Source organism: Oncorhynchus gorbuscha, linkage group LG08 (genome assembly GCF_021184085.1).
Source record: "Oncorhynchus gorbuscha isolate QuinsamMale2020 ecotype Even-year linkage group LG08, OgorEven_v1.0, whole genome shotgun sequence".
Taxonomy (NCBI): Eukaryota; Metazoa; Chordata; class Actinopteri; order Salmoniformes; family Salmonidae; genus Oncorhynchus; species Oncorhynchus gorbuscha.
Window position 1 is genome coordinate 6,176,353 of NC_060180.1, and position 72,089 is coordinate 6,248,441.

Genomic DNA, 72,089 nt, shown 5'->3' on the forward strand with positions numbered 1-72,089 from the left:
AATGTATTTTTTTTAACCTTTATTTAACTATTCAAGTCAGTTAAGAACAAATTCTTATTTTCAATGATGGCCTAGGAACAGTGGGTTAACTGCCTGTTCAGGGGCAGAACGACAGATTTGTACCTTGTCAGCTTTGGGGTTTGAACTTGCAACCTTCCGGTTACTAGTGTGAAGACCCTCCCACTCTGTCTGCCGTATTCTCTCTTTGTTCTTGTTTCCTTATTAGGATGCCGGTGGGCGGAGTTGGGAGGGTCGTCAACTACATGGGAAACACCTGGGCCCAGTGTGTCCCAGGATAAATACACCACTTCCCCATTCATGGAGGAGACTATCCATGCAGACACCTTTATAGATTTATTTTATGTATCTTGGTGGTGTTTTGATTGTTTGCTTTGGCATCTTTCAACACATTCATGCAAAACACTCACTTACACTACTGATTACACACACACACACACACACACACACACACACACACACACACACACACACACACACACACACACACACACACACACACACACACACACACACACACACACACACACACACACACACACACCATTGTATATTATACTTAGATACTTTATTTAAATAAATATATATTTTGTTACTCCTTATCTCCACGTTGTCTCCCTTTTGTTACGGGCTTTGAGTCGGTTTGTGACACTAGTCCAATGCTCTAACCACTAGGTTACCCTGCCACACCATGCTAGCAGTGTAGTTGGGAATCTGACTCAGGAGCAGAGACTGACTGTCAGTGTTCCAGTACAGGAAGATGGGACTCAAGATCCTGTAAAAAGTTCCCAGATGCACAATTCCACCACCTGTCCAACTCCAATGACTGACCTAGCTACAGTACAGTCCCCTGTCAGAATGGATGGGCATATGACAACCTCACCTTCATGTCCACTCTGGCTACAGAGATAAGGCTCACTTACGGCTCTTTTGCTTTAAAGATGGAACATTTTGATCATGTTGTAGCTGTTCTGTTCCCAAGAGACCAGTGACACCAGTGTTATTGTTATGATCTCTTTAAAGTGGGACCTTGTTTGCGATAGAAAAGAGATGAACAAAGCGACTGCCACCAGTTTCTTCATTGGAGTAATGTGTAGGGCTCCTTATTTGGTTTCTTCAGTGACCGGTATGCACTATACAGAACCCTTACTACTTCACACAAACTCACATATACTAACACTACTGATACAATACAAGTTTCCTGTGTAAAATAGCTGCAAGCTTTAAACCATTGGTGTTCAGGTCCTGGGTGGCTCAGTTGATAGAGCATGGTGCTTTTAATGCCAGGGTTCTGGGTACGATTCTCACGAGGGACCAGTATGAAAATGTATACTTTCTACTGTAAGCCGCTCTGGATAAGAGTATCTGTTAAATGTACACATTTTAATTTTCATGCAGAAATTAAATACTCTGATCATTTCTAAAAGTATGTTTAATAGAATGTTATCTTTCACTTAGCTGCATTGTGTATAGAAATATTGCAACTTTATGTTATGGTATACTGATTATAAGTGGTTTATAAGTGGTTTACAATGGTTAGTTAAATAATTTGTTTATATATATATTATATATACTGTACCAGTCAAACGTTTGGACAACTACTCATTCCAGGGTTTTTCTTTATTTTTACTATTTTGTACATTGTAGAATAATAGTGAAGACATCAAAACTATGAAATAACACATATGGAATCATATAGTAAACAAAACAAAAAAGTGTTACATGTAGCCACCCTTTGCCTTGAAGACAGCTTTGCACACTCTTGGAATTCTCTCAACCAGCTTCATGAGGTAGTCACCTGGAATGCATTTCAATTAACAGGTATGCCTTGTTAAAAGTTAATTTGTGGAATTTCTTTCCTTCTTACTGTGTTTGAGCCAATAAGTTGTGTTGTGACAAGGTACAGTACCTTGTGAAAGTATTCGGCCCCCTTGAACTTTGCGACCTTTTGCCACATTTCAGGCTTCAAACAGAAAGATATAAAACTGTATTTTTTTGTGAAGAATCAACAACAAGTGGGACACAATCATGAAGTGGAACGACATTTATTGGATATTTCAAACTTTTTTAACAAATCAAAAACTGAAAAATTGGGCGGGAGAAAATTGGGCGGGAGAAAGATGAGTGGAGGACTTCTTGGACCTGGGAGGAGGTAATGGCAGGGGACAAGACTCTGCCATGGAAGCAGGTGGAAACAGCACAGGAGGAACGGTGATGATACAAGGGGACACGGCTAGCACGGAAGCCCGAGAGGCAGCCCCAAGAAAAAAACTTTGGGGGCACATGAGGAGATTGGCTGAGTCAGGTTGGAGACCGGAGCCAACTCCTCGTGCTTACCGTGTAGAGTGCGTTACTGGTCAGGCACCGTGTTATGCGGTGGAGCGCACGGTGTCTCCAGTGCGCTATTATAGCCCGGTGTGCTCTATTCCAGCTCCTCGCATTGGCTGGGCTAGAATGGGCATCCAGCCAGTAAGGATGGTGCCGGCTCAGCGCCCCTGGTTTCCAGTGAGTTGGGGTGGGAATTCTATGTTTTGGTTCTGTGCGTTATATTTCTAGGTGTTTGGCCTGGTATGGTTCCCAATCAGAGGCAGCTGTCAATCATTGTCTCTGATTGAGAACCATACTTAGGCAGCCTGTTTTCCCACTATAGGTTGTGGGTAGTTTTCCGTTTCAGTGTTTGTACCATACGGGGACTGTTTCGGTTTTAATTTATTCTCATTCTTTTGTATTTAGTGTTCAGTTAATTAAAGGAAATATGAACACGTACCACGCTGTGCTTTGGTCTACTCCTTCTTCCTCAGACGAACATCGTTACAGAACTACCCACCAAGAACGGACCAAGCAGCATGGTAACGAGAGGCAGCGATATCTGGAGAAATGGACATGGGAGGAGATATTGGACGGCAAGGGACCCTGGGCACAGGCTGGGGAATATCGCCGCCCCAAAGAAGAACTGGAGGCAGCTAAAGCTGAGCGGTGGCGATATGAGGTAAGGCAGCGCAAATGGCACGAGAGGCAGCCCCAAAAACGTTTTTGGGGTGCACACGGGGAGATTGGTGGAGTCAGACGATAGACCTGAGCCAACTCCCCGTGCTTACCGGAAGAAGCGTAGTACTGGTCAGGCACCGTGTTATGCGGAGAAGCGCACGGTGTCGCCAGTGCGCGCTCACAGCCTGGAGTGCTATAGGCCACCCTCCCGCAAGTGCCATGCGAAAGTGGGCATCCAGCCAGGGCGTGTTGTGCCAGCTCAGTGTGTTTGGTGTCCGGTACGCCGTTTCGGCCCAGGGTATCCTGCGCCAGCTCTGCGTGCTGTGTCTCCGGGGCGCTGGGAGTGTGCAGTTTGCCCTATGCCTGCGCTCCGCCCGTGCCGTGCGAATGTGTGCCTTGAGCCTAAGGGAGAGGTGCGAGTGGTATGCACCAGATCTCCAGTGCTCCCCCACAGCTCGGTTCAACCTGTGCCTGCACTCTGGATGGTCCGGGCTAAAGTGGTCATCCAGCCTGGAGGAGTGGTGCCAAGGCTGCGCACCAGAGCTCCAGTGCTCCCCCACAGCCCGGTCCATCCGGTGCCTCCTCCACACACCAGGCCTCCTGTAGGTCTCCCCAGCCTGGTGGGTCCTGGCAGCCCCAGGGACCAGGCTATCTCTCTGTCTCCTCCCTCCAGGGCCGCCCGTCTGTCCGGAGCTGCCAGGGCCGCCCGTCTGTCTGGAGCTGCCAGGGCCGCCCGTCTGTCCGGAGCTGCCAGGGCCGCCCGTCTGTCCGGAGCTGCCAGGGCCGCCCCGTCTGTCCGGAGCGGCCAGGGCCGCCCGTCTGTCCGGAGCTGCCAGGGCCCCCGGCCTGTCCGGAGCTGCCAGGGCCCCCGGCCTGTCCGGAGCTGCCAGGGGCCCCGGCCTGTCCGGTGCGGCCAGGGCCTCCGGCCTCTCCGGTGCTGCCAGGGTCCCCAGTCCAGGGTCGGCGGTGTGGGTCGCCGCTCCAAAGGCGCCACCTAAGTGGGCCAAGACTAAGTTTGAGTGGGGTCCACGTCCCGCGCCAGATCCAACACCGCGGACAGATGCCCACCCAGACCCTCCCCTATGAGTTTAGGTTTAGGAGTCCGCATCTTTGGGGGAGGGGGCGTACTCTCACGTCCTGACCTTAGTTCCTTTTTTATGTCTCTATTTTAGTTTGGTCAGGGCGTGAGTTGGGGTGGGCATTCTATGTTTTGGTTCTGTGTTATATTTCTAGGTGTTCGGCCTGGTATGGTTCCCAATCAGAGGCAGCTGTAAATCGTTGTCTCTGATTGAGAACCATACTTAGGGAGCCTCTATTCCCACTATGGGTTGTGGTTAGTTGTTTTCCGTTTCAGTGTTTGCACCATACGGGACTGTTTCGGGTTTAATTTCTTCGCTTGTTCTTTTGTATTTAGTGTGTTGTGGAAATTTCCTCTATTTACCTAATCATGGGAGCAAACCACACACACACGTCAGAATTAGTTATAAAAGTCCATCTTTAATTATATGAGCTCTTATCACAATCCTGTGACTCTCAGATGAATTCAGTGTCTCCTAGTGAATTTTCTTAGAGTCCTCTTACAATGCGACTGAGTTCCTTTTAATAGCAAAGACACACATAGTCAGACAGCATAGACATAATTCAGCGTTCAGCTTTGTCTCCTTTCCCAAACCCCAGAACCATAAACCAATTCCTCCATATCAACAGGCATATATCAAATTGTCATTTATATCCAACCCACTCTAAATACAAACTCCTGGACAAACTCACGGAGAGGAGGGTGAGGCTATATGTTAAGATAGAAACAACATAAGAGGGAGCATAGAAGGATTCCAGACACTGCAACCCTTCTTTCCCCACTAGGAAAGGTAGGGAGTAAAAGATATGTTTACACATGATGACACTTTGACCTCTTCCCCTCTCAGCGGCCCATGCAACTTAGTTTTGACATAGAACAGATAACTGCCAATGGCCACCACTATAGTACAACAAAATACATTCTTATGAGAAGTAACTTACACACATTTTGTCACGCCTTGGTCATAGTATTTTGTGTTTTTGTTAGATGTTTGGGTAGGCCAGGGTGTGACATGGGTTTATATGTTGTGTTTCGTATTGGGGTTTGTATTATTTGGGATCGCGGCTGATTAGGGGTGTGGTATAGGCTTGGCTGCCTGAGGCGATTCTCAATTAGAGTCAGGTGCTTTTCGTTGTCTCTGATTGGGAACCGTATTTAGGTAGCCTGAGTTCGCTTTGTATTTCGTGGGTGTTTGTTCCTAAGTCTGTGTTGTAGTCACCAGATAGGCTGTAATTAGTTTCACGTTCCGTTCTGTTGTTTTTGTAGTTAGTATCAGTTATTTCATGTACCGCGTTCTTTCATTAAAGGCATGAGTAACATACACGCTGCGCTTCGGTCCGACTCTTTTTCTTCAACAGACGAACGCCGTTACAGAAACACCCACCTCTCACGGACTGAGCAGCATGTAACTGGCAACGATGTTATGGACAGCAGAAGCATGGAGTATACGACGTGGGAAGAAATCGACAGGTGGGCGGCCGACCCAGAGAGAGTGCAGGAGCCCGCTTGGGATTTGCTTCAGCAGTGCAAAGAGGGCTATAGACGAATGGAGTCTAAAAGGAAAACACGGCGACGCAGAGCGAAAAACGAAAGTAACCCCCAAATATTTATTGGGGGAAAGCGCAGAGAGAGAATGGCTGAGTCAGGAGTCAGACCTGAGCCTACTCTCCCTGTTAATTGTGAGGAGCAGAAATATAAGGACTTCTGGTCTTGGGAGATGATATTAGACGGAAAAGGACCCTGGGCGCAGCCGGGAGAATATTGCCGTCCCAAGGAAGAAATAGATGCGGATAAAGCGGAGAGGCGTTGATATGAGGAGGCAGCACAGCGACGAGGTTGGAAGCCGGAAAAGCAGCCCCAAAAAATTATTGGGAAGGGGGCTAGAAGGGAGAATAGTTATGCCAGGTAGGAGACCTGCGCAAACTCCCTGTGCTCACTGTTGGGCTAGAGAGACCGGGCAGGCACCGTGTTACGCTATGGAGCGCACAGTGTTTCCAGTGCGGGTGCATAGCCAGGTGCGGCACATACCAGCCCTTCCTATTGGCCGGGCTAGAGTGGGCATCGAGCCAGGTAAGCTTGGGCAGGCTCGGTGCTTAAGAGCTCCAGTGCGCCTGCACGGTCTGGTCTATCCAGAGCCACCTCTACACACCAGTCCTCCGGTAGCAGCTCCCCGCACCAGGCTTCCTGTGCGTGTCCTCGATCCAGTACCACCAGTTCCAGCACCACGCACCAGGCCTCCAGTGCGCCTCGCCTGTTCAGCGCAGCCAGCGCTTTTCTCCTCTCCTGCGCTGTCGGAGTCTCCCGCTTGTTCAGCGCAGCCAGCGCTTTTCTCCTCTCCTGCGCTGCCGGTGTCTCCCGTCTGCCCAGCGCCGCCAGTGCCGCCAGTCTGCCCAGCTCCGCCAGTGCTCCCAGTCTGCCCAGCGCCGCCAGTGCTCCCAGTCTGCCCAGCACCGCCAGTGCTCCCAGTCTGCCCAGCGCCGCCAGTGCTCCCAGTCTGCCCAGCACCGCCAGTGCTCCCAGTCTGCCCAGCGCCGCCAGTGCTCCCAGATCTGCCAGACAACCAGTCTCTTTGGGATCTGCCAGACAACCAGTCTCTTTGGGATCTGCCAGACAACCAGTCTCTTCCAGATCTGCTAGACAACCAGTCTCTTCCAGATCTGCCAGACAACCAGTCTCTTCCAGATCTGCTTGTCAACCTGAATCTTCCAGTTCCGCCAGCCAGCCAGGATTTACCGGAGCCTACTACCTGCCTGAGCTTCATCTCAGTACTGGGCTTCATCTCAGTACTGGGCTTCCTCTCAGTACTGGGCTTCCCCTCAGTCCCAGGCTGCCCCTCAGTCCCGGGCTGCCCCTCAGTCCCGGGCTGCTTCTGTCCCGAGCTGCCCCTCTGTCCCGAGCTGCCCCTCTGTCCCGAGCTGCCCCTCTGTCCCGAGATGCCCCTCTGTCCCGAGATGCCCCTCTGTCCTGAGATGCCCCTCTGTCCTGAGATGCCCCTCTGTCCTGAGATGCCCCTCTGTCCTGAGATGCCCCTCTGTCACGAGCTGCTCCTCAGTTATGTGGGGATCTGGGTGAGGACTATTAGGCCATGGTCGGCGGAGAAGGTGGATTATCCCAGGACGCGAAGGGGAGGAAATAGGACATTAATGGATTGGGGTCCACGTCCCGAACCAGAACTGCCACCATGGACAGACGCCCACCCGGACCCTCCCTATGCTCTTGAGGTGCGTCCGGGAGTCCGCACCTTAGGGGGGGGGGTTCTGTCACGCCTTGATCATAGTATTTTGTGTTTTTGTTAGATGTTTGGGTAGGCCAGGGTGTGACATGGGTTTATATGTTGTGTTTCGTATTGGGGTTTGTATTATTTGGGATCGCGGCTGATTAGGGGTGTGGTATAGGCTTGGCTGCCTGAGGCGATTCTCAATTAGAGTCAGGTGCTTTTCGTTGTCTCTGATTGGGAACCGTATTTAGGTAGCCTGAGTTCGCTTTGTATTTCGTGGGTGTTTGTTCTTGTCTCTGTGTTGTAGTCACCAGATAGGCTGTAATTAGTTTCACGTTCCGTTCTGTTGTTTTTGTAGTTAGTATCAGTTATTTCATGTACCGCATTCTTTCATTAAAGTCATGAGTAACCTACACGCTGCGCTTTGGTCCGACTCTCTTTCTTCAACAGACGAATGCCGTTACACATTTGATGAATATTAAACATCTTACAAATGTTACCAACCAATTCTGATCCTTCCACGACAAGTGTTCAGTTAATTAAATCAAATATGAACACGTACCACGCTGTGCTTTGGTCTACTTCTTCCTCAGACAAACATTGTTACAGTATGAGCCTTTAAAATGCCTTATTCTTCTCTGATCCGATTTGGCCAGTGGGAAACGCTGATGGTGGCAAGCGTACCTGTCAAATATGGTGATTGGCTTAAACAATGCCTTCTCTACCTCCTATATCATCTTTTGTATCATGACATTCTTCTCTGGAATAAGCATAATCTCTATTGTACTCACTAAGTTAGTGACTGATTGTACTTTGTTTTCTATAGTGTTATATATCGTATAATACTTTAATATGTATTATTATAGTATCCCTCGAAAAACGGACATTAAACCGCAAGGGAATTGATCTTGGGTAAATTAGGTGTTAAATGTTTCACGTTTTAATGTCACATGCACAAGTACTGTGGAATGCCTTTCTTGCTAACTCAAAACCCAACAATGCAATAATCAATAACAATGTATTACTAGAAAAAAACACAAGAAATAATACAATAAAGTAAGTAAGCTTACTATATACAGGAAATGTTTTTTTAAAGTCAGTTCCAATACACGGGGATTTCATACATTATTCATGTGAAAAGGTTGACTGATTTAGTGCTATATTGCATGACTCAGGGATCTGTTATGTTAATAAATGCTGAAGGTTCTTTGAATATTCATCTTGTTCTTTTGTTCTATTCAGCTTGTTCTTTTGTTCTATTCAGCTTGTTCTTTGTTCTATTCAGCTTGTTCTTTGTTCTATTCAGCTTGTTCTTCGTTCTATTCAGCTTGTTCTTTTGTTCTATTCAGCTTGTTCTTTGTTCTATTCAGCTTGTTATTTGTTCTATTAAACTTGTTCTTTGTTCTATTCAACTTGTTCTTTGTTCTATTCAGCTTGTTGTTTTGTTCTATTCAACTTGTACTTTGTTCTATTCAGCTTGTTCTTTTGTTCTATTCATCTTGTTCTTTTGTTCTATTAAACTTGTTCTTTGTTCTATTCAACTTGTTCTTTGTTCTATTCAGCTTGTTCTTTGTTCTATTCATCTTGTTCTTTTGTTCTATTCATCTTGTTCTTTTGTTCTATTCATCTTGTTCTTTTGTTCTATTAAACTTGTTCTTTGTTCTATTCAACTTGTTCTTTGTTCTATTCAGCTTGTTCTTTGTTCTATTCATCTTGTTCTTTTGTTCTATTCAGCTTGTTCTTTGTTCTATTCAGCTTGTTCTTTGTTCTATTCATCTTGTTCTTTTGTTCTATTCAACTTGTACTTTGTTCTATTCAGCTTGTTGTTTTGTTCTATTCAACTTGTTCTTTGTTCTATTCAGCTTGTACTTTGTTCTATTCAACTTGTTCTTTGTTCTATTCAGCTTATACTTTTGTTCTATTCAACTTGTACTTTGTTCTATTCAACTTGTACTTTGTTCTATTCAACTTGTACTTTGTTCTATTCAACTTGTACTTTGTTCTATTCAGCTTGTACTTTGTTCTATTCAGCTTGTACTTTGTTCTATTCAGCTTGTTGTTTTGTTCTATTCAACTTGTACTTTTTTCTATTCAACTTGTACTTTGTTCTATTCAACTTGTACTTTGTTCTATTCAGCTTGTTGTTTTGTTCTATTCAACTTGTACTTTTTTCTATTCAGCTTGTTGTTTTGTTCTATTCAACTTGTACTTTGTTCTATTCAACTTGTACTTTGTTCTATTCAGCTTGTTGTTTTGTTCTATTCAACTTGTACTTTGTTCTATTCAGCTTGTTGTTTTGTTCTATTCAACTTGTACTTTGTTCTATTCAACTTGTACTTTTTTCTATTCAACTTGTACTTTGTTCTATTCAACTTGCACTTTGTTCTATTCAGCTTGTTGTTTTGTTCTATTCAACTTGTACTTTGTTCTATTCAGCTTGTTGTTTTGTTCTATTCAGCTTGTTGTTTTGTTCTATTCAACTTGCACTTTGTTCTATTCAACTTGTACTTTGTTCTATTCAACTTGCACTTTGTTCTATTCAGCTTGTTGTTTTGTTCTATTCAACTTGCACTTTGTTCTATTCAACTTGTACTTTGTTCTATTCAACTTGTACTTTGTTCTATTCAACTTGTACTTTGTTCTATTCAGCTTGTTGTTTTGTTCTATTCAACTTGCACTTTGTTCTATTCAACTTGTACTTTGTTCTATTCAACTTGTACTTTGTTCTATTCAGCTTGTTGTTTTGTTCTATTCAACTTGTACTTTTTTCTATTCAACTTGTACTTTGTTCTATTCAACTTGTACTTTGTTCTATTCAGCTTGTTGTTTTGTTCTATTCAACTTGTACTTTGTTCTATTCAACTTGTACTTTGTTCTATTCAACTTGTACTTTTTTCTATTCAACTTGTACTTTGTTCTATTCAACTTGCACTTTGTTCTATTCAGCTTGTACTTTGTTCTATTAAGCTTGTTCTTTGTTCTATTCAGCTTGTACTTTTGTTCTATTCAACTTGTTCTTTGTTCTATTCAGCTTGTACTTGTGTTCCATTCAGCTTGTACTTTGTTCTATTCAGCTTGTTCTTTTGTTCTATTCAGATTGTTCTTTTGTTCTATTCAGCTTGTTCTATTCAGCTTGTTCTTTTGTTCTATTCAGCTTGTTCTATTCAGCTTGTTCTTTTGTTCTATTCAGCTTGTTCTATTCAGCTTGTTCTTTTGTTCTATTCAGCTTGTTCTATTCAGCTTGTTCTTTTGTTCTATTCAGCTTGTTCTATTCAGCTTGTTCTTTTGTTCTATTCAGCTTGTTCTTTTGTTCTATTCAGCTTGTTCTATTCAGCTTGTTCTTTTGTTCTATTCAGCTTGTTCTATTCAGCTTGTTCTTTTGTTCTATTCAGCTTGTTCTATTCAGCTTGTTCTTTTGTTCTATTCAGCTTGTTCTATTCAGCTTGTTCTTTTGTTCTATTCAGCTTGTTCTTTTGTTCTATTCAGCTTGTTCTATTCAGCTTGTTCTTTTGTTCTATTCAGCTTGTTCTATTCAGCTTGTTCTTTTGTTCTATTAAACTTGTTCTTTGTTCTATTCAACTTGTTCTTTGTTCTATTCAGCTTGTACTTTGTTCTATTAAGCTTGTTCTTTGTTCTATTCAGCTTGTACTTTGTTCTATTAAGCTTGTTCTTTGTTCTATTCAGCTTGTACTTTTGTTCTATTCAACTTGTTCTTTGTTCTATTCAGCTTGTACTTGTGTTCCATTCAGCTTGCACTTTGTTCTATTCAGCTTGTTCTTTGTTCTATTAAACTTGTTCTTTGTTCTATTCAACTTGTTCTTTGTTCTATTCAGCTTGTACTTTGTTCTATTAAGCTTGTTCTTTGTTCTATTCAGCTTGTACTTTTGTTCTATTCAACTTGTTCTTTGTTCTATTCAGCTTGTTCTTTTGTTCTATTCAGCTTGTTCTTTTGTTCTATTCAGCTTGTTCTATTCAGCTTGTTCTTTTGTTCTATTCAGCTTGTTCTATTCAGCTTGTTCTATTCAGCTTGTTCTTTTGTTCTATTCAGCTTGTTCTTTTGTTCTATTCAGCTTGTTCTATTCAGCTTGTTCTATTCAGCTTGTTCTTTTGTTCTATTCAGCTTGTTCTTTTGTTCTACATTTAACTCTTAAAATGTCTTAGTACTGCTTCTTACTTTATCATATTCCATTGGGCCATCCATTGGGCCATCCATTGGGACATCCATTGGGACATCCATTGTCATTTGACACTAGTTGCTAGTTAAAATGTCACATGTATAACCTGTTGCATATTTTTTTTCTTAAGTTCCTTATTTTATGTGACCTGTAGGTATGGAGTTGTGTTCACATATTACTGAATCAGCCTGAACAACACTGGGTTTAGCATGAACATCTATTTCACACAGTTCATATATGTTGCCATGGAGATGCCTGGAAAGATTGCAGTCTATCACTTCTTGAACAAGATTGGCCGAAAGGTTGTGACACTGCTTTTGTCTGGAGCCTGTGTCTTCAACATATTTGCTCCTCAAGGTATTTGTTGGTTCCTAAAATATATTGTTAGCAAATAATGTAGTATTCGACTTTGCAACAATGCGCTACACGTGTTAAGATTTTACTTCACTTTACGTTTCTACTTACTTACTTGCAAACCTTTGTTCCTTGTGGAACTTAGGCCATCGACACAGTTTGTTTTCTCTTTCTGCACTTGCATTTTGAGCCCTGTGTGTTACTTGTCAGTTGTTAACATGAATGACTGATTCTAAGGCTTTCATATCTTCACTCAGGTACCGTGCATTTGGAAAGTATTCAGACCCCTTTTTCCACATTCTGTTACCTTACAACCTTATTCTAAAGTGGATAAATAATTGTTTTTCCACATCAATCTACACAATACCTCATAATGACAAATGTATAAAAAAACAAATACCTTATTTACATAAGTATTCAGACCCTTTGCTATGAGAATTGAAATCGAGCTCAGGTGCATCCTGTTTCCATTGATCATCCTTGAGATGTTTCTACAACTTGATTAGAGTCCACCTTTAAATTGATTGGACATGATTTGGAAAGGCACGCACCTGTCTATGTAAGGTCACACCTTATATAAAACCAAGCCATGAGGTCAAAGGAATTTTCCGTGGAGCTCTGAGACACGATTGTGTTGAGGCATAGCTCTGGGGAAGGGTACCAACACATTTCTGCAGCATTGAAGGACACCAAGAACACAGTGGCCTCCATCATTCTTAAATGGAAGAAGTTTGGAACCACCAAGACTCTTCCTTGAGCCGTCCGCCCGGCAAAACTCAGCAATCAGGGGAGAAGGGCCTTGGTCAGGGAGGTGACCATGAACCCAATGGTCACTCTGACAGAGCTCCAGAGTTCCTCTGGAGATGGGAGAACCTTCCAGAAAGACAACCAGCACTCCACCAATCTGGCCTTTATGGTAGAGTGACCAAACGGAAGCCACTCCTCAGTAAAAGGCTCATGACAGCCCTCTTGGAGTTTGAGAAAAAGGCACCTAAAGGACTCTCAAACCATGAGAAACAAGATTATCTGGTCTGATGAAACCAAGATTGAACTCTATGGCCTGAATGCCAAGCGTCACGTCTGGAGAAAACCGGGCACCACTCATCACTTGGTCAAAACCATCCACACGGTGAAACATGGTGGTGGCAACATCGTGCTGTGGAGATGTTTTTCAGCGACAGGGACTGGAAGACTAGTCAGGATCGAGAGAAAGATGAATAGAGAAAAGTGCAGAGAGATCCTTGATGAAAACCTGTTACAGAGCGCTCAAGACCTCAGACTGGGGCGAAGGTTCACCTTCCAATAGGACAACGACACTAAGCACACAGCCAAGACAACGCAGGAGTGGCTTTGGGACAAGTCTCTGTATGTCCTTGGGTGGCCCGGCCAGAGCCCGGACTTGAAATCAATATAACATCTCTGAAGAGACCTGAAAATAGCTGTGCAGTGACGCTCCCCAAACAACCTGACAAAGCTTGAGAGGATTTGCAGAGAAGAATGGGAGAAACTCTCAAAATACAGTTGTACCAAGCTTGAAGCGTCATACCCAAGACGACTCGAGGCTGTAATCACTGGCAAAGGTGCTTCAACAAAGTACTGAGTAAAGGGTATGAATACTTATTTAAATGGAATATTTCAGTTTTTTATTTTTAGTACATTTGCAAACATAAAAAAAAACTGTTTTTGCTTTGTCATTATGGGGTATTGTGTGTAGATTAATGAGGGGGGAAAAACATTTATTCCATTTTAAAATAAGGCTGTAACGTAACAAAATGTGGAAAAAGTGAAGGTGTCTGAATACTTCCGAATGCACTCATGGGTCTTTTTGGGAAAAGCCTGTCAAACTGTAACATCTGCTTCCAACTCACACTCTCAAACATGTAGATCCCCTGAATGTATAATTCTGCCTGCCCCTGGACCCAGCTACCTGCCTCCTCCTGTGGTCCTTTACAAAGAAACATCTGCTGCACCCTGTGCTGAAAACTAGCTCTGTCTCCCATCGTATGCATTACAGAAGCGTCCTTCACAATAATGTTCCTTTATACCACTGAGCTCTCAGTAGTTTAGTGAGTGACCAATAAACTACTATATCACATTTGTTCACTTAATGTAATGAGTCCTTCGGTGTATTCAGTGAGGTGAAACGTCATTCACAATGTTGCAGATAGAAATGTAACAAGACTATCAACTCTTTTCTAAAGAATACATTTATATCTGAATGTTTTGTAACGTTGTTTGTTGCCCTCCTGAGACGGACCCCTTTTGGGTTATGATGTTCATAGAAACAGAGACCTAATATCGAGACTTGGTCATTGGGTTGCTCTTTATAGTGGCCTCTTTATAACACATATTGTTGACAAGAAGTTTCAAAGTACGTCATGCTGCTACATAATGTGTTTTTTTCCCCCTCACATATCTCTCCTCTTGCACCTTAAATAACTTGTTAGTTTGGTCCCTCATGCAGAGCGGCGTTGACAACATCTCGTTTGTGGGTCGACTGGGCGTGTCCATCGCTCCCTCTCGTCACACTATTAGACGATATTTGGGAGGTCCTTCCTGCTGTAATATATAGCTTGGTGATTGTTGGTACCAGACTAGTGGCTTTGCTCCTCCCAGAAACACTCAATGTTCGCTTGCCAGAGTTCATAGAGGACATAAGGTCACCAAGGTAGAGGAGGAATTGTATTTGCTAACACTGTATTTAAAGCCTCCAGCTATATTATTGATTGATTGATTTTATTATGATTTATTGATTGATGATTTTACAGCCCATATGGCTTATAGGACAATATTCATCAAGTACCTAAATTGTACATTTATGATGCAGTTATATGATGCATTGTAAGACTTGTCATGAGCCTGGTTATAAGACATTATAAAGGCTCATACATGCTTATAGCAAGATATACTTTTTTTTACCAAGTTGCATTAAATAATGGTATTTAATCCAGTATTAAATCAGTATTCATAATTGGACAAATGGTCATCTAACATCTAATTGCACCTTTTCTCATTTGCAGAGCGAAACTGAATGGAGAAAGTGCCATTCCATGGAATCACTTCTGATGAAAACAGAAATGGAACAGTTGAAGTTGTATGAATCCACACAGAGGTTCTATTAAATTACAAAGGGATTCTATAATTCTATGCGAATCTATGTCACTCAGAGAAACAGTAGTTTTAAAGCAAGATCATGAAATATGAACATAGAGCAGAATATCTAGGCAGAAGATAATCGATGGACCAAAGCATAGATGCACTAGGGCCCTACTAACGTAACCAAAACAACCAAAAAATAACAATATAATCATTTAAGTAACACACTTGACAAAAGTTCTTGTTAATCTGGTTATTACACAGTGAAAGAGCACTGTAAAATTAATTGTAGTCTGTTTTTCTCACACGGTCATCAATTAATCTCCTGTTTTGTTCTTCATAAATACTGGTGTTGGTATGTCTTCCTGTGGGGCTTGGCAATAAACCCATGTTCTATAGATCTGTTTCCTCTACTGAGTTACCCTAAGGGTTAGGGTTTGTTCCTTCCTCTTAAACCACTTTCACGAGTTGGAACTTGTGTTTTCCATCAGATAAATACCTTTATTGTTGTCACGTTTTATCAAGGTGGGTGGAATCAGGTGCAGAGAGCAGGTTTCAGATATTTGACAGTTTATTCTCCGGCGCACAAAAAACATGGTCAACCCAACACACAGGGTGAATAATCCAACACAGGATCAAAAATAGACCAGAGAATAAAACACACCGCCGAGCACCGCCCGAACAGGCAGGAGAGCCAACTTCGGCGGAAGTCGTGACAATTGTGGTGGCATGTTCAATAGAACATATTATGTAAAACACTGTAAAGCATTTCAGTATATCTAGCCTTCGTCTCGTTTCAGTATATCTGGCCTTCGTCTCATTTAGCCTTCGTCTCGTTTAGCTTTCATCTCGTTTCAGTATATCTAGCCTTCGTCTCATTTTAGTATATCTAGCCTTAGTCTCGTTTAGCCTTCATCTCGTTTCAGTATATTTAGCCTTCGTCTCGTTTCAGTATATCTAGCCTTCGTCTCGTTTCTGTCATGCAGGTGAAAGAGGACCCAAAAGCGACTTGGCGAAAACAGAGTCTTTAATCCAGTAAAGTAAATACAATCAAAAAACACAACTTTCACTCGAAATGACGAGGACAAACTGGTGACTCGATCTTGAACAGCAGGTGAACAGCAGGTTGCCTCGGGAAGGCACTTGAACCAAACAGACTCAGACACCTGCTCACCACGCAGCATCTGAGGAAAACACGACACGACAGGGCGATACACAAACACAGCACGGTGAATTCTAGACAAGGAACCGACAGGGCAGAAACGAATAACAAGGAGAGAAATAGGGACTCTAATCAGGGAAAAGGATCGGGAACAGGTGTGGGAAGACTAAATGATGATTAGGGGAATAGGAACAGCTGGGAGCAGGAACGGAACGATAGAGAGAAGAGAGAGCGAGAGAGTGAGAGAGGGAGGGGGAGAGAGAGGGATAGAAAGAGGGAAAGAACCTAATAAGACCAGCAGAGGGAAACGAATAGAATGGGAAGCACAGGGACAAGACAAGATAATAAATGACAAAACATGACAGTACCCCCACTCACCGAGCGCCTCCTGGCGCACTCGAGGAGGAATCCTGGCGGCAACGGAGGAAATCATCAATGAGTGAACGGTCCAGCACGTCCCGAGACGGAACCCAACTCCTCTCCTCAGGACCGTAACCCTCCCAATCCACTAAGTATTGGTGACCCCGTCCCCGAGAAACGCATGTCCATGATCTTATGTACCTTGTAAATAGGTGCGCTCTCGACAAGGACGGGAGGGGGAGGGAAGACGAACGGGGGTGCGAAGAAAGGGCTTGACACAGGAGACATGGAAGACAGGATGGACGCGACGAAGATGTCGCGGAAGAAGCAGTCGCACAGCGACAGGATTGACGACCTGGGAGACACGGAACGGACCAATGAACCGCGGAGTCAACTTACGAGAAGCTGTGGTAAGAGGAAGGTTGCGAGTGGAAAGCCACACTCTCTGGCCGCAACAATACCTTGGACTCTTAATCCTGCGTTTATTGGCGGCTCTCACAGTCTGTGCCCTGTAACGGCAAAGTGCAGACCTCACCCTCCTCCAGGTGCGCTCACAACGTTGGACAAACGCTTGAGCGGAGGGAACGCTGGACTCGGCAAGCTGGGATGAGAACAGAGGAGGCTGGTAACCCAGACTACTCTGAAACGGAGATAACCCGGTAGCAGACGAAGGAAGCGAATTGTGAGCGTATTCTGCCCAGGGGAGCTGTTCTGCCCAAGACGCAGGGTTTCTGAAAGAAAGGCTGCGTAGTATGCGACCAATCGTCTGATTGGCCCTCTCTGCTTGACCGTTAGACTGGGGATGAAACCCGGAAGAGAGACTGACGGACGCACATATCAAACGACAGAACTCCCTACAAAACTGTGACGTGAATTGCGGGCCTCTGTCTGAAACGGCGTCTAACGGGAGGCCATGAATTCTGAATACATTCTCGATAATGATTTGTGCCGTCTCCTTAGCGGAAGGAAGTTTAGCGAGGGGAATGAAATGTGCCGCCTTAGAGAACCTATCGACAACCGTAAGAATCACAGTCTTCCCCGCAGACAAAGGCAGACCGGTAATGAAGTCTAGGGCGATGTGAGACCATGGTCGAGAAGGAATGGGGAGCGGTCTGAGACGACCGGCAGGAGGAGAGTTACCCGACTTAGTCTGCGCGCAGTCCGAACAAGCAGCCACGAAACGGCGCGTGTCACGCTCCTGAGTCGGCCACCAAAAGCGCTGGCGAATAGACGCAAGAGTGCCTCGAACACCGGGATGACCAGCTAACTTGGCAGAGTGAGCCCACTGAAGAACAGCCAGACGAGTGGAAACAGGAACGAAAAGGAGGTTACTAGGACAAGCGCGCGGCGACGCAGTGTGCGTGAGTGCTTGCTTAACCTGTCTTTCAATTCCCCAGACTGTTAACCCGACAACACGCCCATAAGGAAGAATCCCCTCGGGATCAGTAGAAGCCACAGAAGAACTAAACAGACGGGATAAGGCATCAGGCTTGGTGTTCTTGCTACCCGGACGGTAAGAAATCACAAACTCGAAACGAGCGAAAAACAACGCCCAACGAGCTTGACGGGCATTAAGTCGTTTGGCAGAACGGATGTACTCAAGGTTCTTATGGTCTGTCCAAACGACAAAAGGAACGGTCGCCCCCTCCAACCACTGTCGCCATTCGCCTAGGGCTAAGCGGATGGCGAGCAGTTCACGGTTACCCACATCATAGTTGCGCTCAGATGGCGACAGGCGATGAGAAAAATAAGCGCAAGGATGAACCTTATCGTCAGACTGGAAGCGCTGGGATAGAATGGCTCCCACGCCTACCTCTGAAGCGTCAACCTCGACAATGAATTGTCTAGTGACGTCAGGAGTAACGAGGATAGGAGCGGACGTAAAACGTTCTTTTAGAAGATCAAAAGCTCCCTGGGCGGAACCGGACCACTTAAAACACGTCTTGACAGAAGTAAGAGCTGTGAGAGGGGCAGCAACTTGACCGAAATTACGAATGAAACGCCGATAGAAATTAGCGAAACCTAAAAAGCGCTGCAACTCGACACGTGACCTTGGAACGGGCCAATCACTGACAGCTTGGACCTTAGCGGAATCCATCTGAATGCCTTCAGCGGAAATAACGGAACCGAGAAAAGTAACGGAGGAGACATGAAAAGAGCACTTCTCAGCCTTTACGTAGAGACAATTCTCTAAAAGGCGCTGTAGAACACGTCGAACGTGCTGAACATGAATCTCGAGTGACGGAGAAAAAATCAGGATATCGTCAAGATAGACAAAAACAAAGATGTTCAGCATGTCTCTCAGAACATCATTAACTAATGCCTGAAAAACAGCTGGCGCATTGGCGAGACCAAACGGCAGAACCCGGTACTCAAAATGCCCTAACGGAGTGTTAAACGCCGTTTTCCACTCGTCCCCCTCTCTGATGCGCACGAGATGGTAAGCGTTACGAAGGTCCAACTTAGTAAAGCACCTGGCTCCCTGCAGAATCTCGAAGGCTGATGACATAAGGGGAAGCGGATAACGATTCTTAACCGTTATGTCATTCAGCCCTCGATAATCCACGCAGGGGCGCAGAGTACCGTCCTTCTTCTTAACAAAAAAGAACCCCGCCCCGGCCGGAGAGGAAGAAGGCAATATGGTACCGGCGTCAAGAGACACAGACAAATAATCCTCGAGAGCCTTACGTTCGGGAGCCGACAGAGAGTATAGTCTACCCCGAGGAGGAGTGGTCCCCGGAAGGAGATCAATACTACAATCATACGACCGGTGAGGAGGAAGGGAGTTGGCTCGGGACCGACTGAAGACCGTGCGCAGATCATGATATTCCTCCGGCACTCCTGTCAAATCGCCAGGTTCCTCCTGAGAAGTAGGGACAGAAGAAACGGGAGGGATGGCAGACATTAAACACTTCACATGACAAGAAACGTTCCAGGATAGGATAGAATTACTAGACCAATTAATAGAAGGATTATGACATACTAGCCAGGGATGACCCAAAACAACAGGTGTAAACGGTGAACGAAAAATCAAAAAAGAAATAGTCTCACTGTGGTTACCAGATACTGTGAGGGTTAAAGGTAGTGTCTCAAATCTGATACTGGGAAAATGACTACCATCTAAGGCGAACATGGGCGTAGGCTTCTCTAACTCTCTGAAAGGAATGTCATGTTTCCGAACCCATGCTTCGTCCATGAAACAACCCTCAGCCCCAGAGTCTATCAAGACACTACATGTAGCACCCGAACCGGTCCAGCGTAGATGGACCGACAAAGTAGTACAGGATTTTGATGGAGAGACTTGAGTAGTTGCGCTCACCTGTAGCCCTCCGCTTACAGATGAGCTCTGGCTTTTACTGGACATGAATTAACAAAATGTCCAGCAACTCCGCAATAGAGGCACAGGCGGTTGGTGATCCTCCGTTCCCTCTCCTTAGTCGAGATGCGAATCCCTCCCAGCTGCATGGGCTCAGACTCTGAGCCAGAGGAGGGAGATGGTTGCGATGCGGAGCAGGGAAACACCGTTGATGCGAGCTCTCTTCCACGAGCCCGGTGACGAAGATCTACCCGTCGTTCTATGCGGATGGCGAGAGCAATCAAAGAGTCCACATCTGAAGGAACCTCCCGGGAGAGAATCTCATCCTTAACCACTGCGTGGAGTCCCTCCAGAAAACGAGCGAGCAGCGCCGGCTCGTTCCACTCACTAGAGGCAGCAAGAGTGCGAAACTCAATAGAATAATCCGTTATGGACCGTTCACCTTGGCATAGGGAAGCCAGGGCCCTAGAAGCCTCCCTACCAAAAACTGAACGGTCAAAAACCCGAATCATCTCCTCTTTAAAGTTCTGGTACTTGTTAGAGCAATCAGCCCTTGCCTCCCAGATAGCTGTGCCCCATTCTCGAGCCCGGCCAGTAAGGAGTGAAATGACGTAAGCAACCCGAGCTCTCTCTCTAGAGTATGTGTTGGGTTGGAGAGAGAACACAATCTCACACTGCGTGAGAAAGGAGCGGCACTCAGTGGGCTGCCCGGAGTAGCAAGGTGGGTTATTAACCCTAGGTTCTGGAGGCTCGGCAGGCCAGGAAGTAACAGGTGGCACGAGACGAAGACTCTGGAACTGTCCAGAGAGGTCGGAAACCTGAGCGGCCAGGTTCTCCACGGCATGGCGAGCAGCAGACAATTCCTGCTCGTGTCTGCCGAGCATGGCTCCTTGGATCTTGACGGCAGTGTAACGAGCGTCTGAAGTCGCTGGGTCCATTCCTTGGTCGGTTCCTTCTGTCATGCAGGTGAAAGAGGACCCAAAAGCGACTTGGCGAAAACAGAGTCTTTAATCCAGTAAAGTAAATACAATCAAAAAACACAACTTTCACTCGAAATGACGAGGACAAACTGGTGACTCGATCTTGAACAGCAGGTGAACAGCAGGTTGCCTCGGGAAGGCACTTGAACCAAACAGACTCAGACACCTGCTCACCACGCAGCATCTGAGGAAAACACGACACGACAGGGCGATACACAAACACAGCACGGTGAATTCTAGACAAGGAACCGACAGGGCAGAAACGAATAACAAGGAGAGAAATAGGGACTCTAATCAGGGAAAAGGATCGGGAACAGGTGTGGGAAGACTAAATGATGATTAGGGGAATAGGAACAGCTGGGAGCAGGAACGGAACGATAGAGAGAAGAGAGAGCGAGAGAGTGAGAGAGGGAGGGGGAGAGAGAGGGATAGAAAGAGGGAAAGAACCTAATAAGACCAGCAGAGGGAAACGAATAGAATGGGAAGCACAGGGACAAGACAAGATAATAAATGACAAAACATGACAGTTTCAGTATATCTAGCCTTCGTCTCGTTTCAGTATATCTAGCCTTCGTCTCGTTTCAGTATATCTAGCCTTCATCTCATTTAGCCTTCTTCTCGTTTCAGTATATCTAGCCTTCGTCTCATTTCAGGATATCTAGCCTTCGTCTCGTTTCAGTATATCTAGCCTTCGTCTCGTTTAGCCTTAGTCTCGTTTCAGTATATCTAGCCTTCGTCTCATTTCAGTATATCTAGCCTTCATCTCGTTTCAGTATATCTAGCCTTCATCTCATTTAGCCTTCTTCTCGTTTCAGTATATCTAGCCTTCGTCTCATTTCAGGATATCTAGCCTTCGTCTCGTTTCAGAATATCTAGCCTTCGTCTCGTTTCAGTATATCTAGCCTTCGTCTCGTTTAGCCTTAGTCTCGTTTCAGTATATCTAGCCTTCGTCTCATTTCAAGATATCTGGCCTTCTTCTATTTTCGCTTTTTTTTCTACAAACTTGTGTGGGAACTAGCCTGAGTGCCAGCCTGTTGGTACCATCATGCTATCAAGTCCTTGTCACCCACCCATTGTCATGGTACAATGTATGTTTAGCTTGACAATGAGTGATGGAGTTGGCAAGAGCACAAATATCACGTCCTATTCTCATTTTGAACTTCTAGAAAGTTTGAAATTGTGAAATTTTCTTTAGTTGCTCAAGCAACTCCTTTCTGTCAATGTGTCACCAATTAATGTAGATGAAGGCATTCTTCCACAAACAAAAGAGGTTTAAGTGGTTTTGCACTGTCAAAGATTGATCAATTTCACATGGTTTACCTAACAATGAGAATATGGGACCAACAGACAACCTTTAGACTTGGTGAAAGATTAGGACATATTTTTTGGGATTCAACGTAGGTGAATGAGAGAGGGATTGCTGTTGATATTACGAGTCTGTGGACAAGAAGTCTGTGGACAAGAAGTCTGTGTGGACCAAGTGGAAGATGAAGTTCGAACACCTACTCTCGGTTGTCAATGGATTTGGACGGTTCCAGATTATGATCATTATCATCAGCTTTATTGGTCGATTCACCCTGCCGTGTCACTTCCTGCTGAACAACTTCATTGCCGCCGTACCCTCTCACCACTGTGACCTCAGTGCTCTGGATGATGGCAGCCTCTTTGGGAATCTGACCCAGGAGCAGAGACTGACTGTCAGCGTTCCAGTACAGGAAGATGGGACTCCAAGCTCCTGTAAGATGTTCCCAGAGCCCCAGTTCCACATCCTGTCCAACTCCAATGACAGTGATCTAGTTACAGTCCCCTGTCAGAATGGATGGGTATATGACAACAGCACCTTCAAATCCACTCTGGCTACAGAGGTAAGTCTTACTGTCTCTTTGTCACAAGACTATAGAAGTCGAAAGGTCATGTTGTAGTCATTGAATGTCATTATTTGACCACTACAGATGTTGCATGTAATTGAAGTGTTATTCATACTTTCAAAGCATATTTGAATATTGTTGCATTGCTAGCTACTCAATGAAAGTCTTTCACAAAAGGAAAGTAGAGAGGCCGTTCTCATTTATACATTGAAGGAATTTATTCTTAATTCCACCTCTCTCATCAGTGGGACTTGGTGTGTGACCAGAAAGGGCAAAATAAGGCGACAACAACCATCTTCTTCATAGGAGTGATGTTCGGAGCTATGACCTTTGGAAGCCTGAGTGACAGGTAAGTTAACAGTCATTTATTCATTCACAGACAGTATATTTTACAGTCACCTTTAACCTAATCTCTTATGTATAGATGCATGTATCAGAACTGCTATGGTAGTGTCTGTCAACAGACTATGGGATGCTACGATTGTCATTGATCATTTGGACAAATCGTGATTTTGCAGGTGTTAGTATGTTTTGGCCCATAGCCTTGTTTCTTTTTGACCATTTGAATAAAATACTGTTGCATTGAGGTACTTAATTGTTACCCAATAATGGTTTGATATTGATATAAAAACTGCTGCATTTGGACTTAAATATTTTAAAATAAATCCAATCAAGAGGAATTTTGTTTTTGTATTCTCTCTACATAATAAGATAAGATTATCTTTCTAATTGAAAAAGGGGAACTGCCTCATGCTATAGAAACAGGAGAGGCTCCTGCCCTATGGGCTGTTCTGGCTCGGATAAGGCTACTGAATGTACAGATGTAGGATCTTAATTTGAGCCAGTTTGCTATAGAAAATAATCATGCAGCAACAGGAAATGTGAATTATTATGCGGATTAGAATTAATGGACATTTTTGTAGGGGTTGATCATTTTTTTGTCAGGGAAAATCAAGTCTGAAAGTGGAAATTACAAATATCAGAAGCCTTTTTATACCTCAAATATACTACACGTTTTACATTTCCTGCAATGCAGGAAAGGTCTTCTGCGACATGGTGATCAAATTAAGATCCTACATCTGTATGTAAATGTTTCTGTTCACCTTCTCTTTACATGTCTTTTTATCTCTAGGTTTGGTAGGAAGCCCATGCTCCTGGTGTCCTATATCTCTGGCATGCTGTTTGGTTTTGCCAGTGCTTTCTCCACTTCTTTCATCATGTTCGCTGTGCTCAGGTTCTTCACTGGGTTCGGTATCACCGGCATCGTTATCGTCTCATCAGTACTCAGTAATTATACACATGCACACAGGCTCACACAAACACACCCACACTCAAATATGAAGCCCACCCACTAGACAAATACAGATAACTCACGTTGCACCCCAGACACTACCCTCTCCTCATCTGGGGTTGTGTTGTGGTGTTGTCCCATTTCTTCAGGTGTGGAGTGGGTGGACATTGAGCACAGAAAGCTGGTGGGAGTGATTGACAGCCTGTCCTGGACGTTTGGTTACTGCATGATTCCAGCCATAGCCTACTGTGTGACCGACTGGAGACAGCTGACCATAGCGGTCACCTCACCTCTTGCTCTAGCCATACTCACCTGGAGGTTAGAGGGAGGGTCTGACTGATGGACTGACAAAAAAAGGAATGGACAGTTAACCGTTGCTATGTAATTGTGAATGACATCTTTACCTCCTCCAATAGGTGGATTCCTGAGTCAGCCAGGTGGCTCATAGCCAATGGGAAGTTTGAGAAAGCTAACTTTTATTTGCAACAATGTGCCCAGATGAACCAGAAGGAGGAGTTTGGATCCAAAATTACACCAGAGGTAAGCTAATATCAGAATCAGATCAGAATCAGGATCAGGAAGTTTAAGCAATATCGTAATTCCTTCACCTTTCCTTCTAGCCTCGTCCCATATCTGTTTGTGCTGTCTTGCTAACTCCTATGGTCAGAGTTGGCAAGACAGCACAAACAGATCTGGGACCAGGTTACTTTCCCTCTGAAAGGCTGGGTGTGATTTTTGCCATATTGCTTATACTTTATTGAACAAACTTTATTTAACTCTTTTCAAACTGGAAACCATTTATCCGGAGGCTGCATTCATTGTAGCTGGGGATTTTAACAAAGCTAATCTGAAAACAAGACTCCCTAAATTTTATCAGCATATCGATTGCGCAACCAGGGGTGGTAAAACCTTGGATCATTGTTACTCTAACTTCCGCGACGCATATAAGGCCCTGCCCCGCCCCCCTTTCGGAAAAGCTGACCACGACTCCATTTTGCTGATCCCTGCCTACAGGCAGAAACTAAAACAAGAGGCTCCCACGCTGAGGTCTGTCCAACGCTGGTCAGACCAAGCTGACTCCACACTCCAAGACTGCTTCCATCACGTGGACTGGGACATGTTTCGCATTGCGTCAGATAAAAATATTGACGAATACGCTGATTCAGTGTGCGAGTTCATTAGAACGTGCGTCGAAGATGTCGTTCCCATAGCAACGATAAAAACATTCCCTAACCAGAAACCGTGGATTGATGGCAGCATTCGCGTGAAACTGAAAGTGCGAACTACTGCTTTTAATCAGGGCAAGGTGACCGGAAACATGACAGAATATAAACAATGCAGCTATTCCCTCCGCAAGGCTATTAAACAAACTAAGCGTCAGTACAGAGACAAAGTGGAATCTCAATTCAATGGCTCAGACACAAGAGGCATGTGGCAGGGTCTACAGTCAATCACGGACTACAAGAAGAAACCCAGCCCAGTCACGGACCAGGATGTCTTGCTCCCAGGCAGACTAAATAACTTTTTTGCCCGCTTTGAGGACAATACAGTGCCACTGACACGGCCTGCAACGAAAACATGCGGTCTCTCCTTCACTGCAGCCGAGGTGAGTAAGACATTTAAACGTGTTAACCCTCGCAAGGCTGCAGGCCCAGACGGCATCCCCAGCCGCGCCCTCAGAACATGCGCAGACCAGCTGGCCGGTGTGTTTACGGACATATTCAATCAATCCCTATACCAGTCTGCTGTTCCCACATCCTTCAAGAGGGCCACCATTGTTCCTGTTCCCAAGAAAGCTAAGGTAACTGAGCTAAACGACTACCGCCCCGTAGCACTCACTTCCGTCATCATGATGTGCTTTGAGAGACTAGTCAAGGACCATATCACCTCCACCCTACCTGACACCCTAGACCCAATCCAATTTGCTTACCGCCCAAATAGGTCCACAGACGATGCAATCTCAACCACACTGCACACTGCCCTAACCCACCTGGACAAGAGGAATACCTATGTGAGAATGCTGTTCATCGACTACAGCTCGGCATTCAACACCATAGTACCCTCCAAGCTCGTCATCAAGCTCGAGACCCTGGGTCTCGACCCCGCCCTGTGCAACTGGGTACTGGACTTCCTGACGGGCCGCCCCCAGGTGGTGAGGGTAGGCAACAACTTCTCCTCCCCGCTGATCCTCAACACGGGGGCCCCACAAGGGTGCGTTCTGAGCCCTCTCCTGTACTCCCTGTTCACCCACGACTGCGTGGCCACGCACACCTCCAACTCAATCATCAAGTTTGCGGACGACACAACAGTGGTAGGCTTGATTACCAACAACGACGAGACGGCCTACAGGGAGGAGGTGAGGGCCCTCGGAGTTTGGTGTCAGGAAAATAACCTCACACTCAACGTCAACAAAACTAAGGAGAAGATTGTGGACTTCAGGAAACAGCAGAGGGAACACCCCCCTATCCACATCGATGGAACAGTAGTGGAGAGGGTAGCAAGTTTTAAGTTCCTCGGCATACACATCACAGACAAACTGAATTGGTCCACTCACAGTTGTGGTGGCATGTTCAATTGCATGTTCAATCTTCACGACACTTCACAGTGTCGTGAAGAAGGCGCAGCAGCGCCTCTTCAACCTCAGGAGGCTGAAGAAATTCGGCTTGTCACCAAAAGCACTCACAAACTTCTACAGATGCACAATCGAGAGCATCCTGGCGGGCTGTATCACCGCCTGGTACGGCAACTGCTCCGCCCTCAACCGTAAGGCTCTCCAGAGGGTAGTGAGGTCTGCACAACGCATCACCGGGGGCAAACTACCTGCCCTCCAGGACACCTACACCACCCGATGTTACAGGAAGGCCATAAAGATCATCAAGGACATCAACCACCCGAACCACTGCCTGTTCACCCCGCTATCATCCAGAAGGCGAGGTCAGTACAGGTGCATCAAAGCTGGGACCGAGAGACTGAAAAACAGCTTCTATCTCAAGGCCATCAGACTGTTAAACAGCCACCACTAACATTGAGTGGCTGCTGCCAACACACTGTCATTGACACTGACCCAACTCCAGCCACTTTAATAATGGGAATTGATGGGAAATGATGTAAATATATCACTAGCCACTTTAAACAATGCTACCTTATATAATGTTACTTACCCTACATTATTCATCTCATATGCATACGTATATACTGTACTCTACATCATCGACTGCATCCTTATGTAATACATGTATCACTAGCCACTTTAACTATGCCACTTTGTTTACTTTGTCTACATACTCATCTCATATGTATATACTGTACTCGATACCATCTACTGTATGCTGCTCTGTACCATCACTCATTCATATATCCTTATGTACATATTCTTTATCCCCTTACACTGTGTATAAGACAGTAGTTTTGGAATTGTTAGTTAGATTACTTGTTGGTTATCACTGCATTGTCGGAACTAGAAGCACAAGCATTTCGCTACACTCGCATTAACATCTGCTAACCATGTGTATGTGACAAATAAAATTTTATTTGATTTTGATTTTATTTGATTTACTTATCCAATAGGTTCAGATGTACACGAGTGCCTAGGTGGTTGAGTGTAAGGATTAGGGGTTGATTTGGGATTCAGCAGCTGATCCGCCTCTATTTTTCTTCCCAACAGACTCTGTCCAGTATCATTGTGACAGAGAGAAAAGACCGAAGTCACTCCTACCTGGACTTGGTCAGGACACCAAAGATGAGGAGGCTGGCTCTACTAACAGGCATAGTGTGGTGAGCATCCCCTCTCTCATGATGTCTGTTACAAGTCGCTTTAGTAGATGCATGTTCATCAAGTCTGGTTATACATAACAACGTAAGAGTAATGTAAGAATTTATTGATGAATTCAAGAAAATAATCATGAAATGTCAACTTTTAGCTCAACTGAAACTGTCACGACACATGAAATCAGTCTACACAGTTTAACAACACCAACAATGCCAACCTGATTTCTCCTACCGAAGGTATGGTGTGGCATCAACATTTTATGGCATAAGCTTCAACATCACTGGATTTGGACTCAATATCTATCTGACCCAGTTTGTGTACGGTGCCATAGAGCTGCCAGCCAAACTATCAGCGTACTACCTTCTGGATAAGGTGGGCAGGAGAAACACAGAAGTGGGATCTTTACTAGGAGCTGGAATCTGTCTCGCTATCAACATCTTCATACCCCGAGGTGAGTGCTTTTTTTTGTTGATTAGAAAGGTGAGCAACTCCGGGCCAGAAGGCAGTATTATCTTTTATAATCTGGGTGGTTTGAGCTCTGAATGCTGATTGGCTGACAGCCGTGGTATATCAGACTGTATACCGTGGGTATGACAAAACCATTTATTTTTACTGCTCTAATTATGTTGGTAACCAGTTTATAATAGCAATAAAGCACCTCGGTGTTTGTGGTACATGGACAATAGGGTTGTATCCAGGTTCTCCGCGTTGCATCGTGCTTCAGAACAGACCTTAACCGTGGTATGTTGGCCATATACCCCACCCCCTCGGGCCTTATTGCTTAAATATAGGAGTTATCATATAGAAAACTGTTTTTTTTTATCTCAAAGTGCTGTACAGAAACCCAGCCTAAAACCCCAAACAGCAAGCAATGCAGGTGTAGAAGCACAGTGGCTAGGAAAAACTCCCTAGAAAGGCCAAAACCTAGGAAGAAACCTAGAGAGGAACCAGGCTATGTGGGGTGGCCAGTCCTCTTCTGGCTGTGTCGGGTGGAGATTATAACAGAACATGGCTGAGATGTTCAAATGTTCATAAATGACCAGCATGGTCCAATAATAATAAGGCAGAACAGTTGAAACTGGAGCAGCAGCACGGCCAGGTGGACTGGGGACAGCAAGGAGTCATCATGTCAGGTAGTCCTGAGGCATGGTCCTAGGGCTCAGGTCCTCAGAGAGAGAAAGAAAGAGAGAATTAGAGAGAGCACACTTAAATTCACACAGGACACTGAATAGAACAGGAGAAGTACTCCAGATATAACAAACTGACCCTAGCCCCCTGACACACAAACTACTGCAGCATAAATACTGGAGGCTGAGACAGAAGGGGTCAGGAGACACTGTGGCCCCATCCGAGGACACCCCCGGACAGGGCCAAACAGGAAGGATATAACCCCACCCACTTTGCCAAAGCACAGCCCCCACACCACAAGAGGGATATCTTCAACCACCAACTTACCATCCTGAGACAAGGCTGAGTATAGCCCACAAAGTACTGAGTAGTACAGGGTGGCAGGGTAGCCTAGTGGTTAGAGCGTTGGACTAGTAACCGGAAGGTTGCAAGTTCAAACCCCTGAACCGACAAGGTACAAATCTGTCGTTCTGCCCCTGAACATGCAGTAAACCCACTGTTCCTAGGCCGTTAATGAAAATAAGAATTTGTTCTTAACTGACTTGCCTGGTTAAATAAAGGTAAAATTTAAATACAATTTTTTTTAATAGTACAAAGTGTCTAGTACTGCTGGGATATGTTCCAGTCTGTTTCATTTATTCATGGACTCATCCTCAAGATTTAAATGAGGTGCGTAACTTTGAGTTAAAGGTCATGTTGTTCCCATCCTCTCTTTCAGACATGTCTGTTTTAAGGACGGTGGTGGCGGTGCTGGGGAAGGGTTGCTCGGCAACATCCTTCACAACCGTTGTGTTGTACAGCTCTGAACTGTTCCCTACTGTGGTCAGGTAAATGATTCTCCTCTCTACTCTCTCTTTAACAAAGGAATACTTGATGGGGATTTAGTGTAGTGGTTGCACTGCGGACTCAAAACCACATGCCCCTGGCGATGGGGGTTCCCACCTTGGTCACTTTCCTATCTATGCCCCTTTACTTTCAACTTTCCTGTGGAAATGTCATTAAGAATGGAAAAAATACAGAAAGAGATCAACATCAGGAGATTGGGATTCTGATTTAAAGTGTAACTAAAGACATGTCAAAACATGTGTTCTGTGTCTTTCTCTCTGTCTCTCAGGCAGAATGGCATGGGCTACAACTCATCCATGGGTCGTCTGGGAGTGTCTCTGGCCCCTCTGATCCTGCTGCTGGACGAGGTGTGGAGGGACCTTCCACAGGTCCTCCTCTGCTCCATAGCTCTGCTGGCTAGCCTGGTGGCCAGGATGCTGCCAGAGACACGGGGCCGCTGTCTACCGGAGACCATCCAGGATGTCGAGGACGTGCGGACAGGGTACGATATAGCCTCTGTGATACAGACACTTAAGGTTAGATGCAATAGAGCGCATTATAGAGCGGCGCACTTGACCGCTGACAATGTGCCCAATATGCAGAAATCGTTCCACATTGCGTGGTTGCTAAAATGTTAAAATACTGTCCTATAATTTCAGTTTGTGACATAACAAGCAATGTAGAGATTCATTGTACCATTTAAACCACTGTGAAATATACTGTATTTTCAAAAATAAAAAAAAACAAAATATATGATTTTCTACTTTTTAAAGCTGGTGTACAACATCTAAAGTAAAAGGACGCAAAAACTAAACTAAGGAAAGGAAGCATAAACAATTGGGCACATAGAATGGATCTACCACTTATCAGACTTGCTTTCAATGAGAATGACAGGTTTTTAACATACATTTTTAAGTGAATTTGGCTGGGTTGCACACATTTACATTACATTTAAGTCATTTAGCAGACGCTCTTATCCAGAGCGACTTACACAGTGTATTGCGCCTTTAAAGGCATTTCCCCCAACGTTTGGGGAGATCACATTCATGGTAAACCCTTCGCATGTCGGCTCAAGCGTAAATGACCTTTAAAAGTCTATTGTTATGCTTTGCGTTATAGCCTACCTTGGATTGAATCCCAGCCTTAGGCCGAGAACAAGGGACTCGATCTCATATAATTTCAGGATAACAATAAAGTTGCTTAGTATAGATTTCAGTCAAAATTGTGAATTAATTTCTTTCTAAACATGATTATTGATAATTATGAATATCATAGTAAATGTTTTATCAATGATTTGTATATCTATTTCTTTAATGTACCATTCTAGGAAAGGTTTGGCTGGATCCCAAGTTGTGGAAACAACAGATATCCCTCTCAAATCAAAGGACAATGATGAGATGGAAAATGGATACTAAGATTCTTCCTGTATATATTTTTGATATGCCCAAATGTGCACCCTGTGGAATGCTTTTGACAACTTGTAGAGTCTATGCCCAACGAATTCAGGCTGTTCTGAGGGCAAAATGGGTGTAACTCAATATTAGGAAGGTGTTCTTTAATGTTTTGTACACTCAGTGTGTTTGTTACACATCAAAAACAACCTTCGAACCTCTCACTGATCTTATAAAAAAAGATAAACGTAATACAAGAGAACAAAAGAGAAAGAGAGCCTGAAGTGTGAAGCATAATTCAAGTGTTATTCGTCACATACAAATTATAATTTACACTTAATTCCAATATTACATTATCTTATTTAGAAAAGACTCCTTTTCTGTTTCATATCAATGAGGAACAAGATTATCTTTGATAATGTATCATAACTCTTTGTGCATTATTCTTCACCATAACCATTGGCAAATGCATGCAATCAATCTTTAATATTGAATATGAGCCTATTGTTGTATACACATTTTATACAGAACGGTTTTTCTTTATTTATACTATTTTCTACATTGTAGAATAATAGTGAAGACATCAAAACTATTAAATAATGCATATGGAATCATGTAGTAACTACAAAAGTGTTAAACAAATCAATATATATTTTATACTTGAGATTCTTCAAAGTAGCCACCCTTTGCCTTGATTACAGCTTTGCACACTCTAGGCATTCTCTCAACCAGCTTCATGAGATAGTCACCTGGAATGCATTTCAATTAACAGGTGTGCCTTGTTAAAAGTTAATTCAGGATTTTCTTTCCTTCTTAATGTATGTATCTACTCTACTTTTTTTTATATATATATATATAATATATATGCCATTTAGCGGATGTGTTTAATGTGTTTGAGCCAATCAGTTATGTTGTGACAAGGTAGGGTTGGTATACAGAAGATAGCCCAATTTGGCAAAAGACCAAGTCACTTCTTGTTATTGGTGGCAACAGGGTAGCCTAGTGGTTTAGAGCGTTGGACTAGTAACCGAAAGGTTGCAAGTTCAAATCCCCCGAGCTGACAAGGTACAAAGGTACAAAATCTGTCGTTCTGCCCCTGAACAGGCAGTTAACCCACTGTTCCTAGGCTGTCATTGAAAATAAGTATTTGTTCTTAACTGACTTGCCTAGTAAAATAAATACATAAAAATATTATGGCAAGAACAGCTCAGAGAAACAACAGTCCATCATTACTTTAAGACATGAAGGTCAGTTAATACGGAACATTTCAAGAACTTTGAAAGTTTCTTCAAGTGCAGTCACAAAAACCATCAAGCGCTATGATGAAACTGGCTCTCATGAGGACCTCCACAGGAAAGGAAGACCCAGAGTTACCTCTGCTGCAGAGGATAAGTTCATTAGAGTTAACAGCCTCAGAAATTTCAGCCCAAATAAATGCTTCACAGAGTTCAAGTAACAGACACATCTCAACAGACTGCATGAATCAAGCCTTCATGGTAATATTGCTGCAAAGAAACCACTACTAAAGGACACCAATTATAAGAAGAGACTTGCTTGGGCCAAGAAACACGAGCAATGGACATTACACCGGTGGAAATCTGTCCTTTGGTTTGATGAGCCCAAATCAAATGCTGCATCATGTAACCAGGCCTCCACAATCACCCGAGCTCAACCCAATTGAGATGGTTTGGGATGAGTTGGACCACAGAGTGAAGGAAAAGCAGCCACTGCAGAGTGTTGGAAAATATTTCCAGGTGAAGCTGGTTGAGAGAATGCCAAGAGTGTGAAAAGCTGTCATCAAGAATCTAAAATATATTTTGATTTGTTTAACACTTTTGTAGTTAATACATGATTCCATATGCATTATTTAATATTCCATATGTGTCATTTCATCGTTTTGATGTCTTCACTATTATTCTACAATGTAGAAAATGTTAAAAAATTAAGAAAAAATGTTGAATGAGTAGGTGTATCCAAACTTCTGACTGGTACTGTATATGCATATATTAATATATATATATTAATATATATATATTAATATATATTAATATATTTATATATATATATATTAATATATATATATATATTAATATATATATATATATATATATTAATATATATATATATTAATATATATATATATATATATTAATAAATATATATATATATTAATATATATTAATATATATATATTAATATATTAATATATATATATAATATATATATATTTATATTAATATATATATATTAATATATATTAATATATATATATATATATATAATATATATTAATATATATATATTAATATATATATATATATTAATATATATATATATATTAATATATATTAATATATATATATATATATATATATATATATATATATATATATATATATATATATATATATATATATATATATATATATATATATATATATATGTAAAAACACTTAGTGTGCCGGTATAATGCTTTATAACTTTAGGTTGCAAACGTGATTTAAATATTCCTAAACATTATTACGTTAATACATTAGAATAAAACGCAGAACGTTTTTTGTAAATGTCCCTTCCATGTGATATCATTTCTGTGATCATGAAAACAAATAAAGAAACATGACCTCATGTTGACCTATGGTCGGTTCCATCACAACAACTTCAGTCACTCAATTCAGTAATTTCAATCAATTCAGTCACTGAAATTACCCAAATCAAACTGAAACCCCAAACCGAGGACATTCAACCAGAGTTTTCTATTGGCTATTTACATTCATCTCACTTTCAGTGTGTGGCTAGGACTGGCTGGGTATTTCAGTTTGTGCCATGCCTTCTTTCTCGTAGATGTAACAGCCCACGTTGCCGATGTTCACTCCTTTTGGTCCATACAGGATGCCGTAGCAAGGGACGTGGCAGTAAGGTATCCCTTCATGCTGCAGCAAGGGAAACATCAGCAATGTCATATTATAGTTTTGAATCTGATATATTCTGATATAATATTATTATTCAACATCCATTCTTTATCATGAGCCTGTCTCATGACCCTAGACTACAGATGTCAGAATAAGACATACATGAAGGGGCATTTAGCTCTTCTTAATTGCCCCTCCCTGAGGGGATGAATACACTTCTATTGGTTTGATTCAGTCTGATTTAATTTACCAACATCAATGCCTCTTCAGATTGTGTTATAAATCCATGTTTGCATCCTGAAGATGCAAGAGACTTTAATAATAAAATTAATAAAATCACCTTACTTGCACATTTCATTACAAAAATACTGATGCAAGTCTTAAAAGCACCCCTGGCTTCTGTCATCTACAGCAGTGGTTTCCAAATCTTTACACTAAGCCCCCCTTCTCACAGCTCTGCAGTGATCACTAGCTGGGACAGCCACAAAGTCAAAAAATCTGATCTTAATCCTAATCCTTACCTTAAAGGGATACTACGGGATTTTGGCAGGGAGGCCCTTTATCTACCTTCCGGGAGTCAGATGAACTTGTGAATATCATTTTTATGTCTCAGCGTGCAATTTAAAGGAATTTGCTAACTAGAACTAGGGCAATTGCTAACTAGCATTAGCGCAATGACTGGAAGTCTATGGGTATCTGCTAACATACTAGTAGATACCCATAGACTTCCTGTCATTTCCGGGCTAGCATGCTAGTAGATACCCATAGACTTCCAGTCATTGCGCTAATGCTAGTTAGCATTGGCACACAAAATGACCTCTTACTTCCTTCATACTGGACATAGAGACATTAAAATGGTATCCACAAGTTCCCCTGACTCTGGGGAAGTAGATAAAGGGTCTCCTTGCCAAAATCTAGTATTCCTAAACTTAACCACACTGCTAATGCCTAATGCCTAACCCCAACCTTAAATTAAGACCAAAAAGAAAGTTTTTGTTTTCATGAATTTTTGGGATAAAGCCAATTTTGCACCATCTAGCAGAAATCATTCAGTTCTGCCACCAGGGCAAGATTCATGACAATAAACGTCAACCTACCTTTTTAAAGCTAATTTCTTGCAATTGTACACATTTTGCTTGCCCCTCAGGTGAACCCCACCGTTTGGGAACCACTACAGTAATAATGTGGATATAATACCTCAGCATGTCCACCAGAGGTCAGTGTCTTCTTACACCTCTCACAGCGCAGGCACGGTCTGTGCCAGTTCCTACCCAGGGACATCACCTTCTCTGCTGCACACACAGACAAACACGTCACTACTACCACCTCATTCAGCTGGCATGTCAGGATCATTAATAAACAGTGCACATGGTTCTGTGTGGCTCAGTTGGTAAAAATGTGGTGATTGCAATGCTAAGGTCTCCCGAGTGGTGCAGCGGTCGAAGGCACTGCATCTCAGTGCTTTAGGCGTCACTACAGACACCCTGGTTCAAATCCAGGCTGTATCACAACCGACTGTCATTGGGAGTCCCATAGGGCGGTGCAAAATTGGACCAGTGTCATCCGGGTTTGGCCAGTGTAGGCTGTCATTGTAAATAAGAATTTGTTCTTAACTGACTTGCCGAATTAAATAAAGGTTACACAAGGTTGTGGGTTCAATTCCCACCAAAAATATATGCACTCACTGTACTGTATGTTGCTTTGAAAATATAATCATCTGCTAAACTAACATAGAAAATAAACATAAGAAAGCAAATGTTGAAAATAACAGTCTGACCAAAACATACCGAAATAGACCACTTTCTCACAGCCAGGACAGAGTGAGGTCTCTCCAGCAAATGTCCTGGTTGGAGGGGGAAGAACTGGGAAAAACAACAGTGACTGGAGGTTATTCATAAGTTCACCCCACATAAATTAATAAATTAACCTCACTTAAACTCAGAAATGAACCCCACAGAAACATGCAGATTGTATTCCTCCAACCAGACAGCAAATATAAGAACAGACACAAACTCAGCATACCAGTGACCAAGTCCAGCTGCTACTGTAAAATAAATGTAATCTCCTACTTTACAGAATTATTCAATATACACAACTTATCTATTCTAAGTTAACCACGCAGTTTGCAGATTGAATAGTAACGCATTGTGATACATACATAATCAAAAGGCAAAGCTTCAACAGATTATACATCATTATAATCGTAATTACGAGCAATCAGCAACTCTCCCACCCCTTCCGTCAAAATCATTTTAATCTTCAAAGGAAATGCTAAGCACAAATTGTGGAGAAGATCTTTTAAAAAGATCTGTTGGTCAATCTTGAATCTTGTAATCAGAGATGGTTCTTTGAAGACATAGTCAGAGATAGACATCTCTTGTGCTGCAAATCACTTCAAAACCAATGGTCCTGATTTTAGAGGGTTTAAATCTTAGAAATGTATCTTAGATACAAGCCATCCTTTTATATAACTCAAAGTAACGTGTCAATTTTACTTGGAACATTACGTCCCTTGTCACATGTGAAGTGTCACTAACACAATTGGCTCGTCTGTAGGAAAAGCCTCATTAAGGCAAAATACTTCAGGAAGTGAGCCAATCAAAGCTGGCCAATGAAAATTCCTCATTCCTCCCCAGTGACAAACAGAGGGTCATTACAAGTGCGTGTATGTTTGTGTGTGAAACAAGACAGTCGTTACAACCATTTGGTGGTGAGTAACCCTCTCTCTATTCCCTTTATGTTGCTATATTTAACCCTTAACGGTCATACTTGGAGCACTTGGCAAGGCCAGTTTATTTGAGCAGCCCTGATAAAAAGGATGGGTTCAAATCAAATCAAACTTTATTTGTTACATGAGCCAAATACAACATGTAACCTTACCGTGAAATGCTTACTTTACAAGCCCTTAACCAACAGTGTGTGTGTGCGCGAGGTTGCGAGAGCTAAGGAGGGTATTTGTTTTTCATCAAGACAATATGCTACTCTAAGCTCCCTTAATTAATAATACTACTACTCCCCTCACTTTAGCCTGGTCCCAAATCGGTTTGTGCTGTCTTGCTCAGCTCCTGTGGACATTGTTTAGCATGACAAATAGATCTGGGATCTACTGTCCCTTGCCTTTGGGTTGGTTCCAGGTGACCTGCATGGTGGTCCATGGTGTGGTGGGGGATCCCTCGGAGGGGCAGTCGAAGGTGGGTTGAGGAGTCTCGTAGATGTAGGAGCCTGCCCCTCCAATGTTCACACCTGGAGGAGAGGAGAGGAGAGGAATTTGGTTGTCAGTGTGATTTATTTGAAAAAGGAAATGTTTTAAGCCCCAGTAGAGGTCCTACTGCATAACTCCCATCTTGGATGATAGACTGAAAACAGAGGAGGAAGAGGCCAAGGGGAAATGCCTGTTGTTTTTCAGTTGGGTTTGAGGTTCCTTTATCCAAACATCCAGAACCAAACCCCGCCCCCATCCCAACCAAACCACCAGAGACACACACATTCCAGACAAATTCCTTGTTTCTGTATGTATGTTGTATGTATGTATGGACTGGGGTCAACTCAACTTTAATGTAGGATAATCTCATTCTTTATGGATAATATATGAAGCTCCTCAAAATAATTTTCTTTGATATGAGCGCAAGTTTGTCAGATGTGTAACCCTCTTTACATTCAACTTCCCCAGTCTAATGAACATCCCCTAACTGCTGGAACCCAGGTCCCATCTAGGAAATTAGATGACACTTTCTCTTCCAGGTGTTATGGCACCCCCACAACAACAATAATGTAATATGCAGGTCATATTAGGTTGCTGGTTGCCTCTGTAGTCGGTTTTCAATAGAGTGAAACATTGCACTCAATAAACTGTGGTAGCTTTCAACAGTGTGTAGATATGTATATTTCTTTCAGTTCTTCAATAAGCCCTTGTGTTCATACACTACTACACGATTAAAACATCACATTGGGGAATAATCCAATTAAAATCTTAGTCGTGAAATCATGTCTGTGTTCTGTCCAAATGGCACCCTATTCCATTTATAGTGCACCACCTTTAACCAGGGCCCATAGGGCTTTGGGCAAAAGTAGTGCACTATATAGGGAATAGGGTGCCAATTGGGATCTCATATTTACCCAGAATAATACCTATATTTCTGAGGACACCCCAGCTCTAGTCAGACAAAAATGTTATGAGCTTATAAAAATCTCCTTTTGTGGTTCTTTTGACAAGATTACATCAGAGTTCATTCACACCTTCATAAACCCAAAGTTGTATGTATTGCTTAGAACTACATGATGTAATGTGGTGTGGTGTGATGTGTACACCATAATTATGAATGAACTTTTTTAATGGCACATACAAAATCCTAGGATTTTGGTGTGGTTCAAATTTTTGTCAAAGGTTTAAGCAAATTGAAAGTGAAGGAACTTTAAGAAATGAGGCCCACCTGGTTAGGAGTAATAATTGAATAGGCTCTGGTCAGGCTGCATTACACCAGGGCAGGAGGTCATTATAGATATATAAATATCTGTCTGGGCTCCACACAGCACACTGAAGAGGTCATGCACTTTGATGCATTGGAAATGCCTTGAAAAACCATATAGTATCTGTGTGATAAAATGGTCTAATGTTTTAAACACTGTTTTCTTAATCATTCAACTACTTTTATGACTGTTTGTGTGAGTGGGGAAAGGAGTGCATTTGTGATACTGTATGAAGTGTGGAGGTGTTTATGTGTGTGTGTGTGTGTGTGTCACGTTCGTTATAAGGATCGGACCAAGTCGCAGCGTGGTATACATACATTCTTATTTATTTAAAGAAGGAACACTGAACAAACTAACTAAATAACTAAACGCAACATGAAGCTATACAAACGAGTGCTGACAGGCCACTACACATAGACAAGATCCCACAAACACCAAAGGGAAATGGCTACCTAAATATGATCCCCAATCAGAGACAATAATAAACAGCTGCCTCTGATTGGGAACCATATCAGGCCACCATAAACATACAAATCACCTAGACCTACAAAAACCCTAGACAATACAAAAACCCTAGACAATACAAAAACTAGCATACCCACCCTAGTCACACCCTGACCTAACCAAAATATAAAGAAAACAGAGATATCTATGGTCAGGGCGTGACAGTGTGTGTGTAACGGGTATAGTTTTTATAATTTATTCAACAGCACTGTGTATCTAAGACAATTTCCCCCTCAGAGACAACAAAGATGATCCTATATGTATGCTATTAGCCATTCTTCCTCGTCATATATTTGTGATGAGGCTTTTTAACAGTAATCTCTTACCTTTGGGTCCAAAGAGAGTTCCATAGCATGGTTTGTGACAGTAGGGCAGTCCATCATGCTGAAAGACAGAGAATGTCTAATATTAACAAATAATCTATAGTCATAAGAAATAGCTGAATATGGTTCATTAATAAAAACAAATATACAATTTAAGTTCAACTTCAGCTGTAACTATTTACTGAAACAGTTCTACTTTGTCAGGATTTGGCCAGGGTTGTTCCGGTTTTTGGTCACTAGATGCCCCCATTGTGCTTTTTGACCTTTTGTTTTCCCTTGATCCCCATTATTATTTGCACCTGTGCCTCGTTTCCCCTGATTGTATTTAAACCCTTAGTTTTTCTTAGTTATTTGCTCTGTGTTTGTATGTTAGCACCCAGCCCTAGTATTCTGTGAACTATTGTTGATCCCGGTGGACTCTTTTGTGGAATTCTGTTTTTTGTTCTTGTTTATTTATTTTTGAGTATCTTTTGAGGCTTTTTATGCTATACCTACCACCTTGTGGATTTACCTTTTTTTGTCTTGGAGGATTACCTTTGTTCTTGTGGAATTCCTTTTGAGGTTGTGGAGTTACATGTTTTCCTGAAGGACTTCACCTTTTACTTCATTAAATACACCGTCTCAAGTACTGCTGTGTCTGCCTCATCTTCTGGGTTCTGCCGACTATTCGTGGCTCAGTTGGTTAAGTGACTGTTTCTCACTCCGGAGACCCGGGTTCGTAACCGGGTCCTGACATACTTATTACATAAATAAACTCTTTACTGAAGCTGTTACTATTTACTGAAACAGTTCTACTTATTTCAGCAATAAACTCTTTACTGAAGCTGTTACTATTTACTGAAACAGTTCTACCTATTACATAAATAAACTCTTTACTGAAGCTGTTACTATTTACTGAAACAGTTCTACTTATTTCAGCAATAAACTCTTTACTGAAGCTGTTACTATTTACTGAAACAGTTCTACATATTTCAGAAATAAACTGTTTACTGAAGTTGAAACTACTGAAAGGGTTCACAATTCACTGAAACTTAACTTTACAGCCAGTCAGCGTCATTGTAAAGCATTGGGTTTAAACCAATCAGACAGATGTTATATTTCAGGAATGTGACCGCTGACCGGTCACTGGAATTGTCACAAATCGCATCCTATTCTGTTTATTGTGCACTGCATTTGACCTGGGCCCATTGGGCAGCAATTGTCTTTCAAATATATACAAATGCCTTCTCCTCCTGACCCCTTCAAGTTAATTATGGAGGAACTCTCTCTGTCAGTCCTAAAACAGACTGGGCCGAGCAGAGCAGAGAGATCCTTCAAACACCTCCCCAATTCAGACTTCAATTTGAACAAACTGCTTCCATATGCTCTAGCTAGCTCCCTCACATTTCGGGGCATGAACTGGGAATAGGACAATATTTATACAACTAACACCCTTCTGAGAGGAGGATAGCAGAGATTTAGGATGCTGTGACCTCACCAGGCTCTTCAAGCTCTTCAATCTAAATGGCTGCATATGAAACCAACCATAGAGATTAAGTCCCAAAAGGCACCCTATTGCATTACTTTTGACCAGGGCCCATGGGGTCAAAAGTAGTGCACTATTTAGTGAATAGGGTGCCTTTTATGACTCAACCTTAGAAACACGCAATGAATGTGACACACCTCTTTTCGGACCAACACTGGGTTATTGTGTGTGACACAGCTCAAACAGTACCTATATGAATGAATGCACACACACTGTCGGACACAGCTCACTCTGAACACACAGGAATGATCTGTGTGTGTGTTTGTGTGTGTACGTGCGAGATATGTGTGTGTGAGATATATGTGTTTCCTCAAGCAGAATAATATTTAATTACTTGACAAACTCCCTTACGCCACAAGAACAACAAAGTAAGACAAACCAAAACTCCAAAGAAGATTCTCCAAAAACACTGAAGTCTCTAATGAAATACCCTTTTGCTGCGTAAAGATTCAGATCATCCCAGTATGACATAAGGTGATTGTCAGAAACAATGGTAACACCGTGTAGGTACATATTAAGAAATGGCATTTAGTGTGCAATTGTTTGCGGCTCAATTGCATTGATGTGGATACAGGGCTCTAAACTGCGATCTATTTGGTCGCATATGCAACAAAATATTTTGTTGTGTGACAAAATATGTATATATATATTTGTACATGTATTTTCTCATAATAATTGTTGTAATGATAAGGCCTTGCTATACCATTGTTTTCCAAGCGTAGATTTGTTAGCGTCCTGCTTTCCCCATTAATACAACGAAAACTAACCGTAGCGTGAAATTTAGAAAGCATAAAAAAAGCATATTATTCCTAAATACGCACATGATTTTCATAGTGAATCACTGAATGTGTCACATATACGCACTGATAACTTCAAAGTTTAATCATCACTTCCTGCATAGCTATTTCAGGCTCTTTATATGCGGACACTGAGGTCTGGAACATGGTGTCTAGGACAGCCTGTGACTCAGGTTGTCCCATGTCTGATCATTTGAAATCATGTTTTTTTCTGGAGAGTGAACGTGAGTCCCAAATGGGATTCAACCTCTGATACCACAAGTATCCGTTACAGACCTGACAGTCTGTTGTGATGTCACACTTTGGCCCGTTCATTGTCACACTGTCACTGAGGGCGTTATGTCATGGAGAAGACATTTTTCAATGTGATGAATGTGTTAGCATTGTAGGCTACAGCCTCTCTGACAAGGTCATTATAAATGTATACTTAGTCTTTTAACATCTACTTAACTTTAAAGATGCCAACATTAGGTACCCATGACTTTTGGCATGTCTGTATTTTCAATGATCCCAACAGCCAGAAGTACTGAGAGTTCCCCGAATGAGAAACCCTTTCAGGAATGCAAATGCCATTCTCCCCTCTCTGTCCCTCCCTGATGAAAAAATATATTTGACCCCTGAGAGAGAGAAGGGGAGAATTTGTTATACTTTAAAATGACTCAAATCAAATGGAAACTGTGTATAAATGACAATGGACCTACATTCATACAGTTTCTTGACCGTGTCCAGCACGCTAGTAATCACAAAACAATGAAAGCTGGACAGTAAGGGAGCATAGAAAAAGTTGACGGTGAGGACCTTTTGGCAGACCGACACCCCTGAAGTAGACAGTATATGGGCTGGTGACAGTGAACTAGCAGTGCTTGTACATTATTCCATGTACTGTCCAGAAAGACCTGTGTAAGAACAATTGCCTCTCAAAAATCAAGCATGTGAACCCTTCCATCCACAAGTAACCCTTAAAGGTGCACAATGCAGAAATCAAATTTTAGTTTATGTGACAAAACAAGCAAGTATTGTGTAGATAATCATTGTACCATCTAAACCGCTGTGATTTTTTTTTTCATAACTAGAAATATTGTATTTTTGGCTGTTTGAAGCTCGTGTATAAATCCGAAAGTAAAAGACGCAAAAATGTATCTTAAGAAGAGGAAGCATATAAATAGCGCACATAGAACAGATATACCACTTCTTAGATTTGCTTCTTGAGAATGACAGATCCATAACTCATATTTCTATGTGAGTTTGGTCAGGTCGCCCAAAAGGTTACATATTGCAATTTTAAAATTCAACTAGTCTTTCATCTGAAGATGACAATGACAGTATGGAGGTTAAGACTACTAGACTAGAGAGTACAACCACAGCATGCCATGAATTCTGCTCCCTGTGAACTCTATCAGCAAGTCATTTTTTATATGAAAAAGCTGTAGAAAACAATTCTAGCAAAAGTCAGCGTTTCAGAAAGACATACGGGACCATCAGAACATAAAAATAAATAATTAATTGTTCCCTGGCCCACTGAACCAACTGCCTGTTCCCTGGCCCACTGAACCAACTGCCTGTTCCCTGGCCCACTGAACCAACTGCCTGTTCCCTGGCCCACTGAACCAACTGCCTGTTCCCTGGCCCACTGAACCAACTGCCTGTTCCCTGGCCCACTGAACCAACTGCCTGTTCCCTGGCCCACTGAACCAACTGCCTGTTCCCTGGCCCACTGAACCAACTGCCTGTTCCCTTGCCCACTGAACCAACTGCCTGTTCCCTGGCCCACTGAACCAACTGCCTGTTCCCTGGCCCACTGAACCAACTGCCTGTTCCCTGGCCCACTGAACCAACTGCCTGTTCCAACTGCCTGGCCCACTGAACCAACTGCCTGTTCCCTGGCCCACTGAACCAACTGCCTGTTCCCTGGCCCACTGAACCAACTGCCTGTTCCCTGGCCCACTGAACCAACTGCCTGTTCCCTGGCCCACTGAACCAACTGCCTGTTCCCTGGCCCACTGAACCAACTGCCTGTTCCCTGGCCCACTGAACCAACTGCCTGTTCCCTGGCCCACTGAACCAACTGCCTGTTCCCTGGCCCACTGAACCAACTGCCTGTTCCCTGGCCCACTGAACCAACTGCCTGTTCCCTGGCCCACTGAACCAACTGCCTGTTCCCTGGCCCACTGAACCAACTGCCTGTTCCCTGGCCCACTGAACCAACTGCCTGTTCCCTGGCCCACTGAACCAACTGCCTGTTCCCTGGCCCACTGAACCAACTGCCTGTTCCCTGGCCCACTGAACCAACTGCCTGTTCCCTGGCCCACTGAACCAACTGCCTGTTCCCTGGCCCACTGAACCAACTGCCTGTTCCCTGGCCCACTGAACCAACTGCCTGTTCCCTGGCCCACTGAACCAACTGTCTGTTCCCTGGGCCACTGAACCAACTGTCTGTTCCCTGGGCCACTGAACCAACTGTCTGTTCCCTGGGCCACTGAACCAACTGTCTGTTCCCTGGCCCACTGAACCAACTGTCTGTTCCCTGGCCCACTGAACCAACTGTCTGTTCCCTGGCCCACTGAACCAACTGTCTGTTCCCTGGCAAACTGAACCAACTGTATGTTCCCTGGCCCACTGAACCAACTGTCTGTTCCCTGGCCCACTGAACCAACTGTCTGTTCCCTGGCCCACTGAACCAACTGTCTGTTCCCTGGCCCACTGAACCAACTGTCTGTTCCCTGGCAAACTGAACCAACTGTATGTTCCCTGGCGGCCCACTAGTCTCCAAACGAATGTACACTGAAACACTGAATCAAGGCTTGACTTTGTCACTTACTGGTCTGAAATGACCTGAATGAGTAGCCTCAGTCACAGGAGGCTGCTGAGGGGAGGATAGCTCATAACAATGGAGTGAATTGAATGGTATCAAACACATGAAAGCCATATATTTGATGTGTTGGATACCATTCCATTAATTCCATTCCAGCCATTACTATGAGCCTGTCCTCCCCAAATAAGGAGCCTCCAGCCACATGTGGCCTCAGTAGCCCTAGTATCAATCAACTCAAAGACTTGTTTGGGCCAGGACGATGACTTACCCCTGGGTTAGGGTATCAAACAGGCTTCCAAAACAACTATAGCCCTTTGACATTATCCTACTCTGTGAGACTTGGAGAACACTAGTCAGGAGACCAACCATACCTGACCAGAATATTGGGCCTCTAACTATAATTCAGTTACTTGGAGTCTGTGATAAGTGAAAAATATAATTTAGAGTGCACATTTAGATGAATGTGTTATATAGCCTTTCCAGACAGTGGCTAGAATCATTCTGATCCCCTTCTGTCATTTTTGACAGCCACAGATAGAGGCCTAGTCGTGACTCAAACCCCCCCTGCCAGGGGGCATATGTGGTCCCCCACTGGCTCGACACTGCATAGTTTTTATTCATTGTTTATTGATTGTTTTATTGTCTTTTACTATTTTTAGTACAATAAACCCTCACTGGGGATCCGTGCACCAAGCTGAGTCTTCATTGTCCAGGCCCACCTGTGCAGCCTTCATTTTGAGCTTCTTTTCAATCTCTGTTATCCTTCTTTCGATATATGTATATTTCTGGGATTTGCTTATTATTTTTCTGACTGTGAGGATGAGTCATCCTTGAACAGTTGCTGTTACTATGTCTGTACAGTAAAGCTCCTTTCTTACATTTAACAGGACATACTGTGCATGACTAGGCAGAAATGTGGGGTCCTGAGAGATCATACAAGAGGATTACACTGTTAATACTACACTACTACACTTTGTTTCAAATATCTGGGATCATATTCACAAAGATTCTCAGATTAGGAGTGCTGATGTAGCCTTGGTTTTGATTTTAGATCTTAATTAAGGAAGATTACATGGACAGCACTCCTACTCTAAGACGCTTTATGAATATTGGCCCTGACTCTTACTAAAGTCTTAATACTTGCATTCCCCAACCCTTCGTTATTTCCATCCATCATCCTCAGTGTCATATTTGTCTTGAGGAAGAAGCACCCTGGTGAAACGAGAGACAAGTCCTCTTGACAGAGTTCCATTAAACATTCACTCGAATTAGAGACGTCCCCTGAGCTAACATTCCATTCCACTACTAGGCTGGCTAACTGCCATGCTCAGGGGAGGACACAGTGTGTGTGTGTGTGTGTGTGTGTGTGTGTGTGTGTGTGTGTGTGTGTGTGTGTGTGTGTGTGTGTGTGTGTGTGTGTGTGTGTGTGTGTGTGTGTGTGTGTGTGTGTGTGTGTGTGTGTGTGTGTGTGTGTGTGTGTGTGTGTGTGTGTGTGTGTGTGTGTGTGTGTGTGTGTGTCCCATGTCTGTGAGATTGGGGTGCAGTCAGATATACAAGCCCTAGATTCTGAACTTGAACGATTCAGCTCAGTGAGCTAGAAAATCTTTTGAGCGGGACAATGAAAGGTGGCAGGACACTCTCTGTGTTCTAAATGGCACCATATTCCCTATGTAGTGCCCTATATACACTAAGTTATTGTAAAAACAACAGGATTTTTTTGGTCAGTGTAGGGAATAGGGTACCATTTGCAACACAGACACAGTAGAAAGGATCTGGGTCGCGATGCCTGGTGAGGGATCGGAGTGGACAAAGGATGAGTGTCAGATTATTCTAAACCCACGCTTTGGTTCACAGACCAGCTACAATCAAAGGGACCCACAAAAACATAGCTGCTCAACAGTTTCATTCTTGAGATGATTGGAATATCTAGGCCACTGAATTTCACAGCCACTGTTATCTGACTTCTAATGTAGATGCGCCACAGCAACTTTTCGTTTGAGTTTATATATGGGCCTAAAAGCAACTCACTTAACTGACAACACCCCTTAGTTGTGATACAGTTTATGCTCAAATAGCTTTACATTGTATGGGGGTTAGTGGCCTGCCCTACTCCCTCCGTCCCCATGCAACCCCTTCCTTCTCTCCCTTTATTCTTTGGTAAGATAGCACACCCCTCTCTTTCTCTATCTCTGTCTCTCTCTCACTCTCTCGTCCCGAGTGGCGCAGTGGTCTAAGGCTGTATCACGACCGGCCGTGATCGGGAGTCCCATAGGGCGGTGCACAATTGGCCAAGTATCGTCTGCGTTAGGGGAGGGTTTGGCCGGGGTAGGCCATCATTGTAAATAAGAATTTGCTCTTAACTGACTTGTCTGGTTAAATAAAGTATAAATAATAAATAAATAACATCTCCCTCTCTGTAGTTATTTGATTTGATTACGGTCACAGGGCTTCCCTTTACCTCAGCGTGGTTGCCAGCCGACAGGGTTTTGTTACAGCGTTTGCATTTCAGGCAGAACCGGTGCCAGTTCTTCCCCAGCGAGCTCACTTTCTCAGCTGCAGGACAGAAAGAGAGAAAAAATTACAACACAGTAAAAACAATGGAGTAGGCCTTGTTGTTTCCAGTAATTAACATATTTTGAGGCGTGCCTTGTAATATGCTATATTTGTTGCACTCGTGAGTGAGAATGCTGTAGCAATATTACTCTGATGTGATTATAGTGCCCCATCAATTGAAAATGTATAGAGGATAGATTGGAGTGGCAGCAAGTCGTAAAGGTGCTGTGCCTAGAATTTCCTCTGTGTGGATGTAAGGTGAATTGCAACAGCACTAAGCTGCATTCAAAAGTTTGGAGCTGTGCTTTGGACCATTGTACTGTTGTAGGAGGAAATTGGCTCCAATTAAGAGCTGTCCACAGGGCATGGCGTTGCAAAATATAGTGATAGCCTTCCTTCTTCAAGATCCCTTTAACCTGTACAAATCTCCCACTTGACTACCACCAAAGCACCCCCAGACCACCACATTGCCTCCACCATGCTTGACAGATGGCATCAAGCATCTTTTCATTTGTTCTGCATCTCACGAATGTTCTTTGTGATCCGAACACCTCAAACTTAGATTTGTCTCTCCACAACATTTTTGTCCAATCTTCCACTGTCCAGTGTTCTTTTGCCCATCTTAATCTTTTATTTTTATTGACCAGTCTGAGATATGGCTTTGCAACTCTGCTTAGAAGTCCAGCATCCCGGAGTCGCCTCTTTACTGTTGACGTTGAGACTGGTGTTATGCGGGTACTGTTTATTTAAGCTGCCAGTTGAGGACTTATGAGGCGTCTGTTTCTCAAACTAGACACTCTAATGTACCCCGTCCTCTTGCTCAGTTGTGCACCGGGGCCTCCCACTCCTCTTTCTATTCTGGTTCGAGACAGTTTGCTCTGTTCTGTGAAGGTAGCAGTAGACAGCATTGTACGAGATCTTCAGTTTCTTGGCAATTCAGAACAAGAATATACTGATGAATTTCAGAAGAAAGTTATTTGTTTCTGGCCATTTTGAGCCTGTAATCGAACCTACAAACGCTGATGCTCCAGATACTCAACTCGTCTAAAGAAGGCCAGTTTTATTGTTTCACAGGAGTGATGGTTGCTGATAATGGGCCTCTGTACGGCTGTACGCCTATGTAGATATTACATAAAAAAATCTGCTGTTTCCAGCTTCAATAGTCATTTACAACATTAACAATGTCTACATTGCATTTCAGATCAATGTTATGTTAATGGACAAAAAAATAGTTTTTCTTTCAAAAACAAGGACATTTCTAAGTGACCCCAAACTTTTAAACTGTAGTGTATATTATGAAAATGTTCAGAAATTACAATACAAAGATTTTTAATAAATATTATGTGTAGCACCTTTAAACCTTCAATGGTTGAACATTTTGCCATGTCCATTAGGTCTGATTTGCCCTGTAGTCGCTTCCAGTTTGGAAGGCTTTGTTAAGGCCTTTACCTCGCAGCCAACCGTCTTGTACTAATCCCCTATAATTACACAAAAATACTATGAAATACAAACCCCTCCATTCATTCATCCATTTATTTATTAATTCATTAATTTGTTTATTTATTCCGATGGTAGCATCTACCTATCAAAAGTTTTTGAACACCTACTTATTCAGTAACCTACTCAGGGTTACTCTTAATTTTTACTATTTTCTACATGAGAGACAGTTTCATCATAGCTCTTGATGGTTTTTGCAACTGCACACTTGAAGAAACTTTCAAAGTTCTTGACATTTTCCGTATTGACTGACCTTCATGTCTTAAAGTAATAATGGACTGTCAATTCTATTTGCTTATTTGAGCTGTTCTTACCATAATATGGACTTGGTCTTTTACCAAATTTGGCTATCTTCTGTATATCAACACAACTGATTGGCTCAAACACATTAAGAAGGAAAGAAATTCCCCAAATTAACGTTTAATTGAAATGTATTCCAGGTGACTATCTCATGAAGCTGGTTGAGAGAATGCCAAGAGTGTGCAAAGCTGTCATCAAGACAAAGGGTGGCTATTTGAAGAATCTCCAATATAACACTTTTTTTGGTTACTACATGATTCCATATGTGTTATTTCATAGTTTTTATGTCTTCACTATTATTCTACAATGTAGAAAATAGTACAAATAAAGAAAAACCCTTGAATGAGTTGGTGTTCTAAAACGTTTGACATGGTAGTGTAGATCTCTATTTGGTACATTATACGTAGGGTTACCTTTATGTTGTTTCACAGGGTAGGCTATAACCAACACAGACTTTGTACTCTACCCTCTCCCTGAAATGTTATTGGACATTTTGACCCCTCTCCCTCTGCCTATAACGGGTTACCACACTTCAGCATAAATAAGGTTTCAACTTGCAGACAATAAATCAATAGACAAAAGTGTATTTCAGCTCAGAGACAAGAGTGGGAACAACCAAGAGCTGCAGCCTGTAGACTCCTTCCAGTGGTTTAACTTATATAACCCGTGTAACCTTGCCTATACGTAAATAAACATGTAAAGTATTAACTCATCCTCGTTGAATGTCTTGGAATAATCAGTCAACATTTCAGAGACATCTGGTTAAGAATGTAGACATGCATTTCCTTAGCCTGGTTTTGAAAAGGTAACTTTAATTATATTTTTCTATTGTCTTTTGATAATACATTATCTTATGATAACAAAGTATACACTTTTAGCCTATTCTGACAGTTCTGCAACCCAAAGTCATCAGCCGGGACAACTTGGCATTCATGGCCTGGCAGCCCCTCCGGGTCGCCTCAATGCTAAACAGTTCACATAACACATATTTTTCTCCTTTTCACAAAGGCATTTGCAAGACATACAGGGTTTGGATTCAGTTATATTCTATTATGTTTGTATCTGCACAAATTATCCCTACAATAACCATTTCAATATTTTCTTTCAGTAAATTCTCATTTAATTATCGTAAATCATTACCATCACTCTTAAATATATGCAATCCAAATTCTCTGATCATCTTCAATATTCAGATCATTTTTCATTGGCGCGGGCTATAAATTTACTAAAACTATTCCTTACCAAAAAACACATCTTTTGTGCATCTGGGGCACCTCGACGTCATTCTTCAAAAAAGCTTTGTCCAGCTGACGATCTACTCCCACTCGAAAGACCTTTAAATTCTATCTGTGAGGCTGGCAGAATGATGCAGTACCTTCAACTGTGTTCAATTTCAAGTAAAGAGACTTTGGGGCTCCGCCTCCGAATGGGAGGTGTGGAGTAGGGTGAAGTTGACCCTAGAGGCTGATCTTGGGCCAGTTTTGCATTTTCCCCACTGATTATTGATGTTAGGATTCCGGGAAGGAAGCTGATCCAAGATCTGTAGGCCTTCATAGGGGAAATGTCACCCCAGAGCAATGGGGGGTGTAGCCTACCGTACCATCCTATTGAATGAACACACCCACTCTATTAAGAACAGGACATAGGAAACCTGTAGTACCCTGACATGAACCTGGGCCCGCGGCAGCACTCACCAGAGCTGTTGTGTCCATGTATTTTGGAGGCCTACATGAGAAACATGTTTCCACCAGGGAAAATGTAAAGGTATACCCTAACATCAACAATCAGAAACCCAGAATAAGCTACATGTATCGGTGAAACAAAAACATTTTACTGTGTCCACTTTTCCCAGTGTAAAGAGGCCCTACCCTCATCAACAGCTCTCGCAAACGAACTCAAATCAAGATGATACTACTGTCATGCCAATCTTCCTCCAAGTAGCCTACACTCCGAACTGTGTATGTGGCTCTCTGTCCCCACTCAGTGGACAAAGCTATCCCCACACCACACAGGCTGTGTGGGATTGATACGATCATAGACTTTGTAAATTAGTTATAGGAGCATCAAATCGTATTTATAAGGGTAGCTTAACGTTGGTATAGAATAATAAGCCTATGGAATTTCATGGGGTATATAATTTATTTGTTGAAATTACTATTAATCTTACAGACTGTGGTTTTACGTTATCCTCTCATTAACAAATATCTAGGCATATTGATATAAAAAATATAACAATTATACTGTAATAACCTGACTAGATCATAAAGGAACAATTGTCCAGACAGAGGGTTGAGTTTACGTATTGACGGTTTATTAACCCAACTTTACACAGGCTACTGTTTGGCCGTAGCCCACGCCAAATAAATGAAAGATAACCCACAAGCCAATCGTGACCTTCTCTTGTGAAGCCCAGACGTAAGAGAGAGAACAAAGGCTAAACCTGGTCTTAACTTCCAATGCTCCAACCCCCTGCCCAACCCCCCTCCACGCCACTCCGCCAACCACCAGGATGCCCGGCATCAGAACATTCCAGGCATTCCCGTGATTGGTAGATAGCAGGTTGATTGGCATGTCGGACCCAGCGAACACTGGGTACTGGTAAGTACAACACAACCACCTACTAGCCTAACACATAACACACAGCTGTCTGTGCGGGACGCTACAATATCAAAGGGTCTGCATTTTTTTGGACACAGATTTCAATCATGCAGGTCATTGTAATGAAACAATATCGCTGTCTCCATGTCTAAGTCTACAACAAAGCCAATCAAAAGTTTTGGGAATAAGCGCCAAGGAACGTGTGGGCAGAGATTTCCTGAATCCTGAGTGGTCCGACCATTTCCCAAGGAAGCGTCACATCTATCTGTGGTAGCGGTGTTCGCTGTACAGACAAGGCAGAAGATGTAGCCCAACGTATTTGTTTGTTGTATAACGCATGTGAGTAGCACGGTTGTGTTTCTCTGTTTTAACCAATAGGCCTCAGTAACCAGCTGTAGGACTATTTGTGCCTTCGCCGGACTCGCACAGAGGCATTGATACAGTATAAACAGTGTCAAACGAGTAGGCTAAACTTCTGAAATCGGTTCATTTCGAATACAACTTCATGCACTGCACACGCGAACACATAGATATGGGCTTTTTATTCCCTGTTTCTCAAAATTCATAGGGCACTTGCACATCTGAGCCATCCCTTTTTGTAGGTGCATGGCAACAGTTGAACAAGATGAGAAAAAAATAAGAAACCCGCACACTGCTCTTGCTACTATCACTACTCTTTAATACGCTTTATGCGTTGGTAGCATTGCCTTTAAATTGTTTAACCTGGGTCAAACGTGTGGGGTAGCCTTCCTCAAGCTTCCCACAATAAGTTGGGTGAATTTTGTCCCAATCCTCCTGACAGAGCTGGTGTAACTGAGTCAGGTTTGTAGGCCTCCTTGCTCGCACACACTTTTCAGTTCTGCCTACAAATGTTCTATAGGATTGAGGTCAGGGCTTTGTGATGGCCACTCCAATGCCTTGACTATGTTTTCCTTAAGCCATTTTGCCACAACTTTGGAAGTATGCTTGGGGTTATTGTCCATTTGGAAGACCCATTTGCAACCAAGCTTTAACTTCCTGACTGATGTCTTGAGATGTTGCTTCAATATATCCACAATTTTCCTACCTCATGATTCCATCTATTTAGTGAAGTGCACCAGTCCCTCCTGCAGCAAAACAACCCACAACATGATGCTGCCACCCCTGTGATTCACGGTTGGGGTGGTGTTCTTCAGCTTGCAAGTGCAACAGTTTAACTTTAGTCCATCCCCTCGCCCCGACCCGGGCTCCTCTGCACACACAGACAACTGCCCCCCATAAAGCATCCTTACCCATCTCTCCACAAAAGCCACGGCCCTTGCAGAGCAAGGGGAACAACTACTTCAGGTCTCAGAGTGAGTGACCTCACCGATTGAAACACTATTAGCGCGCACCACCGCTAACTAGCTAGCCATTTCACATTGGTTACACAAGCATCCTCCTTTTTCCTCCAAACATAATGATGGTCATTATGGCCAAACAGTTCTATTTTTGTTTCATCAGACCAGAGGACATTTCTCCAAAAAGTGCGATCTTTGACCCCATGTGCAGTTGCAAACCGTAGACTGGCTTTTTTATGGCGGTTTTGTAGCAGTGGCTTCTTCCTTTCAGGTTATGTCAATATAGGACTTGTTTTACTGTGGATATAGATACTTTTGTACCTTTTTCCTCCAGCATCTTCACAAGGTCCTTTGCTGTTGTTCTGGGATTGATTTGCACTTTTCGCACCAAAGTATGTTCATCTCATGGAGACAGAACGCGTCTCCTTCCTGAGCTGCATGACGGCTGCGTGGTCCAAACCTTTGCTGTGTTGCGGAGATCTGTGCATACTGGGTTCTCTCTTGGCTCTCACATCTACTCCTATCAACTGCACATATTCTCTAATAGTACATTGACCGACCTGTCTAAAGACAGTCTCTTTGGTAAAAAAGTATATCAGTGGAGTCATTGTTGTTTTCACACCAAATTGCAAAGTCTGCTGTATGCAAGATTACCTACCTGACTTACCAGACTTTGTAGCCCTGTATTACTAAGTGGAGGCCTCAACTATGATGTGAAGTTTTGCCCCTAAGTGGGGCTGTGACTCTGTGTTGTTTAGCCCCTAAGTGGGGCTGTGACTCTGTGTTGTTTAGCAACTAAGTGGGGCTGTGGCTCTGTGTGGTTTAGTCACTAAGTGGGGCTGTGGCTCTGTGTTGTTTAGCCACTAAGTGAGGCTGTGGCTCTGTGTTGTTTAGCCACTAAGTGAGGCTGTGGCTCTGTGTTGTTTAGCCACTACGTGGGGCTGTGGCTCTGTGTTGTTTAGCCACTAAGTGGGGCTGTGGCTCTGTGTTGTTTAGCCACTAAGTGGGGCTGTGGCTCTGTGTTGTTTAGCCACAAAGTGGGGCTGTGGCTCTGTGTTGTTTAGCCACTAAGTAGGGCTGTGGCTCTGTGTTGTTTAGCCACTAAGTGGGGCTGTGGCTCTGTGTGGTTTAGTCACTAAGTGAGGCTGTGGCTCTGTGTTGTTTAGCCACTAAGTGGGGCTGTGGCTCTGTGTGGTTTAGTCACTAAGTGAGGCTGTGGCTCTGTGTTGTTTAGCCACTAAGTGGGGCTGTGGCTCTGTGTTGTTTAGTCACTAAGTGGGGCTGTGGCTCTGTGTTGTTTAGCCACTAAGTGGGGCTGTGGCACTGTGTTGTTTAGCCACTAAGTGGGGCTGTGGCACTGTGTTGTTTAGCCACTAAGTGGGGCTGTGGCTCTGTGTTGTTTAGCCACTAAGTGGGGCTGTGGCTCTGTGTTGTTTAGCCACTAAGTGGGGCTGTGGCTCTGTGTTGTTTAGTCACTAAGTGGGGCTGTGGCTCTGTGTTGTTTAGCCACTAAGTGGGGCTGTGGCTCTGTGTTGTTTAGCCACTAAGTGGGGCTGTGGCACTGTGTTGTTTAGCCACTAAGTGGGGCTGTGGCTCTGTGTTGTTTAGCCACTAAGTGGGGCTGTGGCACTGTGTTGTTTAGCCACTAAGTGGGGCTGTGGCTCTGTGTTGTTTAGCCACTAAGTGGGGCTGTGGCTCTGTGTTGTTTAGCCACTAAGTGGGGCTGTGGCTCTGTGTTGTTTAGCCACTAAGTGGGGCTGTGGCACTGTGTTGTTTAGCCACTAAGTGGGGCTGTGGCTCTGTGTTGTTTAGCCACTAAGTGGGGCTGTGGCACTGTGTTGTTTAGCCACTAAGTGGGGCTGTGGCACTGTGTGGTTTAGTCACTAAGTGGGGCTGTGGCTCTGTGTGGTTTAGTCACTAAGTGGGGCTGTGGCTCTGTGTTGTTTAGCCACTAAGTGGGGCTGTGGCACTGTGTTGTTTAGCCACTAAGTGGGGCTGTGGCTCTGTGTTGTTTAGTCACTAAGTGGGGCTGTGGCTCTGTGTTGTTTAGTCACTAAGTGGGGCTGTGGCTCTGTGTTGTTTAGCCACTAAGTGGGGCTGTGGCACTGTGGTTAATGCACTTTGTTACCGTTGACTCCCTCAGAGATTTGAACGGTTGGGATTGGTATATACCATAGGGCTACAACTACACCCTACTGTCCCTCTCTGTTATTTTTAAAATTAAACCATAGGGCTCAAAACTAAATATATCATAACGAATCCACAATACCACAATGCCCAGGCAAAAAAAGAACAGCATACGATGGGTGAAAATAATTCATTGTATCCATTTTGATCGAAATGTCTACATTCTAAACTAGGCCGACAATATTGGTATTCAAAGGGTTACATGTGCAGGGCCGGAGAGAGATGCAGGCCCATCTCACTGTGTTGCATTTCTATGCAGGAAGCAATGCCTTTTGTTTAGGTGACAAGGCAATTCGCCCCATGGAACGATAGAGTGGAAAAGAGATAGAGGTAAGAATGCTAAACAAGCTGATGCTGCATTGCAGAGCAGAGCAGGGAAGTGAAGGGGCAGAGGAGGAGGCAACGAATGTTAGTATTGGGCTATGGCCAGGGATTCCCTGTGTGTTGCAGTGTTTCTCATTATTAGGTTGTTCTCCAGGTGGGGCGCAAAGGACCCAAATCCACATCCTGCGCCTCTTTGACCAAAATTGTCAAATGAAACCCATTTAAGCCTAATTATTTTGGGCAGGGGGAAGGAGTTCGTGGGGGCCCACTCCTCTCTTCCTATGTATAATGTACAATGGTAGGGGAGACACTGGTGTGTTGTCATCACAATGATTACACCCTGACCGAGTCTGTAATACCTACATGTTTCAAGCAGAACACCATAGACCCTGTGTCTAAGGAAGCGAAGGTACCTGCCTAAATGATTGGTAGCAATGAAATGCTTCGAAAGGCTGGTCATGGCTCACATCAACAGCATGATCATGCCGGATACCCTAGACCAGTGGTCACCAACCTTTTCTGGGTCAAGATCACTTTCCCAGTCAAAAAGCAAGTTGAGATCTACTGCTCAGATAATTTTTTCCATTAACCTCACACAAACAGTTTTGTAGGAAGGAGGTTTGGGCAGTAGGCCTAATACATTATCACAGCATATTGGCTACATGATTGGCCTGCCAATATTGGTAAATATATTGGTAATATTGGTAAAAACTCCAGGTTTGATAACAAAATAGATCAGTTGGTTTAGCACTGTGGAGCATGTTACTGGGCTAATGGTACCTGCATCTGATGGTCAACGAGGTCAAATCACCACGTCAGTGATCTTCAGGTCGAAAATTCTGAGCTCTAGAAAGATGCCCGAGTTTCCGACTAGGAATTCCAAGTTGGATGACCGTTCAAAATTATTTTTCCCAACCGCCTCTCATGGTCCCTGCTCTCTCCTTCCTTTCCTCCAGTGAGACTGACCAGAGAGAGGGGACACAGTCTTCCACCTGATGGAGAAACTCGAGTCGCACCACATCTGCCTCATGCACAAATTCATGTTGTTCCTATGACCAGAGAAAGTTAAATATTCATTAATATTAAAATCGACAAGGCTTGCGCAGGACTTTTGAATCAAGTGCACCTATCGGCAACAGCTCAACACGATTTTTAAAAAGGAGGGCAAGCCTTTGGCTTTTCTGCAGAAATATTTGGTGATTGACTAGGAATGCCTTGCAGATCGATCGTGATCGACCGATTGGCGACCACTGCCCTAGACCCACTCCAATTCGCATACCACCCCAACAGATCCACGCAATCTCAATTGCACTCCAAAAAAAATAACCTGTGAACTCAATTATGCCAAAAGACCCGGTAGACTGAGGAAGACCACTGTAGTGGATGACTGGAGAATACTACCTATGGTGAAGAAAACCCCCCTGACAACAGCCCAACAGACCAAAAACACTCTCCTGGATGCAGGTGTAGATGTGTCAAAGTCTACCATACATAGAAGACTACACCAGCAGGACTACAGAGACACTACAAGATGCAAACCACTGACAAGCATGAGGAACACAAAGGACAGATTACAGTTTGCTAAAAAGCACCTAAAAGAGCCCCAAGAGTTCTGGAAAAAAAGTATTGTGGACTGATGAGACAAAGATTTAAAATGTGCCAGAGTGATGTTAGGAGGAAAGTGTGGAGAGAAAAAAGACATGCCCATGATCCAAAGCATACCACCTGATCCGTGAAACATGGTGGAGGGGGTGTTATGGCTTGGGCCTGTATGGCTGCCAGTGGAACAGGGAACTTGTCTTCATCAATGATGTGACTGCAGACAGAAGTAGAACAATGAATTCTGAAGTCAACAGAAATATTTTTTCTGCTCAGATAAAACCATATGCCTCCAAACTCATTGGATGGCACTTCAGCATGCAACAATACAATGACCCCTTAACATACTGCTAGAGCCACGAAGGGGTTTTTGATGGCCAGAAAGTGGAAAGTCCTTGACTGGACGAGTCAATCATCGGATCTGAATTCAATTGAACATGCATTTTACATGCTGAAGAGGAGACTGAAGGCAATAAGTTCCCAAAACAAGCAGGAACTGAAAATGGCTGCACTACAGGCCTGGCAGAGCATCACCAGGGAAGAAATCCAGTGTCTGGTGATGTCGATCCATCGCAAACTTCAAGCAGTCATTGCATGCAAAGGATATGCAACCAAATATTAACAATGATTACTTTATTCTACATTATGTTAAACTGTCCAATGTCTTTTGATGCCCAAAAATGGAAGGGAACTATATACAAAAGCTTCTATAATTTCTAAAAGTTTCATCCAATATGTATGAAAATACCCTCAAATTAAAGCTGACAGTCTGCACTTCACCCTCATTGTATCCTTTCAACCTCAAAGTGCTAGAGTACAGAACCAAAATAACAAAACAATTATCACTGTCCAACAAATTATGGTGCTCACTGTATATACTAGGTGGTGTCAGAGGAAAGCCCAAACAATTGTCAAAGACTCCAGTCACCCAAGTCATAGACTGCCCCCCCCCCTTTGTTTTTACACTGCTGCTACTCGTTGTTGATTATTGATGCATAGTCACTTTACCCCTACCTACATGTACAAATTACCTTGACTAACCTGTATCAACACACATTGACTCGGTACCGGTACTCCCTGTATATAGCCCCTTTATTTTAATTTTATTGTGTTATTTTTTACTTTAGTTTATTTGGTAAATATTTTATTAACCAACAATGCAGTTCAAGAAAGAGTTAAGGGCTTGTGAGTAAGCATTTCATGTTAAGGTCTACACCTGTCACATGGGCCAAAAACAACAAAGTTTGATTTGATTCAACACAGCTCTCATGAAAAAGCCTTAAATGGAAAGCAAAGTGGATAAGATGGACTGATTTTATAGTGTGTTATCCCCTTAACAATGTATATTTCCCCACAGAGCTTCTAATACTTCATAGTAGAGTTGTTCAAACCTCCTGGCAAAACTTTGCAATAAAAACAGAATGATTGCTCTGTACAGCCTCATTGTGTGAGAGAGAAATAGGCTCTCTTTTCCAAGAACATGAACCAGGATTGGAGAGTTCCAGCTGGAGAAAGGCTTTCTAATATGTGTGTGAAGTGACATGAAGTTTTCAGACTGGGCTCATGGTAAAATTATTTGTCTTTGACAGGACCCCACATACTTTGAGTGGAGTTTCTGGAGTCACTGGGCTAGGAAGTTTTTGCTGTGGACTCTGGGCAATGCTGTGGTCTCCAGACTAGCCAGTTTCTTCGTTCCTAAGGTATAATATACAAGGAAAATACCAACTAAGGTGGAACATTTTTTCCCCCCATTTATTTTTCCCCCCAGACAATTTAGAACCAAAATATTGTAGTTTTTATGTTTGTTTTTTTTTTTCCCTAACCACCAGTTCAGAATGACAGCCTGCGTTGCGGATACAAGGAGTGGACGTGGTCCTGGCCCATCTGGGCCTGTCATTGGCTGTTGCCCAACTGCATAAACCCACACTGTCCTACTGCTGCTGCTCTCCACCATCCACATCCCCCCACCGCAGGAGATACAGGAGAGTCACACCTCCTCTTCACTATTTTTCTCTCTCCGCCTCTCTCTTTCTCCCTCTCTCCACCCTCCACATCGCCCAGTGCTGCAGGTGAGTCACACAGACTGCAGCAGTTGTTTCCTAGTTTGATTTTACAGGTGGGAAGACAAAGGCCCCCAAAGCAATATCCAGGACCTCTGGCATCAAAATGGTCAATTAGAAGATTACTTTATTTAAGCAATAAGGCACAGGTGACCAGGTGAATCCATTTACATTTTACATTTAAGTAATTTAGCAGACGCTCTTATCCAGAGCGACCTACAAATTGGTGCATTCACCTTATGACATCCAGTGGAACAGTCACTTTACAATAGTGCATCGAAATCTTAAAGGGGGGGGGGGGGTGAGAAGGATTACTTATCCTATCCTAGGTATTCCTTAAAGAGGTGGGGTTTCAGGTGTCTCCGGAAGGTGGTGATTGACTCCGCTGTTGAAAGCTATGATCCCTTATTGATGTCACCTGTTAAATTCACTTCAGTCAGTGTAGAAGAAGGGGAGGCGACAGGTTAAAGAAGGATTTTGAGACAATTGAGACATGGATTTTGTATGTGTGCCATTCACAGGGTGAATGGGCTAGACCAGGTATTCCCAAACTGGGGTATGCAATGCTGTCGGGGGTACGCAAAATAAAAATGTGATACACATAAAAATATATATAATAATCTTTACATTTTCAAACAGTTCATTTATATTTTCCAACAGGGCTATACATTTGGGTGATTTTTGTTTTGTTTGCCTGAGTATCCTCATTTCACTGCCATAAAATTAATCTAGTGTTCAGCGAAATAACAACACAATGTTAAATGCAGGTAGCTTAGTCAAATAATTAACACATTAACATGAACCGTTCACATTACCGTACTCTCTTAAGGGAATTCCACTAATTCCATTTTCCTGATTTAAAAAAAATAATTAAAGTAAGGCCCGCATCCATAGAGACACATACCAGCTCTACTGGAAGTACTTCTACGAGTGGCGCAGTGGTCTAAGACACTGCATCTCAGTACAAGAGGCATCAATAAAATTCCAAGATGGAGTAGCAGTAAGTCGTCCTGTCGTATCGTGTCCCTTGTATATATCGTTTCTTTTTCGTTTTTACATATTTTTCTTCGCATATCTTTAAAAACATTTTGCTTAACCTAAGCTTCCAAATACTCTCCTGCAACCCGCCTCACCCAATGTAGCTACTTTTTCCTAAAGTATTTATATTTACTTCGGAACCGGAACCCCTCAACTGAAGCTAGCCAGCTAACCACCAGCAATGCTAGCGGTCTTCAGCTAACCGGTCATCAGCTAACCTTTAGCTCGGAAAGCTCTCGCCAGTTCGAACAACGCGACGCTAACCAGAGCATAACGGACCTATTTATTTTTTATCCCCGGATTCCCACCGCAAACGGAACATTTTTCAGCTGGATCTTCACAACTAGCTATCTAGCTAAACCGCAACCCCGGATGATTACTCCTGGCTAGCGTTTCCACCCACTTAGCTTGAAGCTAGACCGGCCAGAGCACCTGTGCTTACTACCATAGCATACTCCTGGGCTACAATACCCGGGCCCACGAACGGTCTATCGATGTCACCGCATGAAGAGGAATAAACAGACTCACACCATCGAGACGTCCCCCAAAGGCTAACTCTCTAGCCCTTGCTATCTTCTTGCTTGCTAATTCGGCCTGCTAACTGCTAGCTTGTTTAGCCCTGGTCCGCTAACTGCTACCTTGTTTACCCCGGCCTGCTAACAGTTAGCTTGTTAGCACAGGCCTGCTAACCGTCTGCATCGCCGTGTCCCAAACACTCACTGGACCCATATGTACTTTCTATCTCTTTCCGATTTTTAATTTGTTTATACCTTCCGGAAACCTGCCTCACCCAATGTGATACGGAATCGCTATTATTTTTAATTTTTAGAACACACTCAAGAACCCCCAGAAGCTAACCAGCTACAAGCTATTTAGTCATTGTTAGTTTTTTACCCTGGATAACACTCGCCAGTCCAGCTTCCCTGCCCCATCCACCGCTGCCCCCTGGACACTGATCACTTGGCTACATAGCTGATGCACGCTGGACAGTCCATTAATCACGGTACTCCATTCTGCTTGTTTGTTTTATCTGTCGGCCCTGTTGCCTAGTCGACGCCATTTTACCTGCTGTTGTTGTGCTAGCTGATTAGCTGTTGTCTCACCTACTGTTTTAGCTATCTTTCTCAATTCAACACCTGTGATTACTGTATGCCTCGCTGTATGTCTCTCTCAAATGTCAATATGCCTTGTATACTGTTGCTCAGGTTAGTTATCATTGTTTTAGTTAGATGGAGCCCCTAGTTCCACTCTTCATACCCCTGATACCTCCTTTGTCCCACCTCCCACACATGCGGTGACCTCACCCATTACAACCAGCATGTCCAGAGATACAACCTCTCTCATCATCACCCAGTGCCTGGGCTTACCTCCGCTGTACCCGCACCCCACCATACCCCTGTCTGCGCATTATGCCCTGAATATATTCTACCATGCCCAGAATATTCTCTTATTCTCTGTCCCCAACGCTCTAGGCGACCAGTTTTGATAGCCTTTAGCCGCACCCTCATACTACTCCTTCTCTGTTCCGCGGGTGATGTGGAGGTAAACCCAGGCCCTGTATGTCCCCAGGCACCCTCATTTGTTGACTTCTGTGATCGAAAAAGCCTTGGTTTCATGCAAGTCAACATCAGAAGCCTCCTCCCTAAGTTTGTTTTACTCACTGCTTTAGCACACTCTGCTAACCCTGATGTCATTGCCGTGTCTGAATCCTGGCTCAGGAAGGGCACCAAAAATTCAGAGAGTTCCATACCCAACTATAACATCTTCCGTCAAGATAGAACTGCCAAAGGGGGAGGAGTTGCAGTGTACTGCAGAGATAGCCTGCAAAGTAATGTCATACTTTCCAGGTCCATAGTGTTGATAAAAGGTTATGTAGATGGGTGAGCCGGTCAAGGATCGATTCAGACAAGGTGTTAAAATTGTACTACAAGCGACAGTTTATTCAGAGTGAGAATATCTGGTACACGTAAATACGGCTCTCCCGTTCGCTCGCACAGAACAGCAGGAAAAGAGAGAAAGAGTGAACCGTTACAATACAATTTATACAAAACAGAAAGTAGGTTGATCCTGGGAGATCGGATTTTTGGATTGGTTCAGCTGGGGTGTAGTCTGTAGTCTTCCGCCATTGGCTCAGCTGGGCCGTCCGTCACTCTAGAATCCCACCGTCACATCCGTTCAGCTAAAGGAGACTGTGTGTGTGCGCTGGTTTGGCAGTCAGTGTGTAATGTGGGAGCTATCCTGTAGGGGACCCCACAGGCTTTACTGTGAGTTGTAGCCATGTATTTAGCAGTAGGCTGATCACTTGCATAAGAGAATAGCAATTCTTTACAATAGCCAAACAGTTCGAACTACTAATTTTGAAAATTACTCTCTCCAGAAATAAGTCTCTCACTGTTGCCGCCTGCTACCGACCCCCCTCAGCTCCCAGCTGTGCCCTGGACACCATTTGTGAATTGATCGTCCCCCATCTAGCTTCAGAGTTTGTTCTGTTAGGTGACCTAAACTGGGATATGCTTAACACCCCGGCAGTCCTACAATCTAAGCTAGCTGCCCTCAATCTCACACAAATCATCAAGGAACCCACCAGGTACAACCCTAACTCTATAAGCAAGGGCACCCTCATAGACGTCATCCTGACCAACTGGCCCTCCAAATACACCTCTGCTGTCTTCAACCAGGATCTCAGCGATCACTGCCTCATTGCCTGTATCCGCTACGGAGCCGCAGTCAAACGACCACCCCTCATCACTGTCAAACGCTCCCTAAAACACTTCTGTGAGCAGGCCTTTCTAATCGGCCTGGCCCAGGTATCCTGGAAGGACATTGACCTCATCCCATCAGATGAGGATACCTGGTCATTCTATAAAAGTAACTTCCTCACCATTTTAGATAAGCATGCTCCGTTCAAAAAAATGCAGAACTAAGAACAGATACAGCCCTTGGTTCACTCCAGACCTGACTGCCCTCGACCAGCACAAAAACATCCTGTGGTGGACTGCAATAGCATCGAATAGTCCCCGCCATATGCAACTGTTCAGGGACCAATACACGCAGTCGGTCAGGAAAGCTAAGGCCAGCTTCTTCAGGCAGAAGTTTGCATCCTGTAGCTCAAACTCCAAAAAGTTCTGGGACACTGTGAAGTCCACGGAGAACAAGAGCATCTCCTTCCAGCTGCCCAATGCACTGAGGCTAGGTAACACGGTCACCACGATAAACCCATGATTATCGAAAACTTCAACAAGCATTTCTCAACGGCTGGCCATGCCTTCCGCCTGGCTACTCCAACCTCGGCCAACAGCGCCGCCCCCCCCCACCCCGCAACTCCTCGCCCAAGCCTCTCCAGGTTCTCCTTTACCCAAATCCAGATAGCAGATGTTCTGAAAGAGCTGCAACGCCTGGACCCGTATAAATCAGCTGGGCTTGACAATCTGGACCCTCTATTTCTGAAACTATCCGCCGCAATTGTCGCAACCCCTATTACCAGCCTGGTCAACCTCTCTTTCATATCGTCTGAGATCCCCAAGGATTGGAAAGCTGCCGCAGTCATCCCCCTCTTCAAAGGGGGAGACACCCTGGACGCAAACTGTTACAGACCTATATCCATCCTGCCCTGCCTATCTAAGGTCTTCGAAAGCCTAGTCAACAAACAGGTCACTGACCATCTCGAATCCCACCGTACCTTCTCCGCTGTGCAATCTGGTTTCCGAGCCGGTCACGGGTGCACCTCAGCCACACTCAAGGTACTAAACGATATCATAACCGCCATCGATAAAAGACAGTACTGTGCAGCCGTCTTCATCGACCTTGCCAAGGCTTTCGACTCTGTCAATCACCATATTCTTATCGGCAGACTCAGTAGCCTCGGTTTTTCGGATGACTGCCTTGCCTGGTTCACCAATTACTTTGCAGACAGAGTTCAGTGTGTCAAATCGGAGGGCATGCTGTCCGGTCCTCTGGCAGTCTCTATGGGGGTGCCACAGGGTTCAATTCTCGGGCCGACTCTTTTCGCTATATATATCAATGATGTTGCTCTTGCTGCGGGCGATTCCCTGATCCAGCTCCACACAGACGACACCATTCTATATACTTTCGGCCCGTCATTGGACACTGTGCTATCTAACCTCCAAACGAGCTTCAATGCCATACAACACTCCTTCCGCGGCCTCCAACTACTCTTAAACGCTAGTAAAACCAAATGCATGCTTTTCAACCGATCGCTGCCTGCACCCGCATGCCCGACTAGCATCACCACCCTGGATGGTTCCGACCTTGAATATGTGGACATCTATAAGTACCTAGGTGTCTGGCTAGACTGCAAACTCTCCTTCCAGACTCATATCAAACATCTCCAATCGAAAATCAAATCAAGAGTCAGCTTTCTATTCCGCAACAAAGCCTCCTTCACTCACGCCGCCAAGCTTACCCTAGTAAAACTGACTATCCTACTGATCCTCGACTTCGGCGATGTCATCTCCAAAATTGCTTCCAACACTCTTCTCAGCAAACTGGATGCAGTTTATCACAGTGCCATCCGTTTTGTCACTAAAGCACCTTATACCACCCACCACTGCAATTTGTATGCTCTAGTCGGCTGGCCCTCGCTACATATTCGTCGCCAGACCCACTGGCTCCAGGTCATCTACAAGTCCATGCTAGGTAAAACTCCGCCTTATCTCAGTTCACTGTTCATGATGGCAACACCCATCCGTAGCACGCGCTCCAGCAGGTGTATCTCACTGATCATCCCTAAAGCCAACACCTCATTTGGCCGCCTTTCGTTCCAGTACTCTGCTGCCTGTGACTGGAACGAATTGCAAAAATCGCTGAAGTTGGAGACTTTTATCTCCCTCACCAACTTCAAACATCAGCTATCTGAGCAGCTAACCGATCGCTGCAGCTGTACATAGTCTATTGGTAAATAGCCCACCCATTTTCACCTACCTCATCCCCACACTGTTTTTATTTATTTACTTTTCTGCTCTTTTGCACACCAATATCTCTACCTGTACATGACCATCTGATCATTTATCACTCCAGTGTTAATCTGCAAAATTGTAATTATTCACCTACCTCCTCATGCCTTTTGCACACATTGTATATAGATCTCCTTTTTTCTACTGTGTTATTGACTTGTTAATTGTTTACTCCATGTGTAACTCTGTGTTGTCTGTTCACACTGCTATGCTTCATCTTGGCCAGGTCGCAGTTGCAAATGAGAACTTGTTCACAACTAGCCTACCTGGTTAAATAAAGGTGAAAAAAACTAAGTGCATGCTCTTCCACCAATTGCTGCACGCTCCCTGGCAATTGGCTTCCTATTTCGCAACAAAGCCTCCTTTACTCATGCCGCCAAACATACCCTCGTAAAACTATACTACCGATCCTTGACTTTGGCGATGTTATTTACAAAATAGCCCCCAACACTCTACTCAGCAAACTGGATGTAGTCTATCACAGTGCCATCCATTTTATCTCCAAAGCCCCATATACTACCCACCATTGCAACCTGTATGCTCTTGTTGGCTGGCCCTCACTACATATCCGTCGCCAAACCCACTGGCTTCAGGTCATCTATAAGTATTTGCTAGGTAAAGCCTTGACTTATCTCAGCTCACTGGTCACCATAGCAACACCCACCCGTAGCATGCGCTCCAGCAGGTATATTGCACTGGTCATCCCCAAAGCCAACACTTCCTTTGGCCACCTTTCCTTCCAGTTCTCTGCTGCCAATGACTGGAACGAATTGCAAAAATCTCTGAAGCTGGAGTCTTATATCTCCCTCTCTACCATTAAGCATCAGCTGTCAGAGCAGCTTACCGATCACTGTACCTGTACACAGCCAATCTGTAAATAGTACACCGACTACCTCATCCCCATATTATTACTTACCCTCTTGCTCTTTTGCACCCCAGTATCTCTAATATATGCCATTTAGCAGACGCTTTTATCCAAAGCGACTTACAGTCATGTGTGCATACATTCTACGTATGGGTGGTCCCGGGAACCCACTACCCTGGCGTTACAAGCGCCATGCTCTACCAACTGAGCTACAGAAGGACTCTACTTGCACATAATCATCTGAACATCTATCACTGCTAAATTGTAATTATTTTTTCGCCTCTAGGGCCTATTTATTGCCTACCTCCCTACTCTTCCTCATTTGCACACACTGTACATAGATATTTCTATTTTGTTTTAAGTATTTTGTGTTATTGACTGTAGATTTGTTCATGTGTAACTCTGTGTAGTTGTTTTTGTCGCACTGCTTTGCTTTAACTTGGCCAGGTCGCAGTTGTAAATGAGAACTTGTTCTCAACTTGCCTACATGGTTAAATAAAGGTTAAAAAAATGCAGTCCTTGATTGGAATCCAGGCTGCATCACATCCGGCTGTGATTGGGGGTCCCATAGGCCGGCGCACAATTGGCCCAGCGTCGTCCAGGTTTGGCTGGGGTAGGCCGTCACTGTAAATACGAATTTGTTTTTAAACTGACTTTCCAAGTTAAATAAATAAATAAAATAAAAACTACCAGCAGTACTACACTGATTTATGGATTGGACTGCGCTCAGAGTATCCTGCCTTGGAAAATCGTGCTGTTAAGACACTGATGCCCTTTGTAACCACGTACCTATGTGAGAGTGGATTCTCGGCCCTCACTTGCATGAAAAGGAAATACAGGCACAGACTGTGGAAAATGATTTAAGACTGAGACTCTCTCCAATACGACCCAACATTGCAGAGTTATGTGCATCCTTTCAAGCACAACTGTCACGACTTCCGCCGACGTCCGTCCCTCTCCTTGTTCGGGCGCCATTTGGCGGTTGACGTCACCGGTCTTCTTGCCATCACCGATCCACTTTTCATTTTCCATTTGTTTTGTCTTTGTTTTCTACACACCTGATTTCAATTCCCCCATTACATGTTCATTATTTAACCCTCTGGTTTCCCCCATGTTTGTGTGCGTGTTTGTTTTATTGTTAGGCTGTATCTGACGGGTGATATTATTGTTGCTGGGTTTTCTTGTTACGCCCGTTTATTTCGTGGTACCGGTATTTTTCCAGCACCATAGTATTGTGTTTGTACTGGTGTTTTCTTGAATTAAATACCTTGTCCATGCATCTCAGCTCTCCTGCGCCTGACTCCTTTCACCAGTTACCCACAGCCTTGACAACAACCTTCTCATTAACCTGTGGTGAGTTATTTACAATTTTTAATGAATAAATAAAGTTTTATATGTAAGATGGCTAAATAAGGAGCAAAATGATTGATTTATTATTATTATTATTATTGTGCCCTGGTCCTATAAGAGCTCTTTATCACTTCCCACGAGCTGGGTTATGACAAAATCATGGACGGCCAGGGGCATTCGTATTGTGCCGCTAGAGGTGAAGTTATTGGAACTGCGCAAGACGGTGTTCCTAATATTTTGTGCACTCAGTGTACTGTACATCTACATCATTGTATTGCCAAAAACCACTCAACAAGTTCAAAAATAGACTGACCTGTTCAATGAGCCAAAATTCATTAAAGAATCCCACAGTACCCAAACACCCCCATCTCTCTCACTCACTACACGCACGCACGCACACTAAACCTGTCCAATGAGCCAAAACTGATTAAATCCCACAGTACCCAAACACCCCCCTCTCTCTCTCACTCACACACACACACAGTGCAGTAATTAGAATCAATAGATCAGCTTTAAGTGATACCGCCTACTTTGTCCTCACCCCTTTTCTGCTTCTACTTTCTCTGTGTTGTCTGTTGCTGTCCCTCTTGTCTGCCCTCTTCTGTTACATTGTGATGCAGTCTCAAAGTAAAAAAAAAACGAGATTGACTTTATTATCAAATTAACGTATTTACACTTTGTAGTCAATTTTGACAGTAGAGTAAATGTTTCTGACTCATATCGATACCACATAGAAAAAGCCTAAATGAGAAGTTGTTTTTTAGGAGCAGTTGCTCTTTAAAGTTACTGTATACTGACACGACCAGGGCTACTCCTTGTCCTGAATGTCAAGTGTTACGCTTGCAAACTATTACAGACTGCAAAGGGAAGCGCAGCCGAGAGCTGCCCAGTGACACGAAAATTCCAGACGAGTGAAATTACTTCTATGCCCACTTCGAGAAAAGTAACATTGAAACATGCATGAGAGCATCAGCTGTTCCGGACGACTGTGTAATCACTCTCTCCGTAGCTGATGTGAGTAAGACCTTTCAACAGGTCAACATTCACAAGGCCGCAGGGCCAGACGGATTACCAGGACATGGACTCCGAGCATGCACTGACCAACCGGCAAGTGTCATCACTGACATTTTCAACCTGTCCCTGAGTCTGAAATGCCAACATGTTTCAAGCAGACCACCATAGTCCCTGTGCCCATGAACACTAAGGTAACCTGCCTAAATGACTACCAACCCGTGGTACTCACCTCTGTAGCCATGAAGTGCTTTGAAAGGCTGGTCATGGCACACATCAACACCTTTATCCCAGAAACCCTAGACCCACTCCAATTTGCATACCCCCCACAGATCCACAGATGATGCCCTCTCTATTGCACTCCACACTGCCCTCTCTATTGCACTCCACACTACCCTTTCTCACTTGGACAAAAGGAACACCTATGTGAGAATGTTATTCATTGACTACAGCTCAGCGTTCAACACCATATTGCACTCAAAGCTCATCACTAAGCTAAGCACCTGGATCCTGGACATCCTGACGGGCCGCCCCCAGGTGGTAAGGGAAGGTAACAACACATCTGCCATGCTGATCCTCACACAAGGGCCCCTTGGGTGCATGCTCTGCTCTGCATGCTCTGAGACGGCTCATGACTGCATTGCCAGGCACGACTCCAACACCATCATTAAGTTTGCAGATGACACAACAGTGGTAGACCAACAATGATGATACAGCCTATAGGGAGGAGGTCAGAGTCCTGGCTGTGTGGTGCCAAGGCAACAACCTTTCCCTCAATGAGATCAAGACAAAGGAGATGATTGTGGACTACAGGAAAAGGAGGACCGAGCATGCTCCCATTCTCATTGACGGGGTGCTGTAGTAGAGCAGGTTGAGAGCTTCATGTTCCTTGGTGTCCACATCATCAACAAACTATCATGGTCCAAACACACCAAACACGCCTCTTCCCCCCCCAGGAGACTGAAAAGATTTGGCATGGGTCCCCAGATCCTCAAAGTTCTGCAGCTGCACCGTCGAGAGCATTCTGACTGGTTGCATCACCGCCTGGTATAGCAACTGCTCGGCATCCAACCGTAAGGCGCTACAGAGGGTAATGCGTACGGCCCAGTACATCACTGAGGCCAAGATTCCTGTCATCCAGAACCTACAGTGCATTCAGAAAGTATTCTGACCCTTTGACTTTTTCCACATTTTGTTATGTTACAGCCTTATTCTAAAAATTATTAAATAAAAACATTCCCTAATCTACACACAATACCCCACAATAACAAAGTGGAAACAGGTTTTTTGCAAATGTATTTGTTTTAAATTAAGAAATACCTTATTTAAATAAGTATTCAGAACCTTTGCAATGATACTCGAAATTGAGCTCAGGTGCATACTGTTTCCATGAACTCCACCAAGACTCTTCCTAGAGCTGGCCGCCAGGCCAAACTGAGCAATTGGGGGAGAAGGGCCTTGGTCATGGAGGTGACCGAGAACCCCATGGTCACTCTGACGGAGCTCCACAGTTCTTCTGTAGAGATGGGAGAACCTTCTAGAAGGACAACCATCTTTTCAGCACTCCACCAATCAGCACTTAAATGGTAGAGTGGCCAGATGGAAGCCACTTGTCAGTAAAAGGCACATGACAGCCTGCTTGAAGTTTGACAAAGGGCACCTAAAGACTCTCAGACCCTGAGAAACAAGATTCTCTGAACTGATGAAACCAAGACTGAACTCTTTGTCCTGAATGCCAAGTGTCACATTTGGAGGAAACCTAGCACCATCCCTACGGTGAAGCATGGTGGTGGCAGCAGGGACGGAGAGTAGTCATGATCGATGGAAAGATGAATGGAGCAAATTTCAGATGAAAACCTGCTCCAGAGCCCTCAAGACCTCAGACTGGGGTGAAGGTTCACCTTCCAACAGGACAATGACCCTAAGCACACAGCCAAGACAACGCAGGAGTGGCTTCGGGACAAGTCTCTGAATGTCATTGAGTGGCCTAGCCAGAGCCCAGACTTGAACCTGATCAAACATCTCTGGAGAGACCTTAAAATGGCTTTGCAGCGACGCTCCCCATACAACCTGACAGAGCTTGAGAGGATCTGCAGAGAAGAATGGGAGAAACTCCCCAAATAGAGGTGTGCCAAGCTTGTAGAGTAATGCCCAAGAAGATTCAAAGCTGTAATCACTGCCAAAGGTACTTCAACAAAGTACTGAGTAAGGGGTCTGAATACTAATGTAAATTTAATATTTCAATTTTTATACATTTGCTAACAATTCTATAAACCTGTTTTTGCTTTGTCATTTTGTGGTATTATGTGTAGATTGATGAGGATAATGTAAGAAAGGCTGTAACATAACAAAATGTGAAAAAAGTGAAGGGGTTTGAATACTTTCTGAATGCACTGTATATACTAGGCTGTGTCAGAGGAAGGCCCAAAAACTTGTCAAAGACTCCAGTCACCTAAGTCATAGACTGTTCTCTCTGCTAATGCACGGCAAGATTTACCGGAGCGCCAAGTCTAGGTGTTTACACTGCTGCTTCTCACTGTTTATTGTCTATGCATAGTCACATTACCCCTACCTGCATGTACAAATTACCTCGACTAATCTGTACCCCCGCACACCGACTCAGTACCGGTACCCCCTGAATTTAGCCTCATTATTGTTATTTAATTGTGTTACTTATTTAAACTTTAGTTTCATGGTAAAGTGTTGTATTTGGCGCATGTGACAAATAAAATTAGATTTTATTTGATGCCACAGTCCCCAAATTCAGAACAATCTCAAGAAAGCGTACAGTGTTATATAGAGCCATTTTTGCATCGAACTCCCTTCCTTCTCATATTGCTCAAATAAACAGCGAACCTGGTTTAAAGAAAACAGATAAAGCAACACCTCACGGCACAAAGCCTTTCCACTATTTTACATAGATCGTTTGTGTGTAGTTATTGATATGTAGGCTACGAGTGCCTTTTTAAAATAGTAGTTCTGTCTGTGTGCTTGTCTATTATAGATGTAGTTCTGACCGTGTGCTTGTCTATTAACATTCTGTAAAATGTCATGTTGTGCGGCTATAGAATCCTGACCGGTTCAAAACCTGCTGTTTATACTCTTAATGATCGGCTATGAAAAGCCAACTGACATTTACTCCTGAGGTGCTGACTTGCTGCACCCTCGACAACTACTGTGATTATTATTATTTGACCAATGTGGTCATTTATGAACATTTGAACATCTTGGCCATCTTCTGTTATAATCTCCACCCGGCACAGCCAGAAGAGGACTGGCCACCCCTCATAACCTGGTTCCTCTCTAGGTTTCTTCCTAGGTTTTGGCCTTTCTAGGGAGTTTTTCCTAGCCACTGTGCTTCTATACCTGCATTGCTTGCTGTTTGGGGTTTTAGGCTGGGTTTCGGTACAGCACTTTGAGATATCAGCTGATGTACGAAGGGCTTTATAAATAAATGTGAGCGTACCAAGTAATTAGGCGTCACTCTAAAGCGGGAAGGTGGAATAAACGAGTCACGGTGAACTCACGGGGGGGGGTCGCAGATTTATCATAGGCCCGGCCTTGGGTCCTTTGGGCCTTCTCCATATGCTCCTTGACTATGGGCCACACTGCTGACAGGCGGTCTCTCATCAGGGTAACGTGTTCTATTGTGGATCGAAAGGGGCATGGTTGGGTCTCCCAGGTCTCCTTGGCTAAATCGAGGATTCCTCGACAGGGTCTGCCATAGAGCAATTCAAACGGAGAGAATCCAGTGGATGCCTGGGGTACTTCTCGCAGGGCAAACATTAAGTGTGGGAGAAGCATGTCCCAGTTTTTCCCGTCTCGGGACACCACTCTTCTCAACATGCTTTTAATTGTTTTGTTCAAGCGTTCACACAACCCATCTGTTTGAGGGTGGAATATGCTTGTACGTATCTGTTGAACCTGATATAACCGACACAAGTCCTTCATCAACCGGGACATGAACGGGGTTCCTTGATCGGTTAAGATAGTCTTGGGAAGGCCCACACGAGAGAACATCAGGAATAACTCCTTGGCAATTCCCTTTGACGACATGTTACG

General features: G+C 43.6%; 2 protein-coding genes and 1 pseudogene across 4 annotated transcripts; 2 read left to right on the forward strand and 1 right to left on the reverse strand.

Annotated features, from left to right (window-relative positions):
- The first annotated feature begins 8,251 nt into the window (after positions 1-8,251).
- Positions 8,252-14,930, forward strand: LOC124042243 (annotated as a pseudogene).
- Positions 14,931-22,125: 7,195 nt separating this feature from the next.
- Positions 22,126-31,637, forward strand: LOC124041127 (solute carrier family 22 member 7-like). Of its 2 annotated transcripts, XM_046358334.1 has the most exons (10): positions 22,127-22,609; positions 22,858-22,961; positions 23,745-23,899; positions 24,053-24,221; positions 24,320-24,443; positions 27,568-27,677; positions 27,909-28,123; positions 29,519-29,627; positions 29,915-30,127; positions 30,953-31,637. In XM_046358334.1, exons 1-10 carry the CDS (start codon positions 22,232-22,234, stop codon positions 31,038-31,040), a joined length of 1,665 nt encoding a protein of 554 aa, XP_046214290.1. In that variant the 5' UTR covers positions 22,127-22,231; the 3' UTR covers positions 31,041-31,637. The 2 variants fall into 2 exon arrangements, with proteins under 2 accessions (XP_046214289.1, XP_046214290.1); XM_046358333.1 differs by lacking the exon at positions 30,953-31,637 and having other exon boundaries at positions 22,126-22,609; positions 29,915-30,308.
- LOC124041128 (cysteine-rich protein 2-like) lies at positions 29,261-50,083 on the reverse strand. Of its 2 annotated transcripts, XM_046358336.1 has the most exons (8): positions 49,946-50,083; positions 46,812-46,906; positions 39,223-39,280; positions 37,043-37,168; positions 35,713-35,787; positions 35,123-35,217; positions 33,796-33,946; positions 29,261-30,141 (listed from the first exon to the last, which is right to left on the reverse strand). In XM_046358336.1, the coding sequence occupies exons 1-7, from the start codon at positions 49,986-49,988 to the stop codon at positions 33,809-33,811; spliced, it is 630 nt and encodes a 209-aa protein (XP_046214292.1). In that variant the 5' UTR covers positions 49,989-50,083; the 3' UTR covers positions 29,261-30,141; positions 33,796-33,808. The 2 variants fall into 2 exon arrangements, with proteins under 2 accessions (XP_046214292.1, XP_046214291.1); XM_046358335.1 differs by lacking the exon at positions 29,261-30,141 and having other exon boundaries at positions 33,473-33,946.
- Positions 50,084-72,089: the final 22,006 nt, after the last annotated feature.

Bases quoted from the DNA above. Each gene is read 5' to 3' on its own strand.
- LOC124041128 (XM_046358336.1), bottom strand. From the start codon at position 49,988: ATGACGTCGAGGTGCCCCAGATGCACAAAAGATGTGTTTTTTG. The intron at 46,907-49,945 runs GTAAGGAATAGT...TCTGTCCTGCAG, and splicing joins CACAAAAGATGTGTTTTTTG to CTGAGAAAGTGAGCTCGCTG. The intron at 39,281-46,811 runs GTAAAGGGAAGC...TCTGTCTTTCAG, and splicing joins CGGCTGGCAACCACGCTGAG to CATGATGGACTGCCCTACTG.
- LOC124041127 (XM_046358333.1), top strand. From the start codon at position 22,232: ATGAAGTTCGAACACCTACTCTCGGTTGTCAATGGATTTGGACGGTTC. The intron at 22,610-22,857 runs GTAAGTCTTACT...CTCTCTCATCAG, and splicing joins AATCCACTCTGGCTACAGAG to TGGGACTTGGTGTGTGACCA. The intron at 27,678-27,908 runs GTGAGCATCCCC...CTCCTACCGAAG, and splicing joins CTACTAACAGGCATAGTGTG to GTATGGTGTGGCATCAACAT.